Source organism: Astatotilapia calliptera, chromosome 18 (assembly GCF_964374335.1).
Source record: "Astatotilapia calliptera chromosome 18, fAstCal68.1, whole genome shotgun sequence".
In the NCBI taxonomy this organism is placed as follows: Eukaryota; Metazoa; Chordata; class Actinopteri; order Cichliformes; family Cichlidae; genus Astatotilapia; species Astatotilapia calliptera.
The window spans coordinates 3,397,758-3,468,434 of record NC_137439.1 but is presented as its reverse complement, the minus strand read 5'-3'; the positions used below and the strand labels follow the sequence as shown (position 1 = coordinate 3,468,434).

The following is a 70,677-nucleotide window of genomic DNA, read 5'->3' as shown; positions in this document are numbered from 1 at the left end:
CCAACTTGTTGACGAGGGGGTGCAGGACCACCACCTGTCTTTTTTTCCTCTGCCCTTTTCTTGGTTGCTGTTATGAACAAACTAACAGAGTATTACCTTGCCAAGAGACGAAAAGCAATCTAAGAGATAAATATTACCATTCTGTAGAATACTCCTGTATTCCACTTTTATTTGTTCCCATGTTCTTGTGGGTCCTGTTGTGGCTCTAATGTGAAAGGGGATATAATATAACATATTATAATATAATATAATGCCATATGATATTGGACAATATAGTGTCATATGATAGATCTACCCTACCGCCTACTGGTGTTGGCCAGAGGGGCCGATGGCGCGATATGGCAGCCTGGCTACAACCGTAGCTGCCTCCACCAGTGTGTGAATGTGAGAGTGAATGAATAGTGGTATCGTACAGCGCTTTGGGTGCCTTGGAAAGCGCTATATAAACCCAATCCATTATTATTATTATTATTAAATTACCTACGAGTTTGATTTGTCAGCAACTTTCTGCCAGCCCTCTCTCCTTGCTTTTGCAGCCTTTGCAGTTTTCTCTTGCGTTTTAATTAAACTCTGAAACTCCTGAAATCCCTCACTCATGAGTTCTTGCTCTGCTGCCGGAAAATACCGAGCGCGCCCCTTCGACATTTTCGCCGACCAATCAGCGGGTTGCCGATCAATGTTTCTACTATCGATGCGTAGCCCCTTTTACGACACCCAGTGATGTCACATTACTGCGTCCAGCTGTACTAATCGTCAACAGCAGGCGTGTTCGGGGAACCGGATTAGCGAGCTCACGGTTAGCGCGATGGTTTGGTCTTGGATGTGTCATTTGATCTTGGATGTAGTAAGCCACGTACGAAGAACAGGCCCCAGGCCTGGTACTTCATTAAGACATTAAGCAAGTCATCCTAGAGTCTGCAACGTCTTCTGGCCTAATTTCTGCGTCTTGCCTGGAATTTGGGCAAAAAAACCCTGAATAATAAATTTTAACAGTGATAATAGTATAACTAATGTAATTCTTTTTTTGCTTAGATTTTTTTGTCAGTCAGTTGGTTAAACTGAATTGTTTTCATCACTGTTATAAATAAAAATGCCCAGATTCTTAAAATGTTGTGTTTCAGAGACAAGAATTTGTTGCCATGGAAATATGTTCTTTAACTGTTACCCTACTAGTGTTTTTGTCAATAATCTCTAATAACAATGAAATACATTTAAAAATTGAGCTCTACTCTTACTTGTTGTATATCGGTAAAGAGACTTACTCGATTTGAAATATTATTAAAAATGTGTATAAATCATTTTCATGAACTTTTGTTCATTTAATGTGTTTCTAAATTTGTGTAAATCTAAAAAAAATCTTTTAAAAAATTGTTTGTGGGATGAACTGGATGCTTTAGCTTTACTTTCCCCCACTGATGATGTGTTGTTGCACTTGTAATGCTGCTGGTGTATGTGCTTGGCTTTGGGAGTCAATGGTGCGAAGCTACAATCTGCAGGATTATGACTGAATGCTTCTAAGTCAGAATCCTGGGTAGACGCAGTGATACCGTAGTGCTGTGGATCTTCGGTTGGTCTTGGATCGTCGGCCGGCTGGTAAAGGAGAACCATTTGTGACTGGGCTGGGGGATGGCCAAATGATGGTTGCCCCTGTCCAATCGCACACTGATGTTTGTGGAGAATCTGGTGCTAAATTACTTGTAAATGACCTTTTGTAAGTTATTGTATGCCATGCCTTTTAATAATATTGCTAAATGATGATCCTCTAAATTTGTGACACGCCATTTCCTCTCCAGATTACGAGTCATCTGCTTTAGGGTACGTGTTTGAGAATTATATCACGGAGTCAGGTACTTCTGATTTGAGACCTTAGTTTTCACCGGAGCTACAGTATCCAGAGTCGTACGTAGTGAGGAGGTAAAATTATTAACAAGATAATCGACCTCTGTTGGCGCAGCTTTCAGATAGCTGCTCTGCTCTATGTTGGTACAGGGCATTGAAGATGATAACAGTGGGTGGATTATATTCTTAAACTTAGTTACAGCGCTTTCAGAAAGACATCTACTGTGATAAACGTCTACTCTCCACTGCTGGGGAGCTAAGCTGGTGAATCCCTAAAGACACAGTGAGTGAATACAGTGACTATATTTAACAGAGAGTGTGCTTTGGATAAAGCAAGTGAACATTACACTCTGAAATAAGACATTATATATAAAGTTCTTAATTAGATTGGCTACTCAGATAAGTGCCACAAAAAAACCCCACTGTATTTTAACAGGAACAGGAAGTGATACTCTGCCACAGAGAGAGCCACCATCAAGTGAGCGCACCACCCACAGCCAGGAGGACAAATGCTTCTTCGAATGCTGGATCTCTCATTGTCTTCGTCTTTCTTATCCTTGGGAGGAGTTCAGTCCTGATTCAGACAACTTATTAGAAAAGAGCTGGTCCAGAAACTTTTGGATGAACTTACCTTGTTTTATATTTTCATTCATGGTTTTTTTCCTATTTCTCTTTTCTTACTTTCTTGTTGTTACAAAAAAATAAATAAATCACTAAATTGTAAAACCTGGTCTGTTCATACTTCTCAGTTTGCTCTCCCTGTATCATATGTGTGCATCAGATCTGTATCACATAAGTGTGCATGAGGGGATGTGGCAGTGGGATGGTGTTGTTTCCTTTTTTAAATCTTTTGGTTTGTCTTCCATGTAATAACTACTGTCCTAATTGGGAAGAATGAGAACAGAGCAAAAAAATTTAAATAGTAATAGTAGTAGTATTAATAATTATACAAAGTGAGTTGCACATACTGATAATATTGGGGTGTTGGTGTTCTTGTTGTTGTTTAGCAGACAAATGATTGTATCAAACAAAAGGGGCAAAGAAAAGAAACCCTCATAAACACTAATATTGCTGTCAACCCCCCCAAGTACACAAACGTACAACACGCTGACCACAAAGAATTCCTTTTCTGGAAACGTTGAATCTCTAGAAAACCTGGAAGCATGAAATCACCTCCCTTGTTGGACCTTGTACATAAGAGACTCTTGAACTGTGAATAACTAGAAGATTTTATAAATAGCACAACTCACCTTCACTGTAAATAAAATCACTTTACTTGCACAACTGAGTTTCTACGTCTGAATCTGGTCGACACGTGACAATATTTTTGTAACACTGATTTAGAAAAGAAAGTATTTAATAGATGCGAGCTTGTCTCTCAATTATCAAATCGATTACTCTGGAGAAAATACGAAGTCTCCAGAGACATTATGGCACAAAGTAACCACAGACTGGCTGTCGATTCAGCCAGGATCACGACATCTGTCCTTCCAGACTAATTTGAATGAATTAGAGAATTTCGTGATTCTCTGTACCGATTTGGGCATGACGAGCTCGAACGCTGACTTGACGCGTGTCACAGAAGTTCCTGCCAATCTAGTGTGTTTCAAATTTGAAGATTTTGAATTGTAAATGTACAAATGTTAAATATACATTTTAAAACTTATCTTATTGACAAAATTATTATTTTAAATTAATAAGTAAAAAAAGGAACTCTAAACTCTATGTACCTCTAAATGTGATTACTTTTTTCTTTGTCTTTCTTTTTTCTCCAAGTATAAAAATCAGTTGCAATTCAGTCATCGCTGAAGAGTCTGCACAAAGTGAGTCTTTTAACTCATATGTTTCACTTTTTCTTTTTTTTCCCTTTTCTTCCCCAGCACAAACAAAGATAGAAATGTGTTCTGAAAACTTCCCTGAAAACTTCAGGTTCTCTCGACAGCTGCTTTTAAATATGACCTGTAACATTTTGTGATTTGACAAAATGTGTCAAATTACACATTTTGTCAATCATGACAACTTGAAAAAAGTTCCAAAGTTCTCCTCCAACAATTGTCTACTCTGCACTCTCTATAGCTACTGTTATCACTAGCTTGCCAATAACTGATAACTTGGTTTGGCAATAGTTAAACATGTGACAGTGAACCTCTTTCAGGTTTCGATGTAGTGCTGCTGAAGTGTACCCAAACAACACGTTTTTCACACTGCATGAAATGTGCACACTACACACTGTGTGCACACTGCATAAAAGCCCAAAAGGAGCCACAGAGTAAAGCAGACTTGCTCTCCCTTACTGGTCAGAGGCATACTAAGTGGTAAGTTGACAAATAAACTGAGGGGTTATTTTACTGTTTATCTGTTATTGAGTTGTATAAACTGAAAAAGGGGCTATTTATATAGTAAGGGGTGCCTGAGCACCACGTGCCAGTGGAGGTTAAGATCAACACAAGGTTTATGTAAAGTTTGTATTGTTTGGATAGGTTTTCTTTTAACATTGCATGCTACAGTAATTACAAGCTTTATAACTTATAAGATTTTTGTTAAAATTTAATGTAATAAATATTTTATTTTCACTCCATTTTGTGTTCTGTAATCTTGTGATAATCAAAACTAAAAGGAATCCTAATGATAAATGAATCTGATGGGTTTTTCAGACAGGACAGAGTTAGACTGAAAGGTGACAACTGATGATGTTAGCTTATGACATAATGCACTAGCATGAAGTTAAGTTTGGTTAGAAATGTACTACCCACGTAAAAGTTTAAACATTAAATATTCAAAATGAAAACAATGCCAGTGCTGCTTGTTTCTGTACACTTTTAATCTTACAGAGGCAGGAACTTCACTGATCTGCATGTGGAAAATCTGCTTATAAAATTATTACGTTCAGAGGTTTCAGGATAAATTACAATACAAATGACTATGTACCATGTGCTGCCAGGCACGTTTTAAACAGACATTACAAGACACTCGTGGTTAGGGATGGGTACCGGTGTCCGGTGCCATGATGGCACCGGTTCTGACATAAACAGTAGTAACCAGACCGGAAAGCAGCGCACGTTTCGGTGCTTTATTTCGGTGCTTTTTTTTCCTGAGCTGTGATACACTTCTAGCCAATCATTTTAGTTTCCGAGAATAGTTAGCGGGGCCAGGTACGTACGTTCTTTTAGAGCAGAGCTACAGATTAAAAATGCCCAAGGCGAAGCGGTCAAAAGTCTGGCTGTACTTCACAGCAAAAGATGCAAACTCAGCAGCAACAAGTGCTTTAAGCTGATACTGTGATACTGTCAAAGGAGGTAACACATCAAATCTGATGAAACACCTGGCGATGCATAGCGTTTTTTTTAAAAGCCCAGAAATGCGCCGTATTTGATAGCTTGCTGCGAGACCTCACACCGAGCGCATCTACTGCGGGTGGGTTGCCTGTTATGCAACATCCCCAAAAACCCGAAGAGGAGAGTCCTGGCCCCTAGCCCTGCCAGTGTAGCAGAAATGATGAGGATGAGGATGCAGCAGCAGCCGTTCTTCTCTGCGTGAGTAGCTTAATGTTGTTCGTGTGTAATTTACATTGAGTAGGCTAACCACGTTATTACATTAATGCAGGTAAGGTGAACTAGCAAACATCATCATAGCTACATGCGGCTGTCTTCTTGTTTGATGGCAGATACTCCCTTCACCCTGGACAAAAAGGCTAAAATGACCAAAGAAAAAGTGGAAAACAGTTAAACATGAGAGGTTTAGGACAAAGTTTGTGTTTTTTCCATTGTTTAAGCTTCCAGCCAAGAGTGATACCATATATGCCCCATAGCTGCAGAAAAGGCTAACATTGTTATCTTTTTACAAAAAAACAGCTGAACATGAGAGGTTTTTGGACCAATTTTGTGTTCTCCATTCTTTAAGCACCGGTTTGAGCACCGGCACCGTTTCAAAAGTACCGATTTGGCACCGGTATCGGATAAAACCTAAACGATACCCATCCCTACTCGTGGTTATAAGTGGATACTTTAGTTCTATTGCAGCATATTCATGTTTACATATTTTCCTTTCCACATATAAATACACACACACACACACACACACACACACACACACACTCCTCATGCCTATGGTACGACAACTTTTCTCCATACCCCTGGTACACACACACACACACACGCACACACACACACACACACGCACACACACACACACACACACACACACACACACACACACACATGCACACACACACACACACACACGCACACACACGCACACGCGCGCACACACCCACACACACACATGCACACACACACACACGCACACCCACACACGCGCACACACATATACATATGCAGATCAAAATAAAGATCTAATTGATAATAATGATACAATCAATAATAATAATCATCATCATCATAGTGTCACCAATAACAATAACATTAATGGGGACATGAAATGCTACACATATAAAGGCCAGTGACAGAATCGATAACTCAGAGGAAAATAAGGACATTAAAAGTAAAAATCAGTCTAAGGGGATCACTTACATGCTGCTCCTGGCTGAAACAATAAGTTTTATGCTAAGAAAGAAACGATAGACTGTCCACTTTTACTTTCATGTCTCTTTAGTAGTGATGTGCGGATCGATATTGAAATATCGATTCTTCTGATACTAGTAATTTATGTTCTAGAATCGATTCTCATATTAAAATATCGATATTTTAGTACTTTGGGGTAAATTTGTAATTTTTCATTTACAGGAACGCAGTGGAAAGAAAGTATAACATTCGGATCATCTAAATTGGAAGGAACTACTTCCTCTTCCATCATTTATAGTCGTGTGCGAAATACGGCTGTATAATTGTGTCGCAGCCCCTGCTGGCGTGCGCACTCACAACAATGGCTGAGCGTAAACGGAGTCACATGTGGACGTAAAATACATCGAAATCAGTGGTATCACACATCACTACTCTTTAGCAGTAAGTAGGTATGCGGCGTTTGGCTAGCTGCACTCAAACAGGAAAATCCAGCTGTTAATAGTAATGTTTGTTTGGAGAGCACTTTAAAAATAAGAACAGTGTGGACGAGAGCCTGTTTGAGTCAGGTGACCGGTGGTTCACTGGACAGAAAATGATTTTTCCTCCTTTGGCCGAGGAGCTGCACAATTAGCCAATGCAATCAGTCTAATCTGACTCCTGCAAATCGGTGCCTGCTACACGGGCTGCCTTGACAGAAAGACATGACCACCATCGACCCAGCAGACTCTAGTTTGTTTGAGAGGATTTGAGTAGGATGCCTAAGGTCTGTCAGTCTCCTGGCTTGGAGAGCTCATTGTACATTGGACTTAACAGCATATCTACTTTAATAGAGGAACTCTTTTATTACTCCAGTTTCCTGAGACCTCTGTTTTGATCAGCACTGATGTTAAAGAGGAACTACAAGCCAGGGACCTGGCTCGCTCCTTTGCCTCCTTTGAAGTCAGCAAGAGTCTGCTCCTGAAGTTTGTGTTTCTAAGCTGGCCGCTGTATTTTTTGTTAATGAGCCACTTTACAAGAATGTGTCTTTGATTCCTCGTTGGTGCGTCCCATTCAGAGACTGTAACTCTGCCCTCGGCCTCACCAGAGACTGGGCTGGCCTCAAACTTCTGTCCAACTAGATCTCTATGTTGGGTCTAGCACATGGTGCTAATTATCATTGCAATAAAACTGTTTTAAAAAAACTGTCTTTTTGAGTAAATAGAGATGACACAGCCTTTACCAACCAGTAGCTCTGGTAATACCTGATATTGCATTTTTTCTGATAGGCCACACCTGCTCCAGCCTCACCTTCAACTTGTCATCACAGCCAAGTACATATGCCATTCAAGGACCCCAGGAAGCAATATCACAACTGAGCTGGTTTTATCGTCACAGCCAGGTAACAATAGTGTTATTTTTTCTATAATGTCAGATTTTTTTTTAAAGATCCTAAGTACAAAAATGGTAGCTCCCAAAACCACTGTAAAAATAATATATAGTAACATCTTTTTTCTTCACTTTAACCAACTCGGTCTTTTAAAACTACTTCAATCTGAAACACAAATAAGAGTCTGACTCAGGTGGAGCAGAGGCTGCAGCACCCTGCAGATTTAAATTGACTATGAGCATTGCTACATAAAACTGCAGTTCCACATAAGCCACTGCATACAGGTTTGTCATGGCCACAGTTGCTGTAGGATTTCATCCATGGGCAGCAGTGCACAGTTGTTGGCATGGTGTGTAGGTCCCAGAATCAAACCTCTGGCTGGTGGGACATAGGAGAGCGTTGCAGTCTTTGTAGGAGACCAAAATATGGAGATGGAGAAGTCCATCCTGTAACTGCTTCAACCAGCTCCTCCCCACTCTCAGCTTCAGATGAGTTCGACTCCAGCTGGTCTGTTTCTACCTCTGAGGCCTCCTCTGTGTGTCTTCACACTCAGCCTCCTGTGTGCTGTAAAGTCTTGCCATCTCCATAGTGACTGCTCCTCTACTACTGCGCATATTTCTACCCATGGCTGCAGTACAGCTACATAGCTGAACGAGAACAAAAATTTTGTTTTGGTTCTTGCAACAGAGATATGTTAGAAGCTCTGAAAGGTTAGTCATCTTTTTTGTTATTAAATTAGTTACTGAATTAGTTTACAAAACAGTGGGGGTGTCCAAATTCATAGCCTGCATCCTCCTGAGGACCCAGCCTTCGTGGTCTATGTGGGCCGGGTCCTCCGAAGTGAGCTGCTGTGAAATTGAACAGTCTAGCCTTCAGTTTTGCATCACCAGCTGTCTCGGAGGAGTTTAATAAAATCAGCCATCTGCTCCTTGCTATGTAAAATATAACAGGGCACTGGCGTAAATGTTTTATCGTCTCACACTTCTGCTGAATAAGTTTTCTGTTTGACGTTTATTCAGCTGTAATCTCAGCCAAAGCGATTTACTTACGAACAAATAAAACACTGAAAAAAGCCAAACAATAACATTTTTAAGTTATCTAAGTGACCTATATGTCATGTTTAACCTGAGTAGAGAAAGACCGCGGAGATCTGAAAACGATGTGCCGGGAGTTCGCAGTTATACCCCCGGCTAGCTATCGAGCTGGTGGGTAACTATGGGCTCAAATTGTGGTCATAAATATTTTGTACTTGTAAATCAGGATTTGTATGTGTAAAAAGAATTTGTGTGTGGACCAAAAAATACGTGTGAAACTCTGCACTCAAGTGCCAAGTTACAAGTATGAATTTTGACCCTATTTTTCTTCCTTTCAGCTGATTGGTCAATGTCATGTCAATCACTAATTTAACAGATGGGTTTGGCTGTTTGGGGGGCGCTTTTTTGAACTGCAGGCAGTGTTGCCAACTTAGCGACTTTGTCGCTATATTGAGCGACTTTTCAGACCCCCTTAGTGACTTTTTTTCTAAAAAGCGACCAGCAACAAATCTGGCGACTTTTTCTGGTGTTATTGGAGACTTATTTATGACGACTTTTTGACGTGAAAGCGCGTGTTGCTCTTACTCTCAACAAGCAGCGGTGCTGCCGTGGGCACCTCACCCGTGCTAAAGTGCTCACGGGCGGAGGATAGTCCTCCCCCAGCTGCAGGAGATGTTCACACCTGTGCGTCCAAACTGCAAATGAATCGCGCATGAGCGAAGCCGCTGCTCCTGCTCTGACTGTAACGCAGTCAGTTCTTCTTTCACTGTTATGCTGTTTTGTGGATCACAAGGTTTAAAACTACTTATAAACACACACACAAAGTAACTCCACCAGAGTGCCTATTTCGGGTCACTTTTGCCGTTCGAAGAACGGATAAAGGAGCAGGGTTGGAATTGTGACATTAAAAATCAATAATTCCTGCTCCTTGTCGTTTCCATCTCTGACTTTATGTCCTCTACAAGAGTTTCTGTTTTTTTTATCTTCAAATGTTCAATAAAAACATGTATCGCTAATTCACAACGAAGAAAGCTTTGTAACTATCCCCACTAGTGAAGACTGTGTCATTTCCACAACACTGCCCCCCCAGGTCCGCAGCGCTGTTGAAAAGGCTCTGGAGGTCCCTGTATTAAACACGTAGTCCTGTGACACAAAAATCACCAAACTCGGACGACCACAGACTGTTTTCCTTCCTGGTGATGAAGGAAAACGCTGGGCTGGCATGTAAAGGGCATTTATTCCCTTCAAGGACCTGAAGCTCCATAAAGCACCCCTCCAATAGCCAAACCTATCTGTTCTCTGATTGGATTGTTAAATTTGTGATTGACATGACATTGACCAATCAGATGAAACGAAGAAAAATAGGGTCAAAATTCATACTTGAAACTTGAAACTTGAGTGCAGAGTTTCACACGTATTTTTTTGCTAAGTCCACACACAAATTCTTTTTACACACACAAATCCTGATTTACAAGTACAAAATATTTATGACCACAATTTGAGCCCATAGGTAACAGATGTCTCCAAAAACATCGGAGCACTTTTGCAAACGTGATATCTTGATAAACCGAGCAAATATTTGAAGTTTACACAGCTACATTCTCACCTGAAAATATCCTAAAAGTGTATTTTGTGACCCAGAAAGAGTAATAAGAGTAATATTAAAACTAAGTAGCTGCCGCCATTGTTGGAAACTGGAATTGGCTGGGCTGCGCTATGAATTCTGGGACATGGTGGGCCACGAAGGATACACCCGACCCATCCTTCAAATCTGGGGAAAAGTAGGACACATTTGGAGGAGTGTACAAATTTGGACAGCCTTCGTCGCATCGCTGTGACGTAATCGGCCTACAAATGCGGCCTCAGGAGGATGCAGCCTATGAATTTGGACACCCCCAGTGTGTGGCCTTATAGGAGAAAGGACTTGAGGACACACACACACCCACACACACAAACACACACGCGTGCACACACACTCCATTATCTAACAGCAATAATGGCCCAAACTTATCTTTTCATTAGCAAAGCACCCTTGCAGAAAACAGACAAAAGTAAAATTTTACTGCATGCTTTGAATGGTAAAAGTCACACCACATTAAAGAATAATATATAAATTTAAAACTGAAAGTGAGTAGTCCAAACTAAAATCTTAACATAAGATTTTATTTTCAGTGGGGATAATTTTTGGGCTTAGAATAAAATGTGGTGGTTTTTGTGTAGTTTAGCCATTTTAAGCTAATTTAAGGATCTAAGGCGACAATTCTACATAAAAAAAATAGATCATTTTTTTCTTCGACATCTCCATGAGTACAGCGATAGAGCAGAATGCCATTCCCTCAATATCGATATAATGTCTTCCCTCACTTAAGATACACAGTCATTGTTAAGCACAGATCATTCCTATTTAAACTTGATGACTCTAATTCTGTGTATTTATATTTTGTACATTTCATATTTCTTCAGATTTGGGCCTGAACAACACCTCCAGAGCAGAAGATATTGATGCGGACTGCACAGAGCGAGAAAGATCAACGTCTTCATAGTAACTTTAGTAATTAATATAAAACAAAACGAGAATGTTCAGCCGCTTTAAGGGAGAAAAAAGCCCCATAAAGCTTTCAGATGCTGTTAAAAAGATCAGCAAACTGCTGGAATCACATTCAGGACATCTCCCGGTTTATGTCATTCCCCTAAAAAATGATAAATTCAATGTCGATGGATGCAAGAGTTTTAGTTTTGGAGAAGAGTCCAGTAAACCTAATCGCACCATAATGGTTCTTGGAGCAACCGGTGCTGGGAAGACAACTCTCATCAACGGGATGATCAATTACATTTTAAGTGTTAAATGGGAGGATCCATATCGCTTTAACTTGGTGAATGAAACTCAGTCAACATCACAAGCTCACAGTCAGACCTCTGAAGTCGCTGTGTACAAAATCAACCACCAGGAGGGAATTCAAATCCCGTTCTCTCTGACCATTGTGGACACTCCAGGCTTTGGAGATACAAGAGGCATAGAAAGAGACAGAGAGATCGTAGAGCAGCTCCGTAATCTCTTCTCTGCTCAGGGTGGTGTCAGTGAAATCGATGCTGTGTGTTTTGTAGCTCAGGCTGCTTTAGCACGACTCACACCAACACAGAAATATGTGTTTGATTCAGTGCTCTCAATCTTTGGCAAAGATGTAGCAGAAAACATCAGCATTGTGGTAACATTTGCAGACGGTCAGCGACCTCCAGTTCTCGAGGCGATCAATGCTGCAGGAGTCCCATGTCCTAAAACAAAAGACGGGCTGCCGGTTCACTTCAAGTTCAATAACTCAGCGCTGTTTGCAAATAACAAATCAGCTGAAGGAGACAGAATGAGTGATGATGATGATGAAGGAGGCTTTGATCAGATGTTTTGGGAGATGGGGACAAAAAGCATGAAGAGGTTTTTTGCTGCTCTGAATAAAATAGAAACCAAAAGCTTGACACTGACAAAGGAAGTCCTCAGAGAAAGAAAGCAGCTCGAGATTTCAGTTGAGAGTCTGCAGGAGCAGGTGAAACTTGGGTTAGCCAAGCTTGAGGAGATAAAAGAGACGAGTGAAAAACTTAAAGAACATGAAGCAGAGATCAGCAGAAATGAGAACTTTGAATTTGAAGTTACTGTCAAAAAGCCTGTTCAGGAGGACATTTCTGGCTCTGGAAACTACATCACCAACTGTCAGCAGTGTCATTACACCTGTCACTACCCTTGTGCCTATGCAAATGATGCAGATAAAAGGAGCTGTGGAGCAATGGGGCCAGATGGATATTGTACTCAATGTCCAGGAAAGTGTATTTGGAATGTACACTTTAACCAGAAGTACAAATGGGGCTATGAAGATGTTAAAGAGAAAAGAACAATAAAGGAGCTGGAAGAAAAGTATCGGGAAGCCACAGGAGAGAAGATGACTGTTCAGAAAGTGATTGATAAACTGAATGCTGAGTATAAAAGTTTGCAGGCTGACGTAGTGAAACTGATGGAGAGATCTTCCAAGTGTCTGAACAGACTCAAAGAGATAGCACTGAAGGCAAACCCTCTGTCCACTCCAGAGTACATCGACATGCTTATTGAAGGAGAGAAATCTGAGGGCAAACCAGGCTGGAAGCAACGAGTTCAGTCTCTGAGGTCCATGAAGGAAAAAGCAGAGACAATGGCTAAAATAGAGCAAGGCAAGAAACTCCTGCGTCATCAAGAATCACTTGATGTTAATGCTTAGCAAGTCAACAAGGCAACTCGTCCAGAGTCAGAGAACGACTTCACCACAGTTCAGTTTGAACTTGTTTTGCAATGTAAGTGCGTGCTTCACCACTTGGCTGTACTACTGCAAGTAATTTAAGATGTAAACACAGCACAATGACAAAAATGAGTTTTTATTTTCTGGTTGAATTTGTTCTGCTCTTCTCCACAGTCTGCTTGACACACGCTACTCTCAGCTTTGGGTTTATTTCAATATCATTTCTTAATCTGTTTTGTTTACATTGAACTAAATTGTAATAATTAATTTTCTAACCTTAACTCTTCAAATTAAATTTGGGATAAAAAAAAGATAAATATAGTGCAAAGTCACATTTGTGCAAATGTGAATGTTACTAATATATAAAATCATTTTATGAGCTTCATTATGTTTTTGTCCATGATAGCATTCACGTCTGTTGTGGTGAATGATGGATGCATCAATAAATGTCAAACTATAACTACGTTTGTATTGTTGTGATGTTTGTGTTGTTAGCTAAGACATCTGTCCTCTGTCCACCCACATTAAAAATTCACTCCTTCACCTACTGGGTCTTCACCTAATCACTGCTGAAAGTTATGATTGTCATTTTACAGCAAATCAAATGTTAAGAAATTAGAAAAAGCCCAAATGAATCAAACTTGTGCACCAAATTATTTTTGTTGAAAGTCATACAGAAAAGTCAGAATGCTGTCTAAGGAAGTTTTTCCTGAAACACTACTTCTGCATTTCGGCTTAGTTCTTTAAAAGGTCATGTTACTCATATGAGATTGTATTTACCTCATTTACCTCACCTGGTAAGTACTAGATGAAGTCATAGATCAACATGAAACCAACTCCATATCCAAGTTATTACGTTTTGGTCCATTGAATATAAACTTGAATTATTTTCCTCTTGGTTTTACTGCGGCTACTGTAAGTGCATTGATGTGAGCAGTATTTATGAAACAATTTAGAAACAGTAATTGTACAGATCTTGTGCTGTGTGCTGTTCTTGGGCCTATGGAAAACATCATTTAGTGTATACATTCTGGAATAAATGAGTTTACTCCAGTTTTATTTGGCATTATATTTGTCTAAATTTCACATGTGATTGTTGGTCATGAAGACCCTTTGTGTTCATCTGAAGCTCATGTAGGCATTAGGCGCAATTCTCCTGCAGCAGCTCTTCTTTCACTTTCAGCTTTGCTGTGAATGAGGGTGCGGAGGACTTCTGAGAATTCATACTTGGTTACACAGTCGCTGTCCTGTTCACTTCCACCATACGTTCTTCTTCCTGTACCCAGGGCAAAAACACACACAAACACACTGAAAAAAATATGTTGTTGGATTTACTTAATTCAATGGTGGACATTTGTTGCACACAGATGTTTTGCTTTGGCAGCAACTTAAACAATTGAGTTAAATTAACACAATTTATTCATGTTCAATAAACCTGTGCAATTTGTGTTGATAAAATGTGACTTAAACATGTTTTGATGAAGTAATTTGAGCTCTTGGAATATTTTAATCCTTCACAATTTTCTCACGTTATCCCAACACGATTCAATAACTTTTACCCAATACTACTTGGTCACTTAAATACTACATGTTATCTTCAAATTACATTTTGCTATTATATTCTAGTATCAAATACACAATTTTCAAATGGAGGCCTTATAACAGATTGTATTGTTCTCTTCCAAGATGGTTGCTGGCATCCACCAGTAACCTTTCAAAACAAAATGTCTAATTTCACTGCAGTAGGTAAAGAATTAAACTGACATTACTCCTCTACTGAATCTATATAAATCAACAGTTAAATAATGTCAGTTCTTCCGTGTTCTCTGGAATCAATCCCAGCAAAGAAATTGGACTGTTTCTTTTGAAAAATGTTGGGAAAGAACAATACAAAACATTCTATTTAAGGCCTCTGACATCAAGATTCAGTTAAACAACAATTATAACTAAACAATTTGAGGTAATGTTAGTTTCCATTAACATTAAATTAGGTTACTGAATTGGCAAACACCTTCCTATTAACACTACCCATTTTACCCCAATAACTAAAGAAATTAGCACTTGCAGGTCAAAACCTTTATTCAAGAGACGCAAAAATAACATTGATACAGTGACTGTCAAAAATTACAGCACTGATCATACTGTGACATCTTGGTTCAAAACAGCACACTTAGAAATATTCAACGTTCTTTACTTCAACTGAATGAAACTGAAAATACCATTTCACACGACCCATATGGGATATTTAGACTGCATAACTGTTCACGCTACATCTCTTCACTAGTAAAAGAAAGAAAAAATACAAAGAGAAATTAAAAAATGCTGCCAAACAGACAAACAGAACTTGTACAGAGCAAAAGGAAAAACAAACAACAACAAAAAACGGCTCGTCCTCATGGCAGTTGCAGAGTATATAAAAATGAACCCTGCGATCCGTTCCTGGAATTGAGCTTCAAAAATGCAGCAGAACAAGTGTGAGATTTAAATGTCCTCTCACCTAGAGCTGGTCACCTCACATGCATAACAGTGAGCTTCGTTGCAGGAGCAGTTTTGTCTTAGTTGTGAGCTTTTCTTGAGAGCTGAGTTGCATCCAACTCCATTACCACCCATTGAATCACCTCAAAAGTGTAGCAGAGTTGTGATGGGTAGCTCATGTTGAAGGAATAAAAAAGGTCCAAACAGCATGGCTACTGCAAAGGTCACGTTATCCAGATCTTGAAGAACAACATCAGAAAAGTCATTGCCTGCCGCATCCTCTGGAGACAGATGTTCATTGTGGTTTTCTCAATCTGTGCAGTGGCCTCAGTCAAGTCCTGGTTAAACACAAAACATTTCTTTAAGATTCCTTTTTAAACTCATCTCTTTTTAATCTACCAGTTCTAATGTTAGAGTAATTTAAACCAATGCAAGCAACATAGTAAATAGCTATAGCCAAAGAGTGGCCTGCCATGCTGCCATTCATGGTCTAACAGAGTTTCTAAGAGAGGGTGAAAAACATAATAATTTCAAATGCTTTACATTAGTTTTTGTTAGAAAGACACCGGCCCATCAGAAATCCAGGTTATGTCACTCAGAAGATGTTAGAATTTAGACTTTCAGCCCCACAATTTGGTTAGCTGTTGGTCAGTTGGTCATTTTTTCAAACAAAAGCTAATATAAATATTGGTGGGATTTTCCTTTGTTCATTAGAATGACAAATTTAAAGTTTTTTCACACTGATGTGACCCCTAATACAGGGGTGGGGATGGGGCCTCAAGGGCCGGCGGCCGAGTTCACTACCAGGCCTCATGTGAACTTCAAATTATTAAAGAGGACTACTGGTCCTAACCAGTCCAATGAGGATCAAGTGGATAACTAAATGCATTTTTAAATGTTGCAAAGCCACAATCTACTCATAAAACACTCACCATGAACTCCTGCACAAAGATGTTGCAATTGTCTTTCACACAGATGCGGAGCACTTTGATGAGGGACTCCGAGCATTAATGTCATCCTTGACTATTATAACAAAGAAAACAGAGATTTGTGAACTTTTCAGTAGCACAGAAGAAAATGATCCCAGACAAAAACTCTTGACTTTTTAAACCAGTCAACATGCAACACCAGCATCTACAAAGCAATATCAAAAGTTCCTGTTTGACATCAACTTTATGGATATATAGTTTCCAGAACATTTATTTTTAACAAAAAGATAATTTTTTCTCAGTGGGCCAGTAAATGCATGACGAAAATTATGGCATCCTTTTAGTGGAATCATTACTCACAGGTAATAGTTGACTGTTTCAATGGATGTAGCATAAAAATCTTTTACTGACCTAATGCAATACATATACACTTTGTAGTTAAAGAATTTTAAAGTTCTTACTGTCATTATGGCAGCTACATCCTTTAGCTTTGTGCCCTGTTCCCCCGATCACTTTGCAAACACTTTCAGCAGACTGTCAGAGAAAAACTCAGCTCCGTCAGAAACCTTGACTGTAAAGGCATGGTTGGGATGCACTGGAATGCTGCATTTTATCTGAAATGACATAAAATTATTTTTGAAATAACAGCAGGCACTGTGCTTGGTTAATCAGTAATGTTTTGTTGAATAAAAACTGTGTTTCCAGATCTTATGGGATTAAAAAAAATCCAAAGATGTTTGTTTCTGATTTGCAACCCAACAACCCACAAGTTACAACCTCATTTTAGTTCAAGTGTGCATTAATGCGAGTCCAGTAATCACCTTTCTGGCAATACATACAGGTATAAGTTAAACCTATGGCAGATTTTGGATCTCTCAGTTGTATTAATAGGGTGAGTATGCATGCACCTAATAATTATAAAAAACCTATTATAATTAAGTTACAGAAACGAAAATAGAATATACTTTCTTACCATAACACCTTGAACCCACAATCCATCAGCTGACTCCTGGTGAAATGCAGAATAGAGGTCATCTCTCAATGTGCAGCAAAAAAAACAAAAACAAAAGGACAGCAGGTGAGGGCAGGAGGGGTAGGGATGTAAGCTAGCATAATGCCGCTGATGATATTAGCTAAAGCTGTTCAATGTCCAAAATCTCACTAACACCACGGTGCAGTAAATACACAATGTAACTGAAGAGTCAGTTGACAAATCTATTCACACAGAAAACCAAATTATGTTATGAGTGCCTCGTAATTAGGTTTAATGTGATATTACGGCTCTTGTGCCAAAGACAAATTCAAATGAAAAAGCGCCAATTCTTTGACAACAGATAAAACAGCAAATAAGCTAACGGCTCTTTTTTAGCATGTTACATGGCGACACTCTAGACGTTTAACTACATTTGGCTGAAATATGGTAAAAATGAATTCAAAAAATCAAGACATACCAAAAACGTAGAGTTGGCTGCTCGACTTGACTGAGATGGATGCCTTTTTTAAACCACGATCCAAAGCCCGCGAGATGAAATCACGCGTGGTTTCACGAGATTTAACGTTGCTATCTTATTGACTTACTTCACCTGAACATGATATGAACAATTTAATACACCCTTTCTGCATATCATGTAGTTTTTACACTATATAGTTACATTTAACTTTAAAACATGAGGCAATTGTGTTAAATGCATGCAAGATGCTTACATAAATCCAAGAGATGGCCAGTCCCTTTTTTTCAGTGCACACACAAAGAGAGAGAGAGAGAGAGAGAGGAGAAAACAAAGAAAAAAATCTGTCAAATTTTATTTTTCAAAATGTACTAAAATGGAAGACTAATGCATAACAACATGTAAATTAAAATAATTCATTTTTAACTTTCAACAGCTTTCATTATTATTAGTTTAGTTTGAAAACTACTTTATGTCATCTACAGATAACTTCCTTTATATTTTGCTGCAGCATGGCTAAGCCTGTATGGGGAGGCAGGCAGGTGAGCGGTGGGCCGGCAGGCCACGTGGTGTAAGCAGCAGGTGGCCCAGGTCCAAGAGGACGGGAGCGAGGGGAACAAGATCTCCACTCCGGGTGCTATCTCTGAGGACAAGAAAGACAGGTGAGTCATCACACGGCGTTAAGACAAGGTTTAGGATGCTCCACTGAACTAACATGGGAATAGCAGATACTCAGGCGATGAGTGGTTGAGAGCGCAGGTCTGATATACCGCTGGCACGATTGCTCACAGGTGGTCAGCCAGGGAGGGGCAACCGGACTCCGCCTAAAGGAGGAGGAGCCGCTGTCTGAGACCTGTAGGTGCCCAACCAGACCATGACAATGTTTGTTTCATTTAGATATGTTCATTTTAATTTATGAAAACATTTAATATTTATAATATTATTTGTACTAAGTATCCAAACATTGGTGTCCCTTTGTCATTTTTAATCTAATCATTGTATTTTAGATGGTGTTGGCAGTGTTTTGTGTAGAGCTAAAAGGTAAAGTTATTTATATCAAATTTGACAGACAATGAATGAAGTTGGTGTATTTACAGATTCTTCAAGATTTTAGCAGCTTCACAACAAAACCATCGACAAGTTAAAAATTAAGCAAATATTAAGGTTTATTTGCTTTTCTAATTTCACTTTGTTTTTTCTTTTTTTCATACACTTTCAAACAGAAGTCAACATCAGCAAGACACAACAGCGTTTGGGTTCAACTGGAGGATTACAAACAGCCAGCAGAGGTTTGTTTTAACTCATCCATCTCTCTAGCTTTTTTGTTTTTACTTTAAGTATCATGGAAATGAATTATTAGTCTGTTTCAGGTATGTATATTTTAAGATGGCAAATTAAAGGTGTGAACATGTGAAGTTACTTACTATGTTTTGATATCCAGCTAAACCTCAGGGTTGAGTTCGTACTTGAAACCTGTTTCCTGCTGCCCACCCATTTTGCAGTTTCTGCACAGATAGTTTGCATTTTCCTCAAATTTGAATAATTTGAATACTGCAAATCTGTGTGTGTGTGTGTGTGTGTTTGTGTGTGTGTAATTTACCACCACACACAGCTGAGATCAAAGTGTGTGTGCATCTACAAGTAATCTCAGCAGAAACAAATAGATATCCACTACCAGTCAACAGTTTGAATCAGAATCAGAATACTTTATTAATCCTGAAGGAAATTAGGGTTATAGCAGGCAGCACGCTAATGGCGCATGCGCACTTACAAAGGAACCTTCTGACCAACTTTACAAAAACATGGGGAGACATGTCACACAGCAAAATCTCCAGTGTTAAATTAACACTGGAGAGTGTCTATATGGGTCCACACCTCTGAGTGTTAAATACAACACTGTTGAGTGTTAAATTAACACTTTGACAGTGTTATATGTTTAAAAGTAACCTAGTCAGTTTTGAAGATTAACAATGGCTAACACTGAGCAGTGCTGATTTTCTAACACTGGAAAATAACTCAAACTGTTAGAAATATTCCAGTGTTAGAAAATCAGCATTCTTGTAATAGCCTGCTGAATGATGGTGACATCATTAAATAATAAACTTTGATAAACTTGAGAGCACATAAGCTGCTGTCTGTCGTGATCCTTCATTGCACAGATTGGCATCTCACTCACTCTGTACTGCAGTCAGTGTAGAAAAGATGGTAACTCGAGTTATAAACAGGTGACAAACAGTCACTGTTAATATTTTGGTTTCTGTCCTAGTATTTCTACTTCTCAGGTTTTGTGTTTTGAGCTCTTTCTGTTCTGCGTCTCTGTGTTCCCTCCCTGTTGCCATGTCTGATAGTGTTAAGCTCGTGTCTGTGCATACCTGTTGTATTGTGTGTACACCACGTGTAAGTAAAGCTCACTCATTGCACATAAGCCAGTGCCTGCATTTGGGTCTCTCTCTCTCCACTTCACTTCAATAATTCAATTTTCACAAATTTACGACAAAGCAAAACTATAAATACTCATCTTCTAGAGTGTTTCCAATGATAATACCTGACATGGGCTATTGCCCTGCTGTAAGTTTCCTCATAGGTTATACAGTGCAATAATGAAGCTCTCTGAAGACGCTTCTCACAATCTAATTTCTTTTTCCCCCTAAAACAGTAAATATTATCATGGCCTTAACAAAAATGTGTCATATCCACACATCCATCCAATTCAGACTGCAGGGAGGCTAAAACCCATCACAACTCCAGTACAGCAAAAACAAGAGGCGCAGAACACCTAGTAAAAAGATTTAAAGGCTGATAATCCACAAACACATTTATTCAATGAATTTACCTCATTGAATATGTATATATATATATATATATATACATATATATATATATATATATATATATATATATATATATATATATATATATATACATATATATATATATATATATATATACATATGTATATATATATATATATATATATATATATATGTATATATATATATATATATATATATATATATATATATATATATATATATATATATATATACACAACATATATATATATACACAACAAAAATATAAACGCAACACCTTTGTTACTGCTCCCATTCCCCATGGGATGGACGTAGAGACCTAAAATTCATTCCAGATACACAATATAACCATCCCTCCCAAACAGTGGTCACAAATCAGTCTAAATGTGTGGTAGTGGGCACATCTGCTATATTGAGATAATCCATCCCACCTCACAGGTGTGCCACATCAGGATGCTGATCTGACATCATGAGTAGTGCACAGGTGTACCTCAGACTGCCCACAACAAAAGGCCACCCTGGAATGTGCAGTTTTGTCTCACAGCAAAATGCCACAGATGCCACAAGCAATGAGGGAGCGTGCAATTGGCATGCTGACAGCAGGAATGTCAACCAGATCTGTCGCCCGTGCATTGAATGTTCATTTCTCAACCATAAGCCGTCTCCACAGGCGTTTCAGAGAATATGGCAGCACATCCAACCGGCCTCACAACCGCAGACCTCGTGTAACCACACCAGCCCAGGACCTCCACATCCAGCAGGTTCACCTCCAAGATCGTCTGAGACCAGCCACCCAGACAGCTGCTGGAACAATTGGTTTGCACAACCAAACAATTTCTGCACAAACTGTCAGAAACCGTCTCAGGGACGCTCAACTGCATGCCCGTCGTCCTCATCGGGGTCTTGACCTGACTCCAGCTCGTCGCCGTAACAGACTTGTGTGGGCAAATGCTCACATTCGATGGCGTCTGGCACGTTGGAGAGGTGTGCGCTTCACGGATGAATCATGGTTCACATTGTTCAGGGCAGATGGCAGCTGAGAATGTCCCAGTTCTTGCATGGCCAGCATACTCACCGGACATGTCACCCATTGAGCATGTTCGGGATGTGCTTGACCGGCGTATACGACAGCGTGTACCAGTTCCCACGAATATCCAACAACCTCGCACAGCCATTGAAGTGGAGTGGACCAACATTCCACAGGCCACAATTGACAATCTGATAGACTCCATGCGACGATGTGTTGCACTGCATGAGGCAAATGGTGGTCACACCAGATACTGACCGGTTCTGGGTCCCCAGACCCACAATAGAACAAAAAACTGTAAACTTCCAGGGTGGCCTTTTGTTGTGGGCAGTCTGAGGTACACCTGTGCACTACTCATGATGTCAGATCAGCATCCTGATGTGGCACACCTGTGAGGTGGGATGGATTATCTCAATATAGCAGATGTGCCCACTACCACACATTTGGACTGATTTGTGACCACTGTTTGGGAGGGATGGTTATATTGTGTATCTGGAATGAATTTTAGGTCTCTACGTCCATCCCATGGAGAATGGGAGCAGTAACAAAGGTGTTGCGTTTATATTTTTGTTGAGTGTGTGTATATATATATATATATATATATATATATATATATATATATATATATATATATATATATATATATATATATATATATATATATATATATATAACACATCAACATTGCAATGACAACATGTATATGTACATATACACATAGCTCTACAGCAGGATTTAAGCCTAAAGCAGTCAAACTATATGCCTCACATTACATACACATGCACGGACCACAATAAGTACACTGAGCTCATTACTCGGTCCAGAGTAGATCAATGTTCAACGTTTGTTTAAAATCATCTCTGTCACATTGGTTGTTTACTCGACAGCACGCTCTACGTGTGGTATAGAGTTTCTCCTAGAGGCAGAAAGTCTGGAGCACAGAAACTGAGTGTGACCTCTCTGATACAGGTTTTCTCTGACTGAGGTTTCAGGTTTTGTTGAGCCAGCAAATACCACGAAAGCCTGACAATGTTGACCTGACTTCATGGCTCACCCCTCAGGTCCAAGGTTACAGAAAATAAACAATGCTCATCTGTAAGTGTTTAGCTGTAACCCAACAATATCTGCTCCGTCACAGCAAGCTTATTTCAAAAACACGACACACTGCATGTGCTTTAATTATAACTTCATCCTAACAGCACATTTTCAGCAGTGATGTGACAGCATCTCGTACACATCACTGCAGTTTAATTATACACGTTAACAAAGGCGATATTAACGTAAAGCACCAGCTAGAAATCAACACATGCAGTTTCACACTAAAAGAACTAAAGAGGTAGCACTGTAAGATAACAAGAACAGAGTCTGGCACCAGAGTGTTTTAAATACAGATTTGTAAAGCTTGCTCTAAAATGAGCATTAACAACTCTTAGTACCAAAATATTAAGAAGCTGATGAAGTCAGTCCGAGCTCCTACTGCAGGTCTGATGGTTTGTTTAATTTGTAGGCAGCATGTTGCTCACAACTTTTGAACTGAATTTTACAGACTGACACGCGTAGTGAATCCTGTGGTTGGTCTGCTGGACTGATGGCTTTGTAAGAAGCTCATACTGGTTCAATTCAAACAGAATGTAATCTTTAGTTGGTAAATATATTTTCTTGAGTAATATACTTAAATGTACTCGGTGAAAATATGCCTGTATCCCTGCTTCATTCATTACTGCTTCATTTCACAATCAAAGTGTGATGGTTCATTTGCTTAACAGTTTCACAATCAGCAGTTACACAGTAATACTTAAAATGTCTCTTCATTTCCCAAGTTTTTTTCCCCCTACATCTTTGTTTACTACCACTGTGGATCTGCTTGAATCTTGAATAAATCCTGACCTCCTTCTGTGGGCTTCGTAGCGCTTTAAAAGTCACACAAATACCCAGTTTTTTCTTCTGAAGAGAAGTCAACAGGGAATGTAAACACTTGTCAGCTTTGTCGGGGCTCACAGGGGCTTCTTGTTCCACCTCCAACTCTGATCAGAGGGTCATAAATGGACCATTCAAATGTTGCGTGCTGCTCCGTGTGACCCTCCAACAGCTATACTGCAGGACTGTAGCACGACGTTACTTCCTTGTTGTCCTGCTGTAGATTCTCAGTGAGTTTCAGCTTGGTTTAGTCTTCCTGATGGGTTATCAGTGCAGCATCAGTCTGTGATGAGGTTTGATTTGGCTCCATCACCATCTGGTCACAAAGCTCCTTCTCCTGAGGGCTCATTGGGATTTGAATGTCCCAATTACCTCTCTGTAGAAAAACAGACCAAGATATGGAAAACTTCACTAAACAGTAGATCATTTTACTTCACACTGAACCTCAAACTTAGTCAGTACGTGCAGTAACACTCTTTACTATGTGTATTTATGATTTAGGTGTCAGATATTCGGTAGAAACAATAATTATGAGTGTATCACCAGCAGGGTGCGCTAAAGTACTGCTGCTGTTAGGTTTGCTGATATAAATTGTGACCTCCTGGTTCAGATATTTTACACCACAGGTATTCTGTCTGTGTAGATGAGAGGTAGCACTGACCAGAGACTGTGGCAGAGGCTCTTTATGGAAATGTGTTTTACAGGTTTCTGGACGACAGTGAACGATGGACCAGAAGAAAACAAACAGGAGTCCCGCCATGATGATGACCGTCACCGTCAGGGTGGTCGGCGTCTTCCAGGCAGGAGCATCTGGATCTGCAGATGAGTCGGGAGTCAAAACCTCAGTGAGCGTGAGCGCTCTTTTAGTTCACTGCATAAATGCTGGCTTTAAAAAATGTCTGTTCAATGATCAGAATTAGATTCAGACCTTTTAGTTCTTTAGGTTCTTTCTGGATTTTATTGTTTTTTCTCTGCGTCTAATGTTCACATTTTCTTGATGTTCAGATATTTTTTAATTGAACATTTAATTATTTTGAATAATTGATGAGGAAACAAGGACCACTGTTTCCAAAACTAAGAAAAGCCTCATCTGGACAACGAGGAAGGTTCCATATTTTAATTTAATTATAAGCACAAATCTTGATGTTTCTGTGAAGTAAAGACTTTATAGGCAGATCATGTGGAATAAGAGAATGGGTTTGATGGTGAAGATCTTTTTCTAAAATTGTGAATGTTTTTTTTTAATTTGGATTTCTTTTGGGAAAGGGAAGACTTTTATTAAATGCTTTTTTGCAAAGTGATGAAGGTTTTAACTTCAATGAACTACCAGGTATTATGAAAAGAAAAACATCTCTGAAACTAAGAAAATATTTTATGAAATACATTTTAAATTACAAGGATATTTAAGCACGACCTACAGATTTTATAGTAATTTAGAAACATGTTCAAAGTTAAAACATTTTAGGAAAGTAAGTGTGTGTGTGTTTACGCCTGTACCTATGATGGACACACACTGGGTGTCAGTGCTGTTGCTGCGAAACCCTGAGTTCAGCACAGTCTGCGCTGTGACGCAGTACACTGCTCCCTCCTGCAGGGCGGCGATGTGCAGCACCTCTTCCTCAGCAGGCATCGAGTACACGACAGCCTAAAAGAGATCAAAATAACGAAAATGTGAGGTTTTTTTATTTTAAACAATGAAACAAAGAATACAACAAATGCATAAAAAACAAAGCTTAAACTGTGTCATTAAATTAAGTCAGAAAGGAGGAGACACGAAAAAAGAAACAGTGTAAGAAAAGGGGACAAAAAGCAAGAGTGTGGGGAGAAAACATGAAAACGTGAGAATAAAGGTGGATTAAAAGAAATGGAAGGACAGGCGGAAACAAAAAGGAAAACAGAAACAAGGAAAGGAATCACAATCTCAACGAAAATAAATAATCAAGGAAAAGAAAAGAAAGGAGCAAACGCAAGAATGAAAACATGAACTAGAAATAAAGAGAAAAGGAGATCAGATAACGACCTGCAGCTTTTCGCCTTTTTTCCAAACGGTCACATCGACGGTTGACGTCAGAGGAAGAGTCTCAAACGACACCTGGATGGCGTCGCCTGCTGACATCACTGTCATCTTTGGTACCGACAGCTTGGCTGCACACAGGAATCACTCTTTATTATTTCTATTAGAAAATGTTTTTTTCTTGGCCAGGTTCACAGGATCACGTGGGCTCTTCAAAGTAAGTCTCACATATTTAAAAATTCAAAAATTCAAATGGACTTTTCTGCACATTTACTATCTATCAGATATTTTAAAACCAAGGCCTCTTTCTTTCCTTTAGTGCCTGACTTTTCTCTTCCTGCCTGACGATACGTCTCAGCTGAAGACAAACATCCATAAACACACCGAACATCAGCCGTAAAACAGACGTAGCTGTCAGCTCTTGTCTTACTTTGTCTCCTATTGAAGGGAGGTCTGAGTTTGGTCCAGGCGGAGCGCTGCGAGCCGCAATGCGCTCTGACCCGGATGTTGTAGTCAGAGTCTGATCCCAGGTCAGAGGTCAGGTCACAGTGACTGAGCGTGATCCGCTGGCACCCTGGAGCCTCCATCCACCTGCCGTTCTGATGCTCCAGCTCAAACTCTCTGCGGACGTCGAGCACAGAAAGAGTTTTAGTTTTCTTTTAGATATTTCTTGGGAACAGAACAGAGACTCTAAAAGTTCATATAACAAATTTCGATTCATATAACAGTCGTATTTCTTCATCCAGCACTTTTTGGTTCATTTAGTCATATTAGTGACCAGCTGTTGCATTTCAATCCAATTATCCCCGTTTTTAATGTCCATATTTTGTTAATCTACCTCTGTTGTATACAGTGCTTTGAGTAGAAAGCGATATAAGAATCAGTCCATTTACCATCTTTAGATGCTAAACATGATGCCAACTGTGTGAGCTCATTGTCTCCTGTGGTTGAACTTTCTTCCTCTTTCTGAGAAGCTACAGTGAGGTAATAATAGATTCTTCTCAAGAAAACTATGATGCTGGAGCTGAGGAGGAACGTAGGTCTGAACAAATACAACCAATAAACTCTCTGCAGTGTAACAGCTTCTTTGAGTGTCACTGTTTATAAATCTGTCTTTCCTGCCTCAGTGATTCCCCTCCTGCTACTCGCTGGGTAATTTTGATAAAGCTGTTTTTATTAGCTTCATTTAAAGGAGTTTGAAACTATTCACATTTAATCCTTTTAAAATACACCTCTGCACGACTCCACCTCCTCCACCACGCACGCAGCATTCCTCATTGCATTTGTTGTTTATTGCACATCACTGAAGATTTAGCACAGCAATGACTCAGGATTCAGTCAGAGTCAACCTGTTAGGTGGCATTTATGACATTTATCAGAGGATCAGAGGTGTGGCTGAGCCTGTCTATCGTTAGGTTTTGGTGTGAGCTCATAAAGCTTTTACACCAGGATGATTTTTGTCTTTAAATATTTATAATAAAAAGCAGAGGAATAATTAAGTTTATGGTTGTAAAACTTTATAAACATCATTGCATCTGCATGCATCTGTGTGCTTTCACTGTTGGGGTGCATACACCCATACCCGAGCCTTACACCCATAGCCAGGTCTTACACTGCTGCTACGCCTCCAAAGCAGAAAAAGAGGGTGGAACCACAGGTGAGAGTTTTTCGAACAGGTCTTATGATCTCACTGTTAGTGATTTGTTGGAAGTTATTTACTCGTTAATTTAAAGGTGGTTTTTAGACGTCTCTCTTGTGTTGCAGTGATAAAAGACACTGAAATTCTCTCAGTTATGAAACTGTTACTGACTGAACAGCTGTAATCTTTGTGGCTTACACTCAGGTGACTTAGAACAAACTGAGGCTGTAATAACTAGAATAAAGCACTAAGCAAAAACCGTCCAGCTATGAACACAGACGTACCTGCTGATCATTCTTTGCTCCTGTTGTTTTAGGTCACATGGTTAGAATTACATCAAGAACAATGTCTCCCTGTCAGGATCATTTAGTTTTAGCTGTCGTTGTATACAAATACAAACATGCAATAAACCCTGTTGGTCATTTCTGTGTTTGTCAGTCTGCAGCAAAGACACGAGAGTCGGTGCTGTTTGTTTGTCGGCTCTCAGTCTCAACACTGAGGTCGTTGTTCTAGTCCAGTCTTCTTGCTCGCCTTTATGTTCAATCAGCCTCTACTCTGCGTAGTTTAAATCTGTGCTCTCAGTCCCGCTTTTAGGCCTTCATTCATTCAACCTACCTCCTCTCCATCTCCACCTCACAGACACCTCAGTCAGAGCTCCATCCAAGCCTCAGTCTTCATCTTCACCACCACCTGCATCTACACTCTGCGGCGTCCTGTCCTAAATCCTCTCACCGTGGAATTCTGACTTCCGTGATGTCTCATCGGAGTCTAATCCCCAAACTCTGCCTCAATAAACCATGTTTCAATTCTTCAAAGTGATCTCTCTGTATTGAGCTACAGGATGAGGTTGACTTTGAGCTCCAAACTGTTCTTACTAAAATTCATATTTTTAAAAGTCATCATCAGTTTGTTTTGTGTATGACTTTTTAATATGGATCATTCAATATGGATGTTCTGTTGGGGACTAGTGTAAGCAAATATTTGATCAGCATTTTTTACAATACTTACCCCTGATACTGGACAGAGTACAGAAGTGTAGTGTTGCATGAAGCCTGCAGGGGGGGCCACCTCAGCATGTGTCTCATGTCGACAGACTCCATGAAAACACTGCCAGGAGCCGGTAGCGTCCAAACATCTGCAGCCACAGTAAAATGTCAGATCGAATGTTATAAATCAGGTATCATAAAAAATTTAATATTAAGTCAAATTTAATATGAGCAGAACACGTCCTGATATCCTCTGGTGACATATGACTAATCAAAACATCAGATGGATATTAAAAAAGGAAATTGAAGCTCCAGCTGCAGACACGTATAAACCCAATCTAATCTAATACTGTTTGCCTGCATCTCATCGTTACACACACTGATTTATTAGTCAGAAGGTTCACTTTGTGTTTTGCACTTGTGTTTCCAGTTTTCTGATTGGTTTCATTTAGTTTGGGAAAAAGATATCTGGCCTTAACCATGTGCCTTAAAACACACTACACAGAAAAATGCCATAACTTGATGCTAAAGCCCAGCATGAGTCATAACTTGCTGAACGTCCATATTCGCTGCATTGCTGCACTGACTCAAGCTATCGGTGTTTCCTTCTTACTGGTAGTTACTATTGCCACTGACCTCCCACTGCAACAAGTTAAACTACAGTCACTAAACCATCTTTTGGCACCAAATGGTATTATAGTAAAACCGACTCCAGTTCAGCTGCAGCATAACAAATAGAGGTTTTTGACATTAAGACATAATATTTGTTCCTCATTTTGGTTGTTGTATCTATTTTTAAATGCATTCATTATAAATTGTTATCATTAAGTAAAGTTTCAAAAAGCCCAAAATAATAAAGAAAAGCCCCCAAAGTTCATAAATGTCATGCATGTCAGTTTTTACTTCACTTGGCTTGCTGAGCCCAGGTGAGAGTAGTGCACAGCTCACGGGTATAACAGGGATAGTAATGATCAGTACTTTGAGGAGCATCCATGAGTTCTGAGCAAAGCACACTCGTCTCGGCTTTGTTTGCTTGTACGTGACAGAGCGTCTGTCTGCATTGGCTCCACACACGTTAGGATGAGGGGAAATAAGGCAGGTTGGTCTTTTCAAAGCGGGGTTCAGTGAAGAAATGGAGAAAAGGAAACTCAATCATTTTCATTTATGGTCAAATTAACTGTATTATTAGTTGGTAGATGTGATGAAAACAACATTAAAAAATAACTATTGTAAAAGTTACACTTATTCAAAAGGCTTGAATTAATATTTTTAAGATCTACTGGATGTCAGACTGGATACTGATGAAGCTGATGATCCTCCTTCAGTGACTGTGGCGTGCAAGAATCGAGTGTCTGATTGGGCAATACAAGAGTCCACTTACACTTATGTAAGATCTGCAGTGGACTTTCTTGTGTAGGTGTCACATTTGTATTACTGACATATTTTCTATTTTCCAAATTTTTTAGGGGGGAGGAAACGAATATGGGCTGTAATTATTTAATAACTCATAAATCTGAGTAATTTTGTGGTGGCTTAGGCTGACGTGTGTGTGACACTGCTGCTCGCTGTTTACATGACTTCACCTCAAATAAGTCGACTCCCTGAACCTGGATCTGTCTGCTGTGTTTGCCCTGATGACGCCTTTAGGTGCATTTTTAATGCAATTATCAGATTCTTCATCTGTGATAGATTTTACTAGAAGACCTCCAATAATTTTTGATGTTTAGTATTTATTTATATGACTAATCATACTCATCTGTACTCATACAATTTATGCATACAGTCGTTTTAAAGTTCTTTATGAATAAAGATGATGATGATGATGATGCTGCTCACTTGGCTTTCACTCAACAAACATGAGATAACACAGATTCCTTCAGTCGTGTTGTGCCGAGACATCACCGGTGCAGCCGAGCTTGTTCATCTACAACAGCTCAACTAATTAAAATGTAACAATAAAAGGCATTAAGCTATGACGTTCCATTTTTTAATCAAGTATCCAGATTTGTGTGTGTGTGTGTGTGTGTGTGTGTGTGTGTGTGTGTGTGTGTGTGTGTGGACTCTCCATAAACCATCCCATTCAAAAAGAAATCCTGGTAAAGCAGCAGCCAGACTCCCTCCTGGAGGATTTTCCAGCCTGTTAGTTGATCTTGTGTGAACAGCACCTAATGCTGCAGAGCCTTCATGTGATTGTGTGTTGGGCTCAGACAGAAATCAGGTCTCTGTGTCAGCTGAATGTAAACTCACCATTTGTGAAATTCAGCAGGGTCATCATCAGCAGCAGGAGACTGACAGTCATGACTGCAGCACTTATCTCCAGACCAGAGGGAGAAATGAGCCCGTCGGTTCCTTCATAGCCAAATCTGAGCAGGTACCTGCACACAGGCGGATCGTTAATATGAGATTAAAAATCCAGATCTCTGTCAAAATAACCCAGATCCTTCTGTGCTCACTCAGGTCTTGAAGACAATTGGAAGATCACAGTGAAATCACAGGTTTCAGTTCGTCTATCGTCTTTCTGCCAAACTCCTCTTTCAAACTCGTAAGAAGCGTCTTTCGTCTCTCTGTAACTCGGCTCTTCTCTGACCTGCAGAGAGGAGCTAGTGTGTCTGGATGCTGAGGGTGTATTTGGGGCAGGAGATCCGGTCTGACCTGTTATGATTTCCCTCAAGGCGCACAGCTGTCAACAGTAAATTACTGGCTTAACTCATAACACGGCTGTTGAGCTTCTGTAACACAAACAAAGATCATCAACGCTGTTTGTTATCAGTATTAACACGGTCAGTACATAGTGCTGCTTGTCCAGTGCAAACAAGTGTCTGATTGACACACCAGCCGGTTTCTGAGATCAGATTTTAAATGTACATCATGATCTTATTTTCTGTTCAGTCCACATAGTGAGTAAGCAGATAAGCAGCCCTGACACCAGCATTTTAGAAATGAATGGTTCCTTTAAGTAACATCCTCAGATAGAATCTGGGCTAAAGTGCCAAAGATAACAAGCACTCGTTTTCAGCTTCAGCAGAGGGAATCCTAATCTCTCCTGGAATACATTTTATCCACTCGTTCACTTCATCCAGATGCTGTGTCACCTCAGCGTCTGGTGGTGTGCAGAGGGGGACACACTAAAAGAGTTATGGCCAAAATGCAAGATGACAAGGCTGAAGTCCGGCCAATAAGAAGCAAGCCTGAGCATGAATCCAAAGAAGAGACCAAAAATGCAAAGAGATAAAAATGCAAAGAGACACATGCAGGGAGTCAAACAAGCAGAAGACAACACAACACAATCAAAGAACACAGCCAAACTGAAGCCTTTAAATACACACAGGAGCTAATGAGGGATAGTGGCAACACAACGGTGGCGACAAAGGGCCAAGTAGGTCTGGATATCTCTGGAAATGCTGTACTTTGATTTACTCGAGGTATCATTGTCTAATATTCAAATCTGTGTGACAAATATGAACCAAGTAAAAGCTGTGTACATGAAAAACTACTCAACCCCCCCAAAACAAGACCTCCAGCAGCACCAGGCTCAGGGAGGGGCGGCCATCTGCTGCAACTGGTTGGGGGAGAGGGGAGGAAGGCGGGACAAAAGACATGCTGCAGTAGAAAGCCAGAGATGAATAATAACTACTGATTGAATGCAGAGAGGTGTACAACCACATGATGAGTGAGGAAAGGTGACTGAAGAAGAAACAACAAGTGCTGAAGCCAAAACAAAAAGCAAAAAGCACAAATGAAGATGCTTCACAGCCCTGCAGGGTTTTAAAGAAGACATCTGCAATATTTACACAGCGGCTCATCTTGTTCTTTCAGAGCCAAAACATTTGCTCACAGGATCGTCTGTTTGGATTTGGTGACTGCAGCTTAGAGCTCGGATAACTTAAAACAAAGAACTGGATGAACAGCACCACCCACAGGCAGGAAGGAGCAAAAGCACTGCAAATGTAGGTCACGAGTCATACGAGCTTTGTTTTATTGTCGAGTGATCATATTTCTAAATCACACCAATTTAATTTTCTTCAAAGGCCTTTAAAAAAAAAAAATATGGTGACTTTGTTGTGACTTATTCATTCTTTTCAAAATACCGTTATAAGTGTTTAAAACTACTAATTAATAATTAATGATTAAGGCTGAATGTACAGTCGGGCGCTCCTCTCATACATTCATTTTAATAACTGTCCCGTGGTTGTAGTTTGGATTGGACTTTATCCCTGTGATGTTGTGCATTTGCAGTTAGACCTGATGTGATGTAATTAGTTGTCTGAAACTGTATCACAGGCTGTTGTCTCATGGCGTGTCTTCGACGTGCTGAGGGGCTTCAGTGCATGTTGAAAAATGGTTCTCGTGCATGAAACGCATTAAAATGTGATTAACGTTTTGTACACTGTGTGACGAGTTGAGATATAGAGCATCATGGCCAAGGAAGGGCAGAAAAAGGAGATGAATAAGAGCTTTACAAACTGAAGAACTGATAAGCTGACCTGCTTCTTGACAGCAGGAGCGGTTTTGCATAGATGTCCATTTAACTGTAAAAGCAACTTCTGCAAATGTTATTGTTCATTTAAAAATAAGGACATTCAATGCGTGTATCTGGGTGTGTAACAGTTTTTTCCCTTATGTTAAATGTTGTGCACCATGTTCGTGATTTACCTGTTTGTTTTTGCCAGTCTCTTTTCTCTCTGGTGATACAAAGACCATAAAAGTCAGACTTTGGACTCTCATGACGATCAAATATTAACTGTTGTCAACCATAAAACTATAAAACCTCGAGCATCTCATACAACCTGCTAAGCTGCCGTCTGCAGCCTGAAATCAGCACGTATGACTCACACACAAACCTTTCAAAGCTAATTGCATCAAATATGTTTCTATTGCTTTCTCATGTAGTTATGTTACAAAATATGTTTAATCAGGAAGATTAGCAAATTAAATGTTAAAGAAATATACAGAATAATATTTCTGGTGGCTCACGATGGTTTCAGTGAAGATTATGTCATTAGTAGGCACGGCAGGCGACACTGGTACACTTCTCTTGTTTAGCTGACTCAGCAGTGCAACCAGGACTTCTTTATTTGGACGTTTCTGTTCCTCTCCTGTTCTCATCGACCAGAAACCAGAGAGCACCTGCTTTACTGATGAAGTATGTGAAGTATGAACTTCAGTTTAGGGTTCAGTGTGGTGAAGGATTTTTAGAACAGATGAAGTGGCATAGTTTCACTTCCCTCCAGCACAGGTTAGGTCAGAGCCACACAGTAAAACAACTGGTGGAGGTGATGTTGAGCAGGCATGTGGGGAACTCGGTTTCAAAGCAATAACAGCTGCTCGATAACTGACTTCACTCAGTCTCACTTTCTTTATTTCACTTCTTTATTGAAATTCTTTGACTGGAATTTTAAATTGGACACAGATCTGTGATTACTGATAATATGAACACTGAATCTGTTAGTCGAGGCTGAAAAAGGGGTGAAAAAATTATTCAGCAATTATTTAAATAAATAAAAATAAATTTAAGTATAAAAAATAGTTTTAAATTTATGACATGTATGTAAGCCATAACTAACAACCATTCATCTTATATAATATATATTTATATAATTATAAATGTAATTATAACGATTATGTATTGTATGCAGTAAACGCCCTCTCCCATAGAAATGTCAGTATCAGTATCACTCGCTTGCATAATGAAAACAACTCCAGCACTGGAATATTTTTGTTGACCAACCCAGAGGTGTGTTTTTGTGTTTTTCTGTAGAGTATTTGGATTTAGTGAGAAACCTTCCTGTGCCAGAAATCTTCTGAAGGTGCTAATGTGAGGTTGGCACATTTAGCCTGTGGCTCCATTACTGATCTGCGGCTGAGCTTTTCTAGCATGATGATGCTGAATGTTTCCTGTCATTTAACATTAGCAAACGTCTCCTCTGAGATACCTCAAAATTCACAAATAGGATATTTACTGATATATTTTATCTTGTAAAACTTGTGTTACTAATAAAGCATCAAAACAAAACTCATTAAAAAACAAACTGACATCCAGATGAGCAAACTGAAAGTACAAAATGCTGGATCATTTCTACATTTCTATTTCCTGTGGCACGCTCACAGCAGCAGTTTATCAATTAATTTTTAAATATGCTTGTAAAGAACCAGATTACCCTACATGTGATCTGCTAATAAAATAACCTCCAATATTGTAAGCTGTGCAACGTCGCCGCAACTCATCCACAACTTTTTGCATTTTAAAGAAAAAGAAAATAATCGAAAGCTCCAGGACCCAAGTAAGAATACCCAGTGTCCTCTGCAGAACACAAACCCTCTCAAAATAATAAAAACCTGTGGATCATTGTGACTCAGGTGTGGCTGAAGACTCGACTACATTATCTATCATTGTCATCGATTGGTGTGTGGTCAGGGGGAAACAGAAGGAGTGGCCCTGCAGTTTATGGCCCCTGTTAGAGTAAAGTCCCTGTGCTGGAGCACCAGATGTCAGATTAACAGGACGTAACTGAAAGAGCGACACCAGAGCCTCCATCACCTCCAGCCTGTTCCTGACTACCTGAAGGCTTCAGCTTAGAGGACACAGAGTTACTCCCTGTTAATGTTCTTGTGAACGTTGCTGTTGTTAGGCTATTTGTGGTCGCTGGATTTTTGGGGAGAGTTGCTGTGGTTTTTTTAAGTAATTTTTGTGGAAACATCTGTAATCATGTCGACGGCAGTGGAAGCGGTCGGGTTCATCATGTGCATAATCAGCTGGCTGGTTAACGGTGCGGCGCTGGTTAACGACTACTGGAAGGTTTCCACCGTGTCCGGCAGCGTGATCATCTCTCAGAGGCAGTTTGAAAACTTGTGGCACGCCTGTGCTGAGAACAGCGCGGGAATCGCCGAATGCCGGGACTTTGAATCGATGCTGGCCCTCCCCGGTAAGACCAGACACTCAAGTCCTCCTGTTACTTATCTCAAGCTGAGAGTTGATGTCAGACACTCTGATCAAACCTGATAACAAAATAATGTTATTTTATGACATCATTATATTTTGCTTTAAAAGCAGCATTAGTGTCTATGAAAAGCAGAACAGGAGATGACTGAGCAAACAGAATAAAAAAACTTGTTAAACTGTTGACCAATCGTGACCCAGGAAACAGGATGTGGTCAGAGCTTTTAGGCCCCACCAGACAAACAGTTTAGTTTCCATCTCTCATAAAGCTATACAGGTGTCGTATCTCTGTAAAGCTCTTTGAAACCTTGTCATACTGGCTGTTTAGAAAATAGGCCAGCATGTCGCGTGGCAGCATTTCAGAATTTGTCGTCCAAAGGTTGCTGCCGGTGTTTCCCGCCTAAAGTAAAAATGAAAATAGATACTTATTAAAATGTTTGTTATAAAGTTGCCAAGTCTTCAGAAAAATCTTAGCTTGATCAATAAAGGTTATTATTGGATTGTGTTAGGTTGACTTTTTCTCAGTAATTGTTATACAAGGATAGTTTTTGGACGCCATTTTGAGTTTTCTCTGTTGAAAGCAAAATGGGCAGAAACAAAGAAACTTCTCTGAGAAGAAGGATAAAAACCCCAAACAAACAGCTCAGTATGTTTCTTCATTCTTTACTTTACTTGGACTTTAATGTGGGTTCAGCAGGTTTATCTATAAAAGCAGACTGGAGGCTTATTTTTGATGGTTTTTGTATTTTTAAAACTCATCAAACCTCTCGACACTTTTTCCTACATAGTGATAAAGATGTAAAGAGACGCCAGGTTTCCTCCTGCAATTGAGGCTCTAATGAAATACTCCAGTATAAAAGATTCAAAGTTACAATTTTTGAGAGTTTTGAACGTCTTTAGAAAGCTTGTCCATATAACTGGTGTTATAAAGGTGTTTAGTGACATATATTTATATACCTGTCTGAGTTTAAGTGGCTGTTGAAACTAAACTCATCATCATCATTATTACTCGGTATGACTCCTACCAGCTTACCTACCATTGCTCCTGAAATTCCCTGAAGCTCATAAAGAGGTGTGGTAGTTGTTTCTAATGATCAGCAGAGGTCATCTGGTTAATAAATGACTGCAGCAGCTGTAAAACACACAAATACACACCTAATGTTACAGCCAGTTCCTCCTTTTCCTTAAACAGTTTAGCTTTTGTGTATTTTTAATAAACGTTTAATAAAGATGTAAACATATAAATGAGTTTTACAGTAACAGGTGGTTATATATTTATATATATATATATATATTTACCTTTGCACAGGTAGTTATTTCCCTGTTTGTTTTATATTACATTTAAAATAAAGAGTCAAGGGAAGTTAGGACTGGTTTTACTGGGATTTATGTCACCGGCTGGAGTATTTTTCGTTCTTTTTGACATTTAAAGTTTCATTACAGCTCACCTCACTTTGTTTTGCATGAAAACTATGTTCACATATAAAATAAAACAAAAAAACAGGTTTCAGAATAAATTATTTATTGATTCCAACGAGTCTAGATCAGGTTTTGTCACACAGCACAATAGGTAAAAACAGGGGGATGAACAGAAAGAACTCAAAGGACAAACCTGTCACTGAAAATCAAAGAGTTCCCATCAAGCGCTCAGTTTCTTTGTGTTTAAGCAAAACTGATCATCTATTTGTAAATTGCTGGGTGTGTTTTCCATGAACAGGGCTGCAGAGGCTCTGTTTCTATGTGAATTACAGAATTACCCATAAACCCCGAGTAAGTATGTAAACAATAATTAATGACTTCTTTCTGTGTCTGCAGTCCATGTACAGGCCTGTCGTGCCCTGATGATCATCTGTCTGCTGTTCGGCCTCGGCTCCATGATTGTCGCTCTGCTTGGACTCAAGTGCATCAAGATCGGCTCAACCACTGAACAATCCAAGGCCAAGATCGCCACCATTGGAGGAATCCTGAGCATCCTGGCCGGTGAGTGTGATGGTTCATCTCTGTCACTTCACATGCTACAAACACTAACACAGAAAACTTTGTCTGAAGGGAAAGTCAAGAAAAGGTTAATTGATTTTCTATTATTAAGACACTCAGTAGAAATTTACTACAAAATACTATCATAAGTTTTAGATATTTGGATATTTTTGCATTCAGTGTTGTTGTAGATTGTCTAAGGAGCTTGGAAGGAAAAGCGTCTGGGCCTGTTTAAGTCCAGACGCTTTTCTTTCCAAGCTCCACAACAGAGTTATTGTGGATTGTTATATATTGATGTATTACAGATGCTGGAAGTTGGAAGCTCTGCAAGTTTTTTGCTCTTCTTCCTTTCTTTTATTTCAGTGAAGTTTCTTCATTTGTTTACTGAATGAATTTACAGACATATCAAAGAAATGATTACAAACTTCTGCATGAGCAAAACTGACATGACGTGTTTGTACAGTCTGCAAACCTGGAGCATTTCTCTCCATGTTGTTCTCCAACTAAGCAGATATTTGCAGATTAGTGCTGAATAATACACAAGTTAGATCCTAGAGTTTTACTCAGTAAAATTGGAGCACAGACTTTTTGGAAGACCTGTCAGTATAACTAAGTGCACCGTGCTATTTATTAGATAATGCATTAAGAAAAGGACCAAAATAAAAAGGAGTGAGTAACACAGACACGTGGAGGCCCTCATACGATCCCCGTGTAGGCTTAAACCACAAATGTTTTTTGCAGCATGAGATGATCTTTTCATGCTTGGTTCTCTCCCAGGATTAAAGCCAAGCTCCTTCCTCTTTTTCCTCTCTTGTGTAGTTAAAGTTTATTGATTCACGTTTGTGTTTTTTTTATATAACACCAATTAAACGTAGGAACTGTCACCTTACAGTCTTCCATATGGCAAAGTGAAGAGCCTACAATAAAACACTCATCAAACTCAAATTTAAAAGAGGTAAACTGAGTGTTTATTGAATGTTATATTTGTAGGAAGTGTTGAGTCAGAGGTATAAAAATAATAAAAAGACATTGAAAGTACAAACTATATACATGCTGTGTGGTGGAAACGAAACAAAAGTAAAGTGAAACAGAAACATTTTTTAGTAAGAACTGGTGATGCGATGCTGTGAGTGCACTCACAGGTGGTGGAAAGAGAATAAGAAAGAAAGGAAGTGAGGCTGTAATACTTTGTGCTTGTGTCTGCAGGTCTTTGCTGCCTGGTAGCTGCTTCCTGGTACGCAGCCAGAGTGGTTAATGACTTCAACGATCCGTTCTACGGTGGAATGAAGTACGTTCACCACACAGATGCTGAATTTTGATCTCATGAGAAATACCAGAGTTAAAAAGAAAAGATGATTGCCATTAAGGGACAGCTGAGTCCTTTTAATGATAACTATTTTTAATTCCTCCATTAATAAATTTGTTTTTGATGCTATAAACTAATATGACATGCTTTAAATGTTAATTTAATCTGATTTTATTTTGTTATATTTGATCTTTTTTGCATTTTAAATGTAAGTAAAACAAGTAAATCTGAGCATTTTCTGCCTGAAACTTAAGTTTAAGCTGATTTCTGTCTGTTAATAATTGTCACGTCATTTCCAGGTTCGAGCTCGGCACCGGCCTCTACATGGGATGGGCTGGAGCCTGTCTGGCCATGCTGGGCGGAGCTTTTCTCTGCTCGGCGTGTAAGAGAGCGTCGGTGAAGAAAAGGTAAACACGCACTCGTTACTTTTTATTGTTGAACTCTTGACATTTTCAGTTGTTCCAGTCTGGGGATGTTGCTGCTTTGAGAATCTGTCTGACTTTGTATTTCTTGTTTTGCAGCGGTTATTATGGAAATGCACCACAGAAGGTGTACACGCCCACAGCCAAATCAGAACCAGATGCCAAAGCTTACGTCTAAATGCAAACTTTGTGGTCCCCACAATGTCATAACAACACAATCATGCAGCACTGTCTGTATACACCTGATACTCAGACCGGCGTTCTGTGTTTTTCTGTCATTTTTTCTAACTTGTGTTTGAAAGAAAATCTTAAATCTTAAAGAAATCACAAAGATTTACAGATTATATTGATCGATACAACTGTTTGTGATTCTGGAAACCCTGTGTGCAGTTTGTTTTTATCGGAATAAAGTTTGTATTACATAAGAAATTGAGGTGTTGTGCTATTTTTTAACCACAATACTCATATTGAATCCAAATCTTCTGCATGGATGTGGCTTTTCTATACAAACATTCATGTACTGTATATTTATTTGGTATTTTAAAATATTCAGATATGAATCCTGACAGGTACATCTCACCTCTATAAACGGACTTCCTGAAAATCCTCTGATTTGTCAGTAAATTCACCAGTAATTATAAAAACACAGAGAAAACTGTAAAAATGCAATTAATCTAAACCAGTTGTCATTTTCATGAGATGCTTTCTGTACTAGTTTTGCTTCTGTTTGTGTTCTTTTTTCATTGCTTTCTCATCTCTTTTGTTGCTGAATTTGCATTTTGTGCTTCTTAAATGTGATTTTAATCATTTGAAAGTAAACAATCCTCCAGAAAACAAAAGGACAGTTAAAGGTGCAATTAGTTTAAAATTGTATATTACTGTTTGAGTTAAATGATGCTTGCAGCAGTGTTACATGGAGCTTTTCCACCAGCTGCTTAATGAAGTCCTAATGTTGAAGCCAAACGTGTTTATTAAAGCAGACATTGTTAATGAGGTTGCCTGTAATGAAGTGTCTATGGACACTAATAAGATGGCAGCTCCAGCAGTTTTTAAGCCAATAACATCCTGGAGTGCATTAAATTTGGACTTTGGATTGTACTGTTAAAGTTTTGCAGCTTCTCCTTCTGTTAAAGATCTCCACCATGACCATATAGTCCGAAGTAATTAAGTCATAAATAAACATTTAAATGGCAGAAAAGTTCCCGTTTTTTTTTTTATCATCGTCTGTGTAAGTTTGTTTGTTTCATCGTTGGTCTGAACTAAGAAACAACAAGAATTTTTTGTGGATTAATTTTGTGAAACTTTCTCCTTTCCTGTAATTTTGCACATTGTTCACATTTTAAATCATGCTCACACACGTCTTTCATTTACTACAGAAACATTTATTTATCATATAGAAAAACTGCACCTTCACTGCTACGGTGAAGCTTGTTATATCCAGCCACATGTTACACTGCACCAGTGGTTCCCAATCTTTTTTTGCTAGGCCCCCCTTTGTTTTACAAGAAAATTGTTCGCACCCCCCCCCCCCCCCCCCCCTTCTCAAACCACACACACCCATATTTTGCTCCATTGCGGTTTATTTCACACCTCAAACATTTAGTAAACAATTAAGCAAATACAAGTAATCTGCAATAAATTACAGGTAGCAATAAAATAAACTACTAACTCTTTTACGCTGCGTCCGCACCTACACGGGTATTTTTGAAATCACCGAAAACGGAGATTTTTTAAACTCCATTTTTGCGTTTACGTGTGGACGAGGAATACAGAGTTCGTCACGCAACGTCAAAGGTATGTGCCTTTTTTCACGTCACGCTGTGCGCACGTTATGGTTTACATGAGATGAATTGCAGAATAGCAGATAGAGACAAAACACTGTTAATCTGACTGTCTGCAGGTTTTACACGCAGTTACTGTCCCTCCATTTACAAAGGCAGAGGCGTCACAGTGTCATTATTTTACTGTAGTTGTTTTTTTTTTCATGTGTAATAATGTTGAATATTATATAATATTCAACATTGCTATCAATACATTTTTCAAATAATGCCTCTCTGTGCAAAATGGGTTTAAAAACATAAACAGCTGTGGGATACTGTTTGTCCGTGATTTGAACAGCCCAGCAATGCTATGATGCAGGGGAAACCAATCCTGCAGGGAGACCTACCTCGGCACTTGTGCAGGTGAAGCCAAAGGGCAGACATGCTTCACCATATTTTCTGGTCTTTGGCTTAGAATGAAGTTGGTTTGGAAACATATTCAGCGATGCTTCATCTCCTGCTTTGCGTTTCTGTGGACACCCGTGCTAGCAGTGTCCAATAGTGATGGGTCGTTCGCGAACGAAATGGCTCTTAGAGCCGGGTCTTTGACGTGAACGACACGAGCCGGCTCCTTATCGCGAGCCGTCACGTGGGTTTTTTTTTTCTTTCTCTCACCCTCTCTCTCCTGCTTCTCGAGCAGAGTGAAGCTGACCCCCCACCCACTTGAAACGTAAAGGCAAATAGGCGGAGCGGTTAGTGCTACGTTTGTGCAGATTTGTGCAGGTAAAATTAGCGTTTGTGCTGCTACGGTTTCCGAGATATTAAACTTTATTTTATAGGTCATTCAAAGGTCACCATCCCCCCAGACTGCTCCAAAACAAACCAAAATGGTCTACTTTTTTAGTGCTACGTTTGTGCTGATTTGTGCAGGTAAAATTTGCGTTTGTGCTGCTACAGTATCTGAGATATAATGATTTTAATTATTACGGCCTACGCTGTATAACACCAGTGTCTGTGGCAGTGAGTTTCAGCAGCTGTGGAGTTTTGCACTTTTTCTAGGCTTGCTGCATATTAACTTTTATTAGTTTACACTTTAGTAACACAATTTATTCAGCGGAAAGGTCGATATTTCTTTTGTTACCAGTGTAGAAACGTACACAAGGTAGGCTAAAGTTTTTATTTTTTCTGTGGCAAAACTGAGTTTCATGTGAAGTGATTCACGTATACCTAAATTATTATTATTTTTTACATACCCAGTTGGCCTCTATGATTTTGTTTTGAATTATATATGTTCATTATTATTAATGTAGCTGTCTCAGAAAAAATGAAGTGTTTGCTTTGATAGGTTGTTACCTACGTGTAGAAAACTGAATATTCCACAGCACCTAGGCGAGGGATCTTCAACCTGCGGCTCTAAAGCAACATGTGGCTCTCCGGCCCCTCCACTGTGGCTCTTATAAGACCAGGTAAGTCATTTTTTTATTATAAAGACAACAAGAAAGGGTTCTGTTAACAGTTTTTTTTTTTTATGAAATATCTGCATTGACTATTCACTGAATGTACAAGGCTTTTAAAAGTGATTTAATGTTTCATAGCTTCAAATCTGTTTACTGTAATTTTCAATTATTATGGAAAGGATGCACGTAGCTGGCCTTATTTTAACAAATACTTTTTTCCGATATAAAGCTTTGATGATTCATTGTCTTATCAAATCTAAAAATAAGCATTTTTATTTACATTTCCATAGCTTACACGATACAACAACTCATTTTCTAGATATTTATAGGCTCTTTCTTTTTTTAGGCTCTAGACAGGTTTTGTAGCAGCAGGGGTAAAAGGGGCCCTTTGAAATGAAAAGGATGCTGACCCCTGACTTAAGCCACAAGGTAAACACAAAACAAATACAGAAAAGTTATTGACAGAAAAATAAAACGGTTACTTTCAAGGCTACGGGTGAAAGTGACTGGGTGTGTAAAAGCAAATATGCATCAGACTGACAAAGAAAAGAGCGTTAAAAGATTTTTAATTTAGAACTTCAACTTTATGTGCAAAACTGAACTTACTGATAACACACACTAGCCATTTGAACACATGTAACTGTAATGAACCAAATAAAACAGAAAAATGCAGGCAGCACTCATTATACTGTGTATAACACGGCATGGGGTTGTATTTTTTTCTTTTCAGATGCTCCTGTCACTCCATTTCCCAGGTCATCATAGCACTCCCACACACATGGAGCTCTCCTGCAGTATGCAGTGTAATGCCCCAAACCATCAGTGGTCATCTTTCCATGGAAAGCAATTAATGCCCTTATAGTGAACGACTTTCCTTGGAGAACCAGGTTGGAGGGAAATTCATTCAGTGGAAATTCTGTTTGGTTTGCAAGGTCAGTATCAATCCACACGATATCTCCAATGTTGTAGCTGTGAGTAACTGTCCCTGCACAGAGCTCATTTCCTGTGGTGCTGTCTTCTGTTTTGAATTCTGATGGACACAGAGATGGATTGGAGAGTGGCCTGAGGCAGGTAGACTCAGGTAGGCCAAGTCCTGCTTCCACAGCAGTGCCAAGATGAGCCATACCAGACTCTTTGAGGACAGAGATGGCAGGAGAAACAAATGGCACTTCCCTTGTCATCCCTTTGCTGAGGTAGCAGTGCTGTGAAGAGCAGTGTTTGGTAAAATAAACACTTGAGATGTACCTCATTGTCTTAGCAATTACAGCGGAGATATTGCACTGAGCATTGATTTGGATCGCAGCAGACCTCAACGAGACAGCTTCAAACATTACACTAAGCAGCTCTGCTCTCCTCCTGTAGGTTTGTTGGGTCACACCATCTGTGGCAATGGCTTTCACCAGCTGTAGGACTGGGTTTTCACTGTCTTTCAGAACAGCATTTTGAAATGTGGAGCTGTCACAGAAGGCACAACATAAGCACTGAAAAAATGCATCAAATGCACAGGTATTGAGCACAGAGATTGTCGATTCCCCTAATCTAATAGGCTGATGGAGGTTTCCATTTTTTAATAATCCCACTTTCACTCTTTTGGCCCCAAAAGTTTCATCTGCATGGAGCCATTCGGTACATGAAGAGAGGTAAGAAGTCCTCTTCCTTTTTTTGGGTGGAACAGCTAGGCCCCTCTAGTTCTCAACTGCATCCCCATCAGCCGGAAGAATGTTTGTGGCAGCATCAGATCCCACAAACGGGTGAGCATCCATTTTTATTTTGTCTTCTGCATTGTGAGTCGTCATGGATCCAGAATTGGCATCTGTGACTTTCAGTGATCCCACCGTTGCCTCATCTTTGACCTTTTCTTTTGCAGAACAAATCCGCATATTTCCCTCGATGAAGGAAAGATGACGAGCAATGAAGCGATCGACTCAAAGAGGCAAGTTGTCATGTTTGAAAAGGCCATGTTTTATGTTTTTGAACTCAGCTTCAACAGTGGCTGAACTTGCTGTGATGCTGGTGCTTTGGAAGAGAGGGACCATTATTCCTGTCCAGAGTGGCAAGTAACTTGCGAGTCTTATTATATGAGGAATAATCTCAGGGAGAAAGTGAATATTATCTCTATCCCCGTTTGCTGCAGCAAGTGACCTGCTCTCCTCACATATTTCTGTTACCCACTGTTGTAGGTCAGTCTGGATCTCATCCACTGAATCCACAATCTCACTTTCCTCCGTCTGTTCATCTGGAATGATGATGGAGTCTTGAGCAATTTGGGCTTTCAAGTATTTCTTGCACCTTTCTGAAGGAAGAGGGGCTCCAGAATTGTCATCACCTTCTGCCTCACTGAGGGCCACAACAGTGATAGCATGTAGGAGCTGTTTTGCATGGTCCAAACATTGAGACTGAAGAAGTTTTGCTAATGACCTGACAAAGAAATCTTTAACACGATGTGTTTTCTTCTTCAGGCAGTCCCACTGGCATATCATCTTGATGCAGTGCGCAACATCAACCCTGATATAACAAGGGGGGAGTTTGGCAGACTGGGTTCCAAGAAGGACATGAAAGCATTCATTAAGGTAGGACTTCAGATCAGGATGAGGAGTGAAAGCCTTGACCAGAGCTCCCAGAATTGCCAGAGAAAAGTCACTCACAGCTTCCTTTGGCACAGGTGCACCTGCACGAATCCATTCTTTCAACCAGTTTGCGATGGCATTAACATCATGTTTCTCTGACAGCATTTGCACCACTGGGACACTGGGGCAATTGTTTTCTTTCAGAATACCTTGATAAAGGAAGATATGGCCAGATTTGCCATTTGGTCTCAGCAGTTTTTTCACAACTGAACCGGTTGCATCAAAGCACACAGTTGGGGGAGATTTTTTTGACAATGTCTTATAAACATGCATCTGTGTTTGACTCCAGTAGTGACAGAAAAACTTGTCCAGTCCAATATCTCAGATGCTACCACTGTGAGGAACACTATATTTTAACAATTGCAGAGATGCAATGGGGTCCTTATCTCCTAATTCCAAGTCTTTTCTCTCTTGTTTGGCTTTTCGCAGAGTGGCCAAATTTGGAAGGTGGCTTGGCTCAGGATCTCCAACATCCATCAGATCTGCTGCCCTCGCTGACCTCCATACAGTTGGATGGACCTTTGCTCTACGGAACACAAGTGTACATGTATTTTTGATCTTCTTCCATATAAGATCGTTGATGATATGAGTCCAAGTGCCAGGTTTCAAAATTGTGTATTCCCTTTTTTGGGTAGGAGAAAACTTGTCATTGTATTCAACCTTTTCAGGAATAAATTTAACCCAGTCCTCAAAAGGGACTTCTAGTTCAAAAGCTTGACAGTTTTCTTGTCCAGGAGAAATGCAATGTGAATCTAACTCTCCTTCACTATTACTTTCCTGATCACTGATTTCCAAAGCTGACCAGATGTTGTGTCTATTTAGCTTCACAAAAGTGTACAGGGCCTTTGCTGACATCTTGTCTTCTAGCTGCTGACTCAGCTCTTTCCAGACTGATGCAGCTGGAGTGGCTATTTTGCCATTTTGGACTATGGCCTCTTTTGAATTACAAAGAACTGCAAAAATGGAAACCTTGTCTACAGATGGCTTTCGAGGCATCTAAAAAAAAAAATAAAAAAAAACACACACTATGATTATGATGGAGCAAAACGTGATTTCTGAACTATATATACAGCCAGGAGCAACCCCTCCCCCAAGTTCTCCACCAATCTACACTTTCATATTTTGTGGAATTATTGCTTTTAAGATGGAGCTATTGAATTTGTGAGTTTATTAAATTGAGTCTGAGTATTTAACCCATGTACTGTACAGCACTTTAGTCCAGTGTGCTACATGTTTTAAAGTGCTTTAGAAACTTTTTTCTTGGACATTTTTGAAAATGTTTAACATTGAAAAAAGCCCTTTTGATCCAGACAGTTAGCTATATCATGTATTAACTAACTAAAACCTCAGTATTTTAAACGTAAGCTTACCTTGTTCAGAAATCAGATGAACGCTGTTCTAAGAATCCTTCAGACACAGTAATGCCAAATAATAGTTTTTTCTGCCAGAAAATGTGTATTTGATGCAAAAGACTGCTAGCTTGTTCGTTTCTCAAAGTGTTCATGGGAGTGTAAAATGTTCAAATGTAGTTTTCAATAAAGTTTTTTTAATCCACTCTAAAAAAAATAAATCCTCAAGCATTTGCATCGTGGTTTTATGAACAAAAAGTGATTGAAGTAAAGAAATTGAAGTAAAAAAAAAAATACACTCATTACAAATTTAGCTGATTACATACAACAAGAGGGTTTTTTTAACAGAACTTTATTGAACAAGTGAACACAAAGTGAAAGGTCATTTGAAAAAGACATTTTTCAGCAGTAAACCATAACAGAATATCTCAAATCATAGCAGCACAAACGTTAATTTTACCTGCACAAATCAGCACAAACGTAGCACTAAAAAAGTCGACCATTTTGGTTTGTTTTGGAGCAGTCTGGGGGGATGGTGACCTTTGAATGACCTATAAAATAAAGTTTAATATCTCGGAAACCGTAGCAGCACAAACGCTAATTTTACCTGCACAAATCTGCACAAACGTAGCACTAACCGCTCCGCCTATTTGCCTTTACGTTTCAAGTGGGTGGGGGGTCAGCTTCACTCTGCTTCTCTCTCGCACTTTTTTTCGCTTCACTCTGCACGCGAGCCTTGTGCTTTATGCTGGGCAGAGGGGGGAGGGGCGGTAGTTACACTCAGTAGCACAGGAACAGAGCGGGAGAGAGAGAGAGAAAGAGAGGCAGGGACAACAACATCACATTAGAAAGGTATAGTAATCATCCACAACTATTTTCGGTTGCAGATGATAAAGGATTCAGAAAGTTTATTCATGCAGGCCCATATGACAGAGAATGTGCATGTTCTTTATGTTTTCATATTTTAATTTATATTTAATTGTGTTGTGGTTTGCAGTGTTTTGTGTTGTTTTCACTTTAAATTTGTAAAAGGAAAAAGCTGAAAATTTAAATAGTTAAAAGTTGAAATGTGAATAGTTGATTTTTGTATTATATGATTTATTTATTACATTTTATGTGGAGTGAATAAATAAAAGTATATTTACGGTGGCCCCTAGAGACAAAGCACATACAAACTTCAAATCACGTACGAACTCTGAAGCACATAAAAACTCAAAACACGTAAAAACTCCAAAACACGTACAAAAGACAACAGAAGTGCTCCAGGATGCTGGGCGCAGTGTTGAGCTTTTGTTATCTTGTGGCTACACAAGCCAGCAAGTACCAACGACCGGATTTGGTGTGTGGTAGTAACAGGTAAATGAACTTTTTTTAAAAAATTATTTGAATATATATGAGTGCTTGTGTATAAATACACAAACAATACACACATGCTTTCAATTGTGTAATTTAAGTGATCTAGTAGCTCTGCTTTGGAAGTTCAGTTCATGCTAGAAATGTGTTTTGGTGTTTGTACGTGTTTTGTCTCTAGGGGCCACCGCATATATTTATATATAAACATATATAAATAAAACCACTTTTTTTATGTTAGTAATTCCTTTTGTGCGTAATTCTATATTATTGTTAATAATAAATTAATTAAAGCAACAAAACAACCTGAAGAGCCGGTTCGGAGCCAAAAGAGCCGGCTCTTTTTAGTGAGCCGAACCGAAAGAGCTGGATCTCTAAAAAGAGCCGGAAATCCCATCACTAGTGTCCAAGCATTTTGTCCCCTCCCCCCTTTTTATACCGCGCCCCCTGCAATGGCTCTGCGCCCCCCCTAGGGGGCGGGCCCCACACTTTGGGAAGGTCTGCACTAGACAATGATGCATGTTCAATCATCCAGGGAATCCTGAGGACTCAGATTATGTGTGTTTGTACTTTTTTCTATTTCTGGTTTTATTGTGTCTCTTGAATATTTTGAGTTTCTCTGTGGCGCAGCTCCTTGTAGCAGTTTGAGACCTGAGCCTTTGTGCCAGAGGCTTAAATTATCAATATACATGTAATTATTATGTATAACTCACTGCATACAGAAATATTTTGTCTGGGAAAACTTCTAAAGTATTTGAAATCTGCATATGAAAGAAAAATAAGTGTGTATATGCGTGTGTGTCTGTGTGTATGTGTGTGTTTGTTCACAGGTCTATATATAGGCAGAGTGATGCTGCTGAGCTTTAATCCACTGTTCTGCCTGTCAGCAGGTAAACAGACAGGTGGATTACTGCAGCACTTTCATCATCATTATTACACCGGAGATTACAGCACACACACACACACACACACACACACACACACACACACACACACACACACACACACACACACACACACACACAGTCCCTATCAAAAGTCTGAACGTGTTTCCCTTTTTCTTTTAGTTTCACACTCAAAACCAAAGACTGTGAGATATAATAATTTGTCTCTGAAGAAGGAGTGTAAAGTAAACCCAACCTGAAACGTAGCGAGACAGATTTGATTGTGTTACAAAAAGTGTTACAAAAGTGGAAGAACTTTGATGAATTTGAACTGAAAAGCACTTTATACACATTAGTTTAGCGATAAAGTAAATAAATGAATGGCCTGTTTTAAAAAGCTTGTTCTGTTGTTGTTGTGTGCATGATTTATACCATGTGTTAAACACAGATTTTGGTTTTTGCCTCATTTCTGTCCTCCATAAATCACATGGTTAAAGGAGCATTGGCTTTGTTTAAATGTAAACGTTAACCACTGTCTGCTTATTATATGTCTGATGTCATCGGTCATTTCTGGGTCCGAACACTGAGAGTTAAAAAAGCTCCAATAAAATGTAGGTATAAAAAATAGTGAACAAAATAAGATGCTGACCACCGTGATGCTGAAACTGAGGCTCCTAAATGGAGACACCTTGGCTGAGTCCATCTTTTAAAATGGTAAATGGCCTTTATTTATATAGCGCTTTACTAGTCCCTAAGGACCCCAAAGCGCTTTACATATCCAGTCATCCACCCATTCACACACTGGTGATGGCAGCTACATTGTAGCCACAGCCGCCCTGGGGCGCACTGACAGAGGCGAGGCTGTCGGACACTGGCGCCACCGGGCCCTCTGACCACCACCAGTAGGCAATGGGTGAAGTGTCTTGCCCAAGGACACAACGACCGAGACTGTCCAAGCCGGGGCTCGAACCGGCAACCTTCCAATTACAAGGCAAACTCCCAACTCTTGAGCCACGATCGCCCCACTTTTAGATACAGTCTATGCATTTTTTTTTTACTCAGAAAAAAATCAAGCAAAAATGTTTAAGTGAAGCAAATATGTACAATTAAACCCAAAAGTAATCAATTAACACTTTTAATAAAGGATGTTTATAATAAATCTTATAATACAGATTATTATTTATTATCAGTCATTAACTTATTTTGTTAATGCTCATCCTTATTTTACATCACTTTCAAAACCTTCGACTGCATGAGCTGAAGTGCATAAATACATTTGCCCTGACAGAAATAATTCAGCACCTTAAATGTGTAAACCTGATGAAAGCTGAATGGGTTAAAAGAGATAACGTGAAGTAAAACACAGGCTGAAAGCACGTTTTGTTCCCTGCACCTCCTCACTCTGTCACGTCTGTCGGTCTAATCCAGCCTCGTTGTGCTGACCGAGGATAACCAGCTTCAATCCTCTCAGTCAGCTCATTCACTGAAGTCTGTCTCTGTCTGTCTGTCCATCTGTCTGCGCGTGGAGGTTTGTAGGTGAAGAAAGTGGGAGGGAGGTCCTCAGGGCTGGTCAAAGTTCACCGCTGGGTCACATGATTGGCTGAGAGAAGCTGTGAAGGACAGCAGGCATTTACATATAGAGCCTCGGGGACAGACTCCTGTCTCCTCCTCTGATCCAGCCTCGGCACACCTGCGCACCACAGGTGAGTCCTCTGACACATCCAAGGTGTTCCTGTTTTATATTTACATTTGTAGATCCTGGAGGGTCTTTCAGATTAAACCTGTCAGTACAAAAGGAACAGTTATTAAACTGAGCTGCTAAAGTTTCCTCCAGGAGCCCTGAAAAGGAGCAAAAGCCTGTGATTCCAACAAAGACAGAGAGACAGAGAGACAGAGAGAGCTCTGCTGTGAGAAACTTTAAAGACCAAACCAAAACAACAAAACGTGACACTTTATTTAATATCCTCAAAATTTCCCCTTGTGGGACTAATAAAGGTATCTTATCTATCTTATCTTAAAACAAAAAAAAATTCTTCTGCTTCTGTTTTATTATTCAGTTTTATAAACTAAAATAGACACAATTATCTTCAAAGTTCAGGATCAAAGGTTTCATGTTCAAGCTTAGAAATAAATAAAATACATAATTAAAACTCACTTTATCTGATTATTTGGGTGAAGTTTGTCACTTGGTTTTTTGTCACTTAATTTAAGACAAATATGGTTTTCAGGACTCAAATTAAAAAAAGTTTGTCCCTGAGTTTAAAAAGTAAATGTTTATTCTTCATATTGTAGGATAAATAAAACTAAAATTAAATAAAACTAACTGGGCTACACATGTGACATGTTTTATTTCTAAGCAAAAAATGATTTCTGGGACTTCAGACACATTTATGACTGAGCTTAAGAAACTACAGATTTCTCAAATTGTGGATGTTTTTTTTTTGTTTTTTTTGCTGATTAGTTTTGATGTCATGAGAAATTATTTTGCATTAAAAAATCATCTTATTTCAGTCAGATTTTGGAATACAAATGAGTAGCACTGACACGTGCTCTTTATTCAGTTGTTGTAATTATTGGAAGTACGAAGTTTCTTCGTGGATGCAGACTTCCTCACGTCGCACTGGACCGATTCTGAAGATGTCTGCAGGTGTAGCTTTCACTGAGACGAGGTCACAGACTTCTGAGAAGGTTTTAACAGGATTAACTGAGTTAAGTCTGATCAAACCTCTCGGTTATCTCAGGGTAATTAAATCAGCAAGGAGAAATCGTTTATCCGTGTGGATGGACAAACAAACAAAGAAGTAGATAAATAACACATCGTTAGTGAAAATGTGTCTTTTTGTACATATAATTCCATCCACCCGTCCATCCATGCATCCATCCATCCATCCATCCATCCTCTTCTGCTTTCAGTTCAGGGTGATAGGTGGGGTACACCCTGGTGTCTATCGCAGGGCTTGTGTAAGAATAAATATGTACCTGAATGAACTTACAGTCCACATGTACATTGTGACAAACTGACTCATATTTCTCCCTGATTGACTTCCTGTTTTCTTCCTGTCCAAATCTCTCCTGGTTACACGTTTCTAGCAGTGTCACAGGAACTACTGACTACTTCTATTTTCAATTAGTGAAAATGTTTCTCACTGGCGATTTTTATGGAAACTGGCTTTTTTTTAGTGAAAGATATAACTGAGGTGTGTTTGCTCACATGTGGAGGACAAAGACAATATTTGGTTGGCAAGAAAAGGTTTTACAGATTTTTAGTTCACCATCAACTTGACATTTTGTTATTTTGTTGAGTAAATCAAGAATCAGACAGAATGGAGGTGAAAATATGGAATTTGTTTTCAAACATTCTGAGTTTTTAGACGTTGCTGTGATGTCGCACGCTTTGCCAGTCAAGTTATTCCCTTCTTTCATTCAGGCACCGCGGACCAGCCTCCTTCAGTCTGAACCAAGATGAGCCCCAAAAATGTGATTTTCAAGAAGGTTTGCAAGGACAAGTCGGTGAGCTGGTTGAGTTTTCTCAGTAAAATTAGAACCGTGAGTGTTTTCCTGAAAGGTTTGTCCAGACTGAAAGGAGCTGACAGTCATGTTTATTCATGACTGTCAGCTGAAATGTTGTCATACAACTAAACTGCATTCTCTGATATTTATCAATGAAAAGCTTCATTTTCAAGACTTTTCTTTTTCTTTTGCTTCTTCCTCGTCCTTTTCTTTTCAACTCTGTACATCTACACTTTTGTTTTTGTTTTAGCCACATGACAAAGAGACACATTTACAGAAGCCAGAATCGTCTCATACGCTTGTTTTTGCCATTATAGAATTTCTGTTAAGAGATTTTTAATTTGGGAAACAGGTGGAGGTGAACCTGAATCATTTAAAGGTTGCCTCCCATTTGACCTTAGAACTGAAGAAGCTTCTCGGATGAGAGGTGAAACGTCTTCAAGCAACTTAAAGAAGTCCAGACGCTTTTCTTTGCAAGCTCCTTTGACTAAAGGTTGCCTCATTGCCTCACTGTGAGATCTATCATCAAAGGTTCTCTGAGCCTTAAACCTGTCTGAATGTGTCGTATTGTCAGTGTTAGGCTCGTCACCGGTGACGACCTCAGGGCATTAATCCAAACCCCGATGTTGCAATAAGCCCAACCCTAATAGCTGAGATTCTTAAATCTAACAAAGCAAACAGTTAAAACAAAACTTCAAATGTATAAATAGTAACAAGTCTCAGCTTTGAGGTGAGCGATGGAAGTGGCGAGCAAAGAATTCTTTTTATTGGCTGAAGCCTGGAACCAATCATCAGCAACAAAAGACAAGTGATGTCATTTGTATGTAGTCATGGCTTTATGGTTAAATTGTGGCACAGGCCTAAATCTAACTGCCACAGTGGCATTCTACCACCAGCAGTAATATCCTGTGTAATCACACTACACTGACCAGCACAACGAGGATGTCCCAGTGAAGAAGCAGGCTGTGGTTGGAGTGGAAATATAACTCTTCTGTGTATAGAAGACATCATTTCCGACGCCCTTCTCTCTCTCCAGAGTTTCAATGAAAGTAACTTTAATTCTGTGAAGCAGCTCAGCTCACTGATCCTCTGAAGGTCGACACGACAACGTGAGCTGATTTATGATGGCTTTATTGCAGCGAGGGCTTCGCTCTGTTTATCGAGCACATGTCTGACCTCAGTACAGTCTGTGCTGAGCTCTGTCAGTATAAGATGAGGCCTTCTCCCACAGGCTGGGAACACCTGGATAACAAAAACATCATGCCTGTCAGAAATGCTAACGCTCAGGTGACACTGCTGGAGAGCGCTTTGTCTTTTATGAATTACTAGAAAAGATATGAATCTGAATAAATAATAACAAAGAATGAATTATTCATTATATGTTAACTTCATATTTACCAAAATGCTTCCATTGCTTTAGCGTTTGCAGTTTGTCTGTTTCACATCAGTCTGAATATTATCGAGTTTTTAATGTAAACATTTTTTTCTAAATTTTTTTCATTATTTTCATTTTTAAAACAATATTCTTGTTCAGTTATTCTAAATAAACAACAACAAAACACCAGAAACAATGAATATGTCATCAGCTGGTCAGTCTCATCACACAGTTTCTGCTGAAAGGCTGAATTCACTTTAGAATTATCAGCTGAAAGTTTCTTGACTGATATGTTTCCTCTGACCTCGCCTCTAACTTCTATCGAGTGTGTGGGAGTCCCTCCAACCAGCCCACGTGTACTTTCTGCATTAGTTTGTTCTTCAGGAGGATCAGATATCAGACCTGTTGTGATGCCGACTCGGATTTATTAGTTGAGCTATGTCTCACCTGAGCTGCAGGTGTCTGCACTCAGATCACGGTCATTGTAGACCTCGGTCATTAAGCAAATTGGAGCAGACAAACTGGACAAACTGAGGTGTGTTTAGCATCAGCGGGTGATGCTTCCTGGATGTGGTGTTTCAAGACTTTCTTTCCTCCTTCAGGTTGGAGTCTACATGGGGAAAAGAGACTTTGTGGACCGTGTTGATTCTGTGGAACCACTGGGTGAGTCTGTTGTTTAAATGGGGGAAAAACCTCGACATTGCCTGTGATGTAGCGCGGACCCCAGCACTGATGCTGCAGAGCCTTTGGCTTGTTTGGGGTTTTTCTGTTCAGTTGAATTTTCTGTGTAATTTACTGAACTCAAAGTTGAGAATAGAAACATGACAGCTGGACTTCTGGTAAATCAAACTAATAATCAAACTAAATAACCAGCACAAATTAAAATAAATGGCATTTATATTGTCCAGCTATATTAGCATATGGATTGAAACTTTATTGCATCTATTTATGTCTTTACGTTGCTGTTTGAATATTTTGATCATTCTTTTACATGAAAGTGTAAATTTGTTTTATTGAAAATCTAATTTTTTTTATTACCACTAGATGGCGTCATCCTCGTTGACCCGGAGGCCCTGCAGGGGAGGAAAGGTCTGTACAAAACACCAGAGCTCATTTTATTGGACAGTTTCTTTTGCATTTATGTCCATGGCCACAGCCACACTGGATTAAAAGAGTTACATTTAGATTCATTATTTTAGCTGCAGTTTCCTGATACTCAGCCTGACGGGTCTTTGAAAAGTTGCTTCTCATTGTTTTTTGGTTAAATATGAAAATAACGAAATCGCTGCCTACCTGACTGTTCGAACTCGGATTCAAAGAGATTCCAGTCATATAAATATAAAGGAGATTTTTGAACTGATTTGTCTCTTCTGCCCTCTAGTGTTCGTCACGCTGTCGTGCACCTTCCGCTACGGCAGAGATGACATGGATGTGATGGGAATCGCCTTCCGCAGGGAGCTGTACCTGGCCACCCGGCAGGTGTACCCGCCCCTGCAGGACCGCGAGAAGGGTATCCACACCAGAGTCCAGGCCAAGCTCCTGCGCAAGCTGGGAAACAACTCATACCCGTTCTTCTTCGAGGTGACACTTCAGCGGCACTGCAGACAGGCAGAAACTTCAAATAGAAATAAACTGAAAACAGCCAAAGTCCTGAGTTTAAATCTGCTGAAGTAAGCAGGGAAAAGTACTCAGAGATGGATGAGATGAAGACAAAAAAATCCTTTTAAGCACACAGTGCAACACGGACAGGAACTACAGCCTTAGGAGAAAATCAGATAGACATTCAGGTGCATGCGTGTTGGGTTAAAGTCATGTTTTTGCCAAATCTCAGGTGTGTGGTGAGATTTTGTGGCAGAAAGAATAAGAATAACTGAGACGGCTCGACGTTCTGCTACCTGAGCTGAACGTTAAGGCCCAGTGTGGTGACATCATCACTGTAACCGTTAAGGACAAGTGACTGGTTCATGGATCACAGACAGACGTTAACATGCTGGCACATAAGAGGAAATGATTGGTTCTGTCTCAGTCTCCATAAAGTACATACGTTTGTTTTTCTTCTTTGCAGTTCCCCGATAACCTGCCGTGCTCAGTGGCCCTGCAGCCAGCACCCAGTGATGTCGGAAAGGTAAGATTCAAACTCATGAGTCAGCAGTGATGACACGGATGCCTCACAGGCTGGTGAAGCATTCTCGTCTCTCCTCTTCTGCAGCAATGTGCTGTGGAGTTTGAGATTAAGGCGTTCAGCGCTGAGAGCCAGGACGCCAAAGTACGCAAACGGTGAGTGTCAGCGGGTCCAATCGGACGGTAGGAGCCGGGAACACAGCTGGAAGTGAACAATATCTAATGTGGATGATTTTGTCCTCTTTGGTGCAACAGGAGCACAGTGAAGCTGATGCTCAGGAAGGTGCAGTACGCTCCGGAGGGCGAGGGGATAGCGCCCTCTGTCGAGACCACCAGGGACTTTGTCATGTCGGACAAACCGCTGCACGTCAAGGCCAGTTTGGACAAAGAGGTGGGTCCAAAGTCTGAAGCTTCAGTTGATCAGATACTTCATAGCTTTGGCGTGTTTTTATCTGCTACTCGAACATGAAGGGTTTGGCGGGTTTTCGTTGTTGGTTTCTGTGACTTTTTCAACTAGTTTTTGATCAGTTTCAGGGAATAATCCTGACACTGCTCACGTCCTCCGACCCTGTGTCCTGTTTCAGGTTTACTATCACGGTGAGCCCATCAAAGTTCACGTTAGCGTCACAAACAACTCCAGCAAGAACATCAAGAACATCATCCTCTCCGGTAAACGCGACACTTAAGAGCTCATTTTATTTCTCAGAGGTTCATGTGGAAACACATCAGAGTTGATGTCTTAAACATCATGTCTTTTTGTGTCTTGTCTTTCCCAGTTGACCAGATTGCCAACGTGGTTTTGTACTCCAATGACAGCTATGCCAAATGTGTGGATATCGAGGATTCTGGGTAAAAGTCAGGACACACTGAACTCATCATCTTACCTGTATCGTGCAGTTTATCTTTTTCTCCCAAAAAGAAAAACTGACTTCCACACGAGCAGGTTAATCATTAGATATTGAAATATTATTTTTATCCTTTTATCCTTTTTAGGATAAATTTGAACAAAGTGGACAGAAAATACAGACGCTTCCTTCAGTTGTTTGATCTGAACCATTGCAATCCACTTTTAATCAGAATCGATTCGAATGAACAAGGATCAAATTGTTTATTGTGCTTTTCATCATATTGTTAGACACCGTCAGGTTCATTGTACCTTATAGTTCTGATCTTTTAAAGTAAATTAACAGGACTTCTCAGAATTTTGTAAAAAATGTAACATTAAATTTTGCTGATATTTTAACCTTTTGATTATTTTGTGTGTTTCCTTTAAAGCTTATCTGTTCTTTCTTGTCAGGGACTCGGTGTCTCCTGGAGCGACGCTGCAGAAAGTCTACACGATGCTGCCTCTGCTGGCCAACAACAGGGAGAGGAGGGGCATCGCTCTGGATGGCAAACTGAAGCATGAAGACACCAACCTGGCCTCCTCGAGCATGTGAGCAGTCAGTCAGCTCCAAACGCTGATGCTCAGTTAGGATTTTAAAAAAAAAGATGCTTTCAATCATTTTTTCCGTTTCAGTGTCAAAGACGGCGTGCTGAAGGAGGTTCTGGGGATCATGGTCTCGTACAGAGTCATGGTGAAGCTCATCGTTGGAGGGTCAGTCTCTCCTCTTCATGTGTTTGAAATGTGGCTTCATTTCTTTTAGTATCCTGAAAAGTGTTTTGCATTTCTTTCTGAGGATGAGATAAAAAGCAGGCAGATGATGAGCGGGCAGAGCCAGTGTTGCTCTCATCGTCTATTTGCTTTGATTTTCTTTGATTCGTTGTGGTGCTCACTGCTGCTTAAGAGCTCCAATTTTCTTCATGTTACTCTGATAAATCTGAGCCAACCTGTGACCTGAGTATCCTAAAAATGTGCGTAGAGGAATGAAAAGCACTGAAACTGAATGTACTCGTGTTCAAACGTCCTGTCCTTGTTGTCACTGCATGTAAACGTGTTTCTATTTGCTCTGATCTTTGTCTCCAACACGCTCACAGGATGATGGGCTCGAGGTGAGTTCATGTGTCCTTGTTTTCACTGATAGTTACTACAATGTTCAGTTTCTAGGATCAGCAGTATTGCTCAACATGAGCTGAAGACACTCAGCAAACTGCTGCAGGATGAATCAGACATTAAATGATGAGACAGAAATGTTTGTTCTGCTTTTACTCTGCAGCGAGGTCGGTCTGGAAGTTCCCTTCAAACTGATGCACGCCAAACCAGACGCAGGTAAAACTGCAAATGTCCTCATGTTTACAGCAGCTGTGCACATCTGTACCAAAGTCAAACCAGATCATTATATAGACAATATTATATCAGTATAACACATATGCTTATATACAGTTTTATATGTATTAAAAGAAATTAAGTTGCAAAAAAAAACAGTTAAAGAAATTTTCCAGCGTGAGTAACTCAGCATGAAAGGAAAAGATTTCCTGAATCCTCAGTGGTTCTCAAAGTGGGAGGTAACGCCCTCTGTTGGGTCTTAAAAGAACTGCAGTTTATTTTCATAGTAAACCGATTTCAAGTGAAAACAGATCAAATAAATTGGTCAAGTCTTAAATGTCAACATTAAAGATTTGACTAAGGGGGATATCAGATAACAAAGGGTTTAAATTTAAGGTTTGGTTGGGCCAGATCTGAAACTGGTCCGTGTGAGGTTCAGGAGAGACGCTCAGAGAAAACAAAGTTGTGTTCATTTTGTAGAAATTTGTTCAAACTTCTTTGTTTGTTTTTTCTTTATTGCTGCCATCAGTGAAGGAGAGGTAAATATGCAAAATAATTTCTGTTTATCTGGTCTTGTGTAACTTTGAAACATGTTTTCCATCGACACAGCACTGGTGCGTAATCCACAACATGTCGATAGCTCTGCTGGAAACACTTGCATGAGTACCTACTGCAAGAATATTAACAACTGAAAAAAAGTTAAATTTAAAAAGAATATAAACAACGATTTTATCCCCGTGGAAGACACCCTGAATTGTTCTAGTGATTATGCGCCGTGTTGGTTGGAAGAGACTGAAGCAGTGAACACGATCGAGTCAGAGGCAGCAGATTAGCTGAGGATGAACATCGTCATGCTTATTGTGCCCGATGTTGCTTTTGTTCCTTTATATCCAGGGGCAGGATTGAGTTTCAGGATCTTTATCTCTTCATCAGCATTTTTAAGGGCTTCCTCTCTGCCAGCTCCTGTCCTCATCAGCAGTATCAGCTTCCCTTTGTTTGTTCTTCAGTGTTCGGTGTCTTTGTGTCCTCTTTCCTCCACAGTGTGAGAAATGGCTGAGAGGTCAATCCAGTCTTTTTATTTCCATCTTTTCCTTCACATCAGTCGATCAGATTACCAGAGTGACAGAGCAGATTAAAACCGAAGAAAAGCCCAGATAAGAAAAAGTTCATCAGATTAGAAACAAAAATGGAAAATAATGAGGACTCCAAGTCGAAGACAGCTAACTGAACATCCTCTCTGAGAGAATCTTTTCAATCACATAATGAGGCAGTCACGTCATTTAAGACAAACGGGGCCTCGTTTATCTTCGGTCACGTGATGTTCTGAAGCACGATACGGGCCTCGGCACAGGCTTCGTTTGGACACGCACCTTTGCTTGACAACGACTTCGGGGCTTCAGTGTCAGACGTAACATCACGCTTGGAAACAAAAAGCTAACACAGCTGGTTGGAAGCTCTGTGTGGCCTCCCTGACACGTTTTCTGGTTTATTCATAGCAGAACATGTGAAGAAACTGAAAATACCACCTTAAAGCTCTGTCAGGATGGCAGTAATCTAATACTTTTTACAGTATGTGGTTGGAGGAGGACAAAAACTCCCAAACAAACACTAACAAGTATTTTGTTTTACTGTTAATGTAAAAAAAAAGGTTCATGGTTTTTAAGTTTCCTCCATTGTCACAGCAAACCAGTGATAAAATGTGGACAAGTTTAAAACTGAAAACAAGGTGAAGGTTAGAAAGTTGTACCCACCGAAACTGCCAATCACGCCCTTCATGTTCAAGTTCTCCAAGCTTTTTAACTTTTTTCCTGAAATAATTTCTAATTCTTCTGATTCCCTCAGTGCTGAAGAGATGAAGACTTGGGAAAAATACTGCTAAAAACCATCTCTTTCTCCTTTTTAGGATGAATCTCAGCATGTTTCATTATTGTGGATGAATGGGTTACAGCGTAAAGTGGGAGAAAAATCTTCTTCACACAGTCTAGTATATGTGACTAGATGGTAAAGACAGTAAAGGTTTACTAAGAGTCGTGCTGATGTGGTCTGAGGTCAGACACATCTGGGCTGCGTCAGTTCAGCTGCAGCAGATGTTGTGTGGGCTGTTTGTGGGTCAGATGCCACCTCAAACCTGACATACAGCGATTGTGAGGTGGACCTGGGCTCCATCGGTTAACACAAGGCCAAACGTGACAAAGAAGAAACGGGAAATACATCAAAGTGTTGCTCTGTGGATGCTCAGCTGAAGTCTCAGGCTACGTTCACACTGCAGGCGACTTTTCTGACCCTGTGCGACCCATATCCCATCATGGTGTGACGGCGTGAACGGCACAAATCCGATATTTTCAAATCCGACCTGGGTCACTTTCGTATGTGACACTGAATCCGATACATATCTGATGTTTCAGAAAGCGACTGCTGTTTGATGGTCATGTTGCATTAAATCCGTCTTTTACATCACTGACACAAGACAGACGCCAATTATCAGCCCCGGAGAAGACAAACGAGAAAGCATGGCGGCGTGTTTGCTGGCTCCATACATACCTCTGCACGGAGGCAGCAGCCACTGCTCCAACAAGGCCATTGTTAAAGCACGGGCTCTCTGTTTTTCTGTGTCCTTCTTTCTCTAATGAATCTGTCAAAATTCTGTCGGTTACGACTGTGCAGAAATTGACAGACTGCTGCAACAACACCTACTAACTCTGTAGCCGCTATTTTTCCGTGAACAGAGCGCACTGAGTATGATGTCTTCTTTTGCGCATGCAGGCCGCTTTGAGGGCCGTGAACCGTTCACACTAGAGTACGTTTGCTGTCACATTTTATTTGTAGGGTAAGAAACCAGACAAAATAATTGGATTTAATCAAAAAATCGGAATTGAGCATCAGGACCGGCAGCGTGAACGTAGACTAAGTCTGTAGTTTGTGCTGTCTCGTTTCCCAGCTTTCCCCATCCTGCTCTGTGTCCCTGATGTGATAACTGTAGGGCTGATGTGCTGCTTTAAACACTAACTTTCTCTGAAACGCTGCTGCTGTCTGTAGTGAGCAGGAGGAGGAGATTGTGTTCGAGGAATTCAAGCGCTCCTACCTGAAGGGGATCATCGGCGATGATGACGACGAGGAAGGCAACGTTTCGGGTGGTGACGACATGGCGCCCAAAGAGAAATAGAGGAGAGAGAGTGAAAGAGGGTGAAACAAAGAATGCTGGGAGTTTGAGTTTGTGCTAGAAAAAGATTTAAAGGCGCATACCTGTGGTTGTGCATGTTTAACCTTCAGGTGTATTTTACATCACTGCAGGATGTTTTCATCCATCATCTCTATTTGATCTTCTGCTCGGTCTCCTTCAAGCTCCTGAGGAAACAAATATCTGTTTAGGTTCCAGATTTTGTGCTTTTGTTCATCAGGGCATAGCTGAAAAAACAAACCGGTGACCTAAAGCGAGATAAATGCGGCACAAACCTGCAGTGCTGCAGAATCACTTTGAGTTATTACCTTTGTAACTGCTAGTAAACACGTGGTTTCAGCCAGATTCAGAAATAAATAAATCCAACGTCTAAACCAATAGTCAGAGTCTTTAGACACCAGTGGACTTCAGATGTTAACATCAGATCTGAGGACAGAAAAAAGACTTGGTGACAAATAATTTGAAGCTAGCATCCTGTTAAAATGCAGAACCACAGAAATGATCCTGATATTAAAAGTTTAAAAAATCCTTTAACATTATTTAAAGGTTTGTTGTGTAGTGCTTTTGTTTTTTGGCTCCACTCTTCATGTTCAGATTTAAAGTCATTTCTGTGTCTTTTGAAAACTGCTGCAGACAGTTTCTGTTTTAATGAGGCTGAAACTGATTATAAAGGTGTTTCTGACTTTGAGTTCAGATTTACTGTAGAGACACTGATGTAGAAGGATCAATTCAATCTGGCCCTCAAACCAGACGTGTTTGTGCGACAGTGCACGTTTAAATCTGACAATAAAGCTAATTTATTCATTTCTTTGTTTCTTTGCTCATTTTCTGGTTTAAAGTTCTGAATGGCTGAAATGTGGGCGGGGCAGGAGCCGACGACTGGATCCAGCTGTTGTGTTACTGAGTCTTTATCTTACAATATAAAGTGCCGTGAGGCGACTGTTGTTGTGATTTGGTGCGATAAATAATGAAACTAAATTGAATGAAATGTTAAATAGATGAAGGATGTGGAAAATATGGATTCAGTCTCGGTCCTTCTCACCACTGTACAATAAATATTAAACCTGTTTATTTGTTAGTATATTTAATCAAAGTGTATTTACCTTCATATTAATTTAGCTCAAATATTCAGCTTTTACTTCCTGGTTCTTATGTGTGACGGTCATGTGAGAAACAGAGGACTGATGTGGCATTCTTTAAAAAAGTGCTTTGATATTTTTATTCTGCAGTTTCATCATCATCATCGTTTATATAGCGCTTTAAAAACACACCAAAGTGCTGAACGATAGAAACATAATAGATACCATAAGAATAATAAATACGATAAAATAATAAACATAGCGAAAACAATAAAATATAAGTAAATACAAGTCAGTCAACCACTGAGTCAAAAGCCAGTTAATAAAAATGCGTTTTCTATCTGGATCTAAAAACCAGCCCTGATGTGAAGATTCGGTTTAACATGAATTGTTTTTAAAGCCGTGGAGACTCTTCGTTTATTGTGTCGTTCTCCAAGCCCGTCGATTCCTGCTGAAGTCTTTGCAGATGCATGTTCTAACAACAAATCCTGGTCATCAAATTCAACTAGTGCAGCATTAATTATTACACAATAAAATTCAACGTGGACATTTCACACCCCTGCTGATCCAGTTACTCAGGCTCCCAATTAACATTAAAATATTAGAAATTAAACCTCAGTGATTTCCTTCCAGCTCAGACTCTTCATCAGCAGATCTACATCAGCTCACACTGCACCGGACTCTTAACAGCATTCAAAACAAAACTTTTGTTATTGTGTGAGGTGAGTGTGAGTGTCATGAAATGCACAGCTAAACAAAATGTTGTATTCTTTTTGTAACAATCCATATTTAACAATCACCTTAAGTGAAAAATGATCATCGTTGGAGATTTTTTATTAGCAGATGAATTTGCAGTAAGTGCTGAATCAGAATAAACTGCAGTGTGTTAAAGTTTAGAGTTTGTTGGGAGCAGCCGGGCTCAATGTCTGGTTTTGCTCTGCACACGAGATTCATGTCACAAGTTAATTTTTGGACCAGGGGACCCAGAAAATGTGCTGCTGCTGAAAATAACTCAAACACAAAGTTTAAGTGAAAGTTTTTAATTTCAAACAAAGCCCACGATGCACAGATCGCAACAACCTGAAGCACAAACAGGCGACACGGTGTGGTCGCTGAAAGCACCTCAGAGAAGGTGAACGATGCTTTAACCTGTTACACATGCAACACACTCCGTTTACCGTCTGAATCCAAACACACGTCCAACATCACCTGATGGTGTCGCAGGTTTTACAGATTATACCTTTTACAAAGTGGAAGTTTAATGTTGCGAGACATCAGGCAGTGATAGTTTCACAGGTAGCTTCATTGTACAACCTTTGTTTTAAATCATATAATAAAAAAATAAAACCTTAAAAATAGCGAGAAAAGCCTTTAATCAGTTATCCTACATTCAAAATTAGATTTTCTTCAAAATTAAGAAAACATTAAGAAAATAATGGCACGTGTTCTCACTCTTTATATCTTTTAAAATATTCATGTGTACTGTGGAGATCTGTGGAGATTATGATTCTTTTACTTGATGAACCTGAAGAGAATTTCACTGATTTTGTGGAGAATTTGCCGGCACGTCTCATTGCCGTGTCTTCAGCCTTCTTCATTTCTCGCTGTCTCGTTTGCGTCACAGCTCTGTTCCCGCTCCTTCACTGTAAACCTTTTAAAACCTACATCTCAACAGACCTGTGGTGATGTTATTCCATCGCCTGCAGCTGATCCACGTATTTACATTTTCTATCAAAAATATTAAAACCTCTGCTGCTAAATGAGCTTTCTGATAAAAGGGCGCTCTAACAGTTGATTAGTGCATGATCAAATGCTGGCATATACAAGCCCAGATGCATTTTCACATGAGTGTTGAATCATAGCCACATTTAAAAGGAGGGTATTATGGCTGTTCAATTTTCTTTCTTTTTTCCAATTCCGTGTCAGCTGATCCCAGCGGTCACTGGGTGTGAGGCAGGATACATCCTGGACACGCCTCCAATCTGTCACAGGGAATACACATCCTGTCTTTAAACTGTTGCAATAAGACAGATAACTGAGAGGTTCGTCAAAGTCAGTAAGCACAAATCATTCAAATAGTGATTGAAGATATTTTAGTCGGAACCAGTACTTGAAACCACTAGCATTACCAGTAAAACAGGACTTGATTTTAGGGGGAGTTTATTTTTGTCTCATCTAAGTGTGACATAAGAGACGAGAGATGTTTGCAGTCAGGAGAATGTTTGTTAGACATATGACTTCCAGGTGAAAACCTTTTAAAATTAGTATTCTGCAACATTGTAACGCTTTTTTATTTCATTTGACTTGTTTTTATTGTCCCAGGAAGAGTTGGAATTAAGGTTCACTTAGACATCGTTTGACAATAATTGCCTGGATATGCTAACATGCTAAGTGTTAAACAAATACTTCAAGAAGGATTTTGTGTGTTTATTGTTGGGTTTTTTGCTGGCCTTTCCTTTTATGTGATGCCAGCTTCAACAACCAAACAGAATTAGATTTAACCCAAGAAATAAAACCTGATTTTTTTAATTGAGTAGTAACTACAGTGTGGTACAATGGTCCTACAGTAGAACTTGTATTCAGCATAACTCTGGTAGAAAAACCTATTTTAACAATTGTCATTGCTTCATTGCTAGAATACCCCTCCTTTAAAACTTGCAGTTATAAAATCACTGAGAATTTGATTGGATGCTTGTTGTGCCTCATCTATAACTGTGCAACTGAAAAGAAACTAATTTGGTGGAGTGGTGGTAGGGTCGGGACCATCCCAGCTGTAGCGTCCATGATGTGGCTGTGGGAAGTAGTGATTTCTGCCCAGAGGAAATTCGCAGGAGTCGGGGTGCAGCAGATACCCAGAGAACGTGCTAGTGCTTTCATTATCAGTGTACATGCCATTGGTGGTGGGGTCCTTCACCTGCAGCCAAACCTGGTCTCCCATGTAGAGCTGGAGGACCACCGTGTGGCTTGTGGTGGATGGGACGGTTCCTTCTGTTATTTTAGCCACAGGGTAGAAATTGCGGAACAGGCCGACTTTAAGCGGTTTCACTGCAACTGACAGGTGAAAGGAGAAGACGTAGGTGCCGTTGACGGGGGCTATGTAGATGCCGTTTCGGTTAAGGTGGTTTTGCTGGTTGGTAAGGATGTGTGGGAAAGGAATGGGAAAATTGTGAGCTGGAAATGACTCATTGATACAGGCGGAGAATGCTGACTGGATGGCTGGAGAGCAGGGCCCAGGTGGCCCCATGAGACCCATATCACCCTGGTTGCCTTTTGACCCCATGGTGCCCTGTATACCCTGGGAACCAATATCACCCTTGTCCCCTTTGTCTCCCTTTTGCCCTGGTTTGCCATCAGCACCATTTGTTCCATTTGTGCACTTACACACCCCCTGCTCACCTCGATCACCCTTCTCACCATCGTTACCAGGGTTTCCAGGCAAACCCATGTCACCCCTATCACCTTTTATGCCCCTGGGTCCATCAGGACCCTGCACCCCTGGCAGGCCACGGGCTCCAGCTGGTCCAGGTGGTCCTTGAGTACCAGGTGCACCTGGCACACTCTCGCAGGTGGCAGGGCATATACCAGATTCCCCCTGAGGGCCCGATGCACCAGGGGGTCCCATTGATCCTTGGTCCCCTTTGTCCCCTGGAAACAGCCACAGCATACATCAAGAATACGATCAAGTTTAACACTTTATTTTGCTAAACAATTTCCAACAGTATTTACTCAGGTGGGTTAAATCCTAAAGAATCCCCACATTTCTCTCCATTTTCTGTATGTAGACTGATGAAGCTGGCCAGTTTGCCCAGAATCCATCAGGATCTTTCCAGGATGCACTTTGGAATTAAAATCTTCCACTCAAATCATCTCATTTTTATGCCTGAACCCAAACCTTACCCACCCTGTACTAATGTTAAATCATTAAACCATCATAAAATTACATTCACACAAAGCACTGACAGGTATTATTTCCTGCTTTAATAATATCCATGTATTACCAATCACGCTTTAAATAGGGTGACCTTCTCCATAATGCCATGTAGACCCACCTTTAAATCCCCGATCTCCCTTTGTGCCAGTGAAACCTGCTGCACCTTGCATTCCCTTTTCCCCCATTTCTCCCTTCTGGCCTGTAAACAGAGAAGACAAAGGTGAGTTGATATTTTATTGAGTGAAAAACCAACAATTCTAAGTTTAAGCTTATTAGCTTTTTTGAAAGATACATTTAAAGATGACAACAGGTTAGAGGAACAAAAAAGAAAAAAATGAGATTCAGTTTGTGGTGTTTTAAGGTGGATTTCATTCAGTATCGATAGAAAAGTACGTGAGGAGAAGAAGCATAAATTCAAATCACAGGAAGTCAGTGTCTCATTTTCTTCCCCTCTTAATTTCAGCGTTGCTTTGTGTTGCAACTCGGTTTGATTAGTTCAGTGTGGAAAGTAAAAAAAACACCTTTATGTTAAAGACCCTGATTATTGTAAATGTGCTTCTTCACACACCCCTCTGGTGTGTAACTCACCTTTTATCCCCTGAGAGCCTGTAAACCCTCTGGGACCTGGAAACCCCATCAATCCTCTACTTCCAGCGCTCCCGGGAGGACCTGATCAAAAGTTAAAGACAGGTTACTTTCAATATAATCAGATATTTGAATTTGAATTAAATCACTAAAGAGGAATCATCCTCCAAACCTTGCTGTCTGCCTTGCTTCAAACTTTAAATCCTTGACATTTGTTCAGACATTAATGATTTTCAAGTTTTACATTTTAATCGTTGTTTTTAGTTTGAGGTGCTTTGAGTGATCAGGTTACCTGGAAGACCTCGGTCTCCGCGGTCTCCTTTGGGTCCTACGGTTCCTTTGCAGTATTTACAGATGCAAAAAAATGGAATCTGGTCGGCGGGCGGGGGTACCGGTGCATTTAGCAGCATGTCACAGATTGTTGTGTCAGGCATGGGTGGTAAAGGTGGGTTACTGACCCCAAACATTCTGGGCATGTTGGGACCTTCAGAGTTGTTGCCATAGTGTGGAAATGGGGGTCCTGTTGGAGGCATCATAAGAGGCCCGCTGCGTGCCTCGGGTGGCCACGATGGGATTCCCGTTGGGTGATCAGTCTTCTTAGAAGTCTCATTAAACTGCCTGTCAACTGATTCAGGCCAGTGGTGGGTGTTGGGATCATATGTGGAGCCTTCCTCTTCACTAATGTATTGTCTGGTGTAGTTTTGCACCCACATGGCTGAGCAGAGGGTGGACAAGACAAGCAGTCCGAGCAACCTCGTCAGCATCTGGAGAAGGAAGAAGGAAGAAGATGCATTTGGTACTTAGAGGTCAGAAATGTAAAATCTGTTGTCAAACATCCTGAGAGTGTAAAGATACTAAAACAGGACTGATGTGATCGCATCTCTCCAGCTCTGTCGTGTTCAGTGGATTTCATGTTCAGTAGTAAACAGGCCGTTAAAGTAATTCAGACCCGATGAGATAAAAGTGCACAAAATAGTCTCGTTTTCAAAAAAATATTAAATAAGATTTGCTTCTGAAACTATTTAAACACGACTGCATTAGATTTGAGCTGCGCTGTTCAAAATGGAAGAAATAAATATTCAAGAAATGGAAAACTCTTTGCAAAAGACTTGATAATGAAGAGAACCAGCTGATTGTTAACAGTTTCACAACTGATGATTTCTGTTTTTAGATCAACTAAATAAAATGATGCTGTTGCAAAAAGGCAGCTTTTAAGAGAAGCCAACATTCCAGTGTTGGAGTGTTTAGGTACATGCATGTGTCATCAGCACAGAAACGCTAAGAGACGCTGTGTCTGTGACATTTATGCCCCGAGTGGAGACGAGAAGAGCATGAAATCGATCCCAGAGCTGGCCCCTGTGGCACACCACACAGATATAAAAGCATAAGTGTCCTATGTGACAAACGCTAACAAAAATCTGGACACTCAACACGATGCCCTCACGGACACATCCTGGTCTGTTTCATAAGATCAGTTTTAAATAATCATTCAAGTCCGACAAAAGATTTGTGAACTAAAAACATTAAAATGTTTTAAAAACACAATTTTTACTGTCACTTGTATAAAATGTTTTCAGCCTGGATGAAACAGGCAGTTGAATTTTGAAAGTTTTAGTCTTTTTTGATGCATACGTTTAAAAAAATAACCTAAATTGCTCTCAGACGTGAAAATAAAATCCTCTGAGATGCCTTGGAGAGACTCACCGCCACATCCGAGTTGTGCTGCATCTTCTGGAGAAGCAGATTTGGGAAGATGAGCAAGCTGGAAGAGGCTTTGATGCATTTATAAGCCTCGGCCAAAACAAAACATCTTTCAGGTTCAGTCTCACCTGCAGACAAAGGCTGGAAACACGGGGAGGAGGGCAGCTACAGCAGGGATGTCTATTGTGAAGAAGAACTGGGCGTTCTGCCTGCGACATGATACAGAAAGAAGAGATGATTCTCTGTTTATCGTGCCATCTTTCTCCACCCTCCATTTTCTCTCATCCTTTAAAAAACACATTTAATATTTAATATTTCCTTTCCACACCTCTAGCTGAAGCAATCACACCAATAGTGACATAAAAAAACCTAAACAACATGAAACACTAAAGAAAATGAGTCTGTTTAGTTTTCTTAGAATCAAACCATTGATGTGTATCTGTGCAACTCATGTTTGAATGAGTGAGGAACAAGTCAGAACCAAAACTGTGTTGTCATATTGATGCAACAGCAGGTGCTTTATCGTCCCTGTGACCACCTGGCAGTGGTTTGATCCACTCTTTACCATTATCAGATTATTGACTAGATTAGTCGTTCATGCTTCAATGTTGCTGGGCAGGCACGCACCTCCAGGTTCAGGTTTATGGAAGCAGGAGGTCTGGCCACTGTTGTTCCTTTGGATTTTATATAATTTTCTGTTAGATCCACAAAGGTTTTCTCATTTTTCTGATTTCTCAGAACACCCATCGTCTAGTTTTTGCCACCTCTTTAAAAAAGAATCCTGTAAACTTTGTCTGTGATTGTAAACCAAAGGCTGTGTGGCACAAATGAATTATGTGTCTATTATTTCTGACTAACTTCTATTTTATCATTAGGTTCAAATGATTAAGTACAAACAAGTACCGCAGTCGCCACATAGTGATGAAGTTGTAATAATTTACTCAGCATGATGTTCAACAATGCAGTAATCTAACACTGAGGAGGCAGCCAGGCTTCACAAAGGGCAGCCTACTTTTTATTAGCACATTTTACTGCACAACAATGATTTTATTCTATGAAAACATCTCATGAGACTGTCTCCATACACAATATTACAAAAACTAATTATACGCCTGGGAAGAAAAACAACTTGTAGCTGAAATTTAAAACTGGCCTAATTTTAAGAGCAATGACACAATGAACATAAAGTTTAAGCTGCAGGTATTTATTTAAGCATTGAGTCTGTACTTTTATTGAATCGAACCTCAGATGCTCCGGTTTATTGCTGCACCGAAGTATTTGAGTACTCTCTGTCCTGTTTACCACGCTCTCGTTGTTTCTTTCTTTTTTCAGCATCGATGTGTGAAGTTCAGATTGCCATGATTTTCTCAGTAAAATGCTTTTTATTCTATTAACACTCAGACAAGTCCATCAGGGTTGAGTACTTTGACCACTTAGACATGTGGAAGACAACAGGTCTAATTTAATTTCCTGCTGGTGGAGAACCCTTACAACATGTGGCTTTTTATTTATTTTTAGTAAAACCAAACTTTTATTTGATTTGTTTTTTTTATGGCAGCTTCAAGAGGGCGATATAGCTGTCAAATGTGGTGCTGCGTCCCTGGAACTAGTTATTTTGAAGTAATGTATAAATAAAATACTAGAATTTTGTATATTTAGCACAGTTTTACCTCCAGGCCTGGCGGGTATCCACCTCAAAGCACCCAAACATTACAGTTCAGCAGAACTGGATTAGTCGAGTTCGTTAAAAACTCGCCTAGTTGGGTAAAATTAGCTATAGAGACCAAAACCATCTTTAGTAGCATGTAGCCTGTAAACATGTTTATTTCTGCTCTGAACTGGAGCTTTTTAACATGTGAGTTTATTGGGACTGAGTCACTTTGGAGCCAGCCTCAAGTGGCCACTATAGGAACTGCAGCTTCTGGTTGGCAGTTCTGTACTGGTTTTACTGGGGGTAGGTAAACCTCCAGGGCAGTGGTTCTTAACCTGGGTGCGATTGAACCCTAGGGGTTCGGTGAGTCGGTCTCAGGGGTTCGGCAGAGCCTCTGCCGTGACATGCTCGGCTCATTTTGTACACCAGTAAAAAACATATGTATGTCTTGAATTTGAAAAAAAAAATCGTATTTTATTTTTCACTGAAGAGGGGTTCATATGAAACTGGGGGGGTTCAGCACCTCCAACAAGGTTAAGAACCACTGCTCCAGGGTTAAACCGGTGTTGCTAAAATCTTTCTTTGCTTCTGACAGGATACTTAAAGTAATAATAGATTTACCATCAATGATAAACTATGTGCCGTCTGATCATAAAGTAAAGATATACAACGCAGCAGGGAGCAAGCCAGGTCTCTCACCAGCGCAGGAAGGCCACACCCACCCACGTCACTTTCAAAATCACTAAAATCGCCTGTGGAACCAGAGATGGCTCCTTTATGTCCCGAGGGCAGCTTTTATTCAGAAAAAATGAAAACAGCTGAGGACACACGAGTAAACCAAGCTGAGGGAATGAGGCTGAGGCACAAAGGAGGACACGGAGATGAATGGTTAACCTTAATAAGTGCCCTGGTTTCCACAGCAGGCGGTGCTCAGAGACACTGTGGAGGCTGGCCTGGGTTCACGCCTGTAACCGCTCGCTCTCTGGGTGTTTCCGGCAGCTGACG

General features: G+C 40.0%; 5 protein-coding genes and 1 long non-coding RNA gene across 9 annotated transcripts; 3 read left to right on the top strand and 3 right to left on the bottom strand.

Annotated features, from left to right (window-relative positions):
• Positions 1–3,980: 3,980 nt before the first annotated feature.
• Positions 3,981–13,481, top strand: LOC113010246 (uncharacterized). 4 transcript variants are annotated; one of them, XM_080292517.1, is made up of 4 exons: positions 4,025–4,154; positions 6,582–6,800; positions 7,625–7,737; positions 11,223–13,481. In XM_080292517.1, exon 4 carries the CDS (start codon positions 11,336–11,338, stop codon positions 12,998–13,000), a length of 1,665 nt encoding a protein of 554 aa, XP_080148643.1. In that variant the 5' UTR covers positions 4,025–4,154; positions 6,582–6,800; positions 7,625–7,737; positions 11,223–11,335; the 3' UTR covers positions 13,001–13,481. The 4 variants fall into 4 exon arrangements, with proteins under 4 accessions (XP_080148642.1, XP_026005018.2, XP_080148643.1 ...); XM_080292518.1 differs by lacking the exon at positions 6,582–6,800 and adding an exon at positions 5,216–5,372 and having other exon boundaries at positions 4,118–4,154; XM_080292516.1 differs by lacking the exon at positions 6,582–6,800 and having other exon boundaries at positions 3,981–4,154.
• A 1,598-nt stretch (positions 13,482–15,079) lies between these two features.
• Positions 15,080–18,161, bottom strand: LOC145421769 (uncharacterized). The gene is made up of 4 exons (XR_013903136.1): positions 17,396–18,161; positions 16,884–17,036; positions 16,426–16,516; positions 15,080–15,831 (listed from the first exon to the last, which is right to left on the bottom strand). It is a non-coding gene; the product is annotated as an uncharacterized LOC145421769 (long non-coding RNA).
• Positions 18,162–22,853: 4,692 nt separating this feature from the next.
• crfb16 (cytokine receptor family member B16) lies at positions 22,854–30,877 on the bottom strand. Its single transcript, XM_026149342.2, has 8 exons — positions 30,720–30,877; positions 30,514–30,641; positions 28,289–28,415; positions 26,072–26,262; positions 25,648–25,772; positions 25,125–25,272; positions 24,289–24,443; positions 22,854–24,003 (listed from the first exon to the last, which is right to left on the bottom strand). The coding sequence occupies exons 2-8, from the start codon at positions 30,563–30,565 to the stop codon at positions 23,875–23,877; spliced, it is 927 nt and encodes a 308-aa protein (XP_026005127.2). The 5' UTR covers positions 30,566–30,641; positions 30,720–30,877; the 3' UTR covers positions 22,854–23,874.
• A 3,848-nt stretch (positions 30,878–34,725) lies between these two features.
• cldn15la (claudin 15-like a) lies at positions 34,726–39,337 on the top strand. Its single transcript, XM_026149374.2, has 5 exons — positions 34,726–35,189; positions 37,019–37,183; positions 38,387–38,468; positions 38,786–38,893; positions 39,008–39,337. The coding sequence occupies exons 1-5, from the start codon at positions 34,973–34,975 to the stop codon at positions 39,084–39,086; spliced, it is 651 nt and encodes a 216-aa protein (XP_026005159.1). The 5' UTR covers positions 34,726–34,972; the 3' UTR covers positions 39,087–39,337.
• A 10,529-nt stretch (positions 39,338–49,866) lies between these two features.
• On the top strand, positions 49,867–61,531 carry saga (S-antigen; retina and pineal gland (arrestin) a). Its single transcript, XM_026149297.2, has 16 exons — positions 49,867–50,038; positions 51,763–51,845; positions 53,823–53,883; positions 54,265–54,309; positions 54,602–54,801; positions 55,286–55,345; positions 55,430–55,497; positions 55,597–55,732; positions 55,926–56,010; positions 56,118–56,190; positions 56,639–56,776; positions 56,861–56,938; positions 57,319–57,333; positions 57,498–57,550; positions 58,077–58,086; positions 60,584–61,531. Exons 2-16 carry the CDS (start codon positions 51,798–51,800, stop codon positions 60,708–60,710), a joined length of 1,197 nt encoding a protein of 398 aa, XP_026005082.2. The 5' UTR covers positions 49,867–50,038; positions 51,763–51,797; the 3' UTR covers positions 60,711–61,531.
• Positions 61,532–62,834: 1,303 nt separating this feature from the next.
• Positions 62,835–67,079, bottom strand: LOC113010261 (uncharacterized). Its single transcript, XM_026149256.2, has 4 exons — positions 66,613–67,079; positions 66,324–66,404; positions 65,854–65,934; positions 62,835–65,449 (listed from the first exon to the last, which is right to left on the bottom strand). The coding sequence occupies exons 1-4, from the start codon at positions 67,031–67,033 to the stop codon at positions 64,536–64,538; spliced, it is 1,497 nt and encodes a 498-aa protein (XP_026005041.2). The 5' UTR covers positions 67,034–67,079; the 3' UTR covers positions 62,835–64,535.
• Positions 67,080–70,677: the final 3,598 nt, after the last annotated feature.

Coding starts and splice junctions, on each gene's coding strand:
- LOC113010246 (XM_080292516.1), top strand. CDS start 11,336: ATGTTCAGCCGCTTTAAGGGAGAAAAAAGCCCCATAAAGCTTTCAGAT.
- crfb16 (XM_026149342.2), bottom strand. CDS start 30,565: ATGACTGTCAGTCTCCTGCTGCTGATGATGACCCTGCTGAATTTCACA. Junction 26,263..28,288: donor TACTCTGTCCAGTATCAGGG/GTAAGTATTGTA, acceptor CGACGTCCGCAG/AGAGTTTGAGCTGGAGCATC. Junction 25,773..26,071: donor TCCCTTCAATAGGAGACAAA/GTAAGACAAGAG, acceptor TCCTGTGTGCAG/CCAAGCTGTCGGTACCAAAG.
- cldn15la (XM_026149374.2), top strand. CDS start 34,973: ATGTCGACGGCAGTGGAAGCGGTCGGGTTCATCATGTGCATAATCAGC. Junction 35,190..37,018: donor ATCGATGCTGGCCCTCCCCG/GTAAGACCAGAC, acceptor CTGTGTCTGCAG/TCCATGTACAGGCCTGTCGT. Junction 37,184..38,386: donor AATCCTGAGCATCCTGGCCG/GTGAGTGTGATG, acceptor TTGTGTCTGCAG/GTCTTTGCTGCCTGGTAGCT.
- saga (XM_026149297.2), top strand. CDS start 51,798: ATGAGCCCCAAAAATGTGATTTTCAAGAAGGTTTGCAAGGACAAGTCG. Junction 53,884..54,264: donor TGATTCTGTGGAACCACTGG/GTGAGTCTGTTG, acceptor TATTACCACTAG/ATGGCGTCATCCTCGTTGAC. Junction 54,802..55,285: donor CATACCCGTTCTTCTTCGAG/GTGACACTTCAG, acceptor TCTTCTTTGCAG/TTCCCCGATAACCTGCCGTG.
- LOC113010261 (XM_026149256.2), bottom strand. CDS start 67,033: ATGTGGGTGCAAAACTACACCAGACAATACATTAGTGAAGAGGAAGGC. Junction 66,405..66,612: donor CGGAGACCGAGGTCTTCCAG/GTAACCTGATCA, acceptor ACTTTTGATCAG/GTCCTCCCGGGAGCGCTGGA. Junction 65,450..65,853: donor GGGAGATCGGGGATTTAAAG/GTGGGTCTACAT, acceptor GGCTGTTTCCAG/GGGACAAAGGGGACCAAGGA.